Source organism: Schistocerca cancellata, chromosome 4 (genome assembly GCF_023864275.1).
Source record: "Schistocerca cancellata isolate TAMUIC-IGC-003103 chromosome 4, iqSchCanc2.1, whole genome shotgun sequence".
Lineage (NCBI taxonomy): Eukaryota > Metazoa > Arthropoda > Insecta > Orthoptera > Acrididae > Schistocerca > Schistocerca cancellata.
The window spans coordinates 121,289,798-121,361,886 of record NC_064629.1 but is presented as its reverse complement, the minus strand read 5'-3'; the positions used below and the strand labels follow the sequence as shown (position 1 = coordinate 121,361,886).

Sequence of the window (72,089 nt, the reverse complement as noted above, 5' to 3'; positions counted from 1 at the left end):
TTTCATCAGAATCGGAACTGATGAAACCAAAAAATTGTTTATTTGGACAATCTGACATAGAATGTATCACACGCTGTATTTGCAATTTAAATAGCTCAGTTCTGAGGCGTCTATAAGTACAAAGCTCGAATCAGGTAAATATACTGTCACCTGCTTTATCATGGTTCTCAGCATAAAAAAATGTGCTTTGACAATTTGCATTTTTCAACTCATTTTCGTCAGCAGTGACAATTTTAACTTGATATTTATGAGAGAAAAAAAACACTAATGACAATCAGATGGCACAAAGAAATTTTACTCTAAACTCACACCGTTTTACGATACTAAAGTAATTTTAATAATAAATACTCCTGAATTACTGCACGACACTTTGCACCTTACTGGCAACTTCTTCATATGAAACATCTTTAGTAAGAAAATTTCCTAGATCACTACTACTGAGAACTATGTACTATAAGACAGTTCACTGAATTTTCAAAATACGATATTTTATACACTGACAAAAAGAACTGTACATAAACACTGCTATTATTTAGATCTCGCTCTAATAATAGATTTATTAATTTAGCTGTTTCCAATTTTCTACTCTAGTGCAATGTATTAATAAATACTTAGAAGACTATGTTATTGGCTCAATCAATCCGCTGAATAGAATGTTAAATAAAAGTGCAAGGCTACTCCTAAACTGCTGTAGTTGATCCAAACTTTTTGTGAGAACTACATAAAGTTGCACTACTTAAACATCAAATTTAGCTTCAGGTCAACCAAGGGAACCATTGTCCATGACATATTTGCAGCCATTGACGATAAACACTGCATTCAGACCAACCTATCTGCGCAGTCCTCTTCAGTCAGAAGTGTGTATTATCAGTTACTTAAGGTAACAAGAACTAGAATACTTTTCTCAAGAAAAAACACTCATAGTTTGAGAAGATCTTACCTATGTTTTTAGCTAAGGGATACATTTTCCAGGAATTTTTTGTCAATTCCTTCACTGCCGTAAACTGTAGGTCCTAAGAATGGTAGAATTTTTATGCATCGGTATCTTGCACTTTCAAGCACTATAGCACAACAAACCAAGAAAAAAGGGTGAAAGGGTGTTTTTTGGATAGATCTTTATTGCGTTGTAGCACTGAATTTTTTGCCTTTATAGTAATTTCATGCCTCTGCCCAACATGGGCAGAGGAGGGCAGGCAGCGGCACAATCCGCCACTCTTCAGCCGAGTGGCACTATAAAAAATAAAAATTAGAACTTATACATAAAAAGGATGGAAAAAGATGGATATAAAAACACAGTAAATGGAGACACTGGAAGTTAAAATATACACTAACATGGGGATGTTCATTGGGGGACAATTAAAAAAAGTTGACAGAAAGTTAAAATAACACAGTTGGCGATTTGTGGGGGACTTAAAATACACTGGAGACACACACAAGTTAAAAGTAGGCCACAGTATGAAAACACACAGAGTGAGAAAGACTTAAAAAACCACTGGACATGAAGGAGCACACATGAAAAATAAAAACTGCTGGTAGGGACCTGCTGAAGGAATGGAGGCCTGAGAGGAGGGAGAAAGAGGGGAGGAAGGTGCAGTGAGGGGGGAGCATGAGAGGGTGGGAGGAAAGAAAAAAGGGGGCAGAGGCCGCACCAGGAGGCAGGAGATGGGTGGGGTGGGAGATGAAGAGGGAATGCAAGGCAGAAGAGAGCACAGAGACAAAGAATGGGGGTACGGCAAAGGGAGGGGGTGTAGTAGGTAGGAAAACCTCTCAGGGGAAGCGATGGGAAGGGGAAAGGGAGCTCTGATGAGTAGGAGGGGGAGGTGCGACTAGAGTTGGTATGAGGGGTAGAGATCAGTGTGAAGCTGCTCATCTGGGAGGGGTACGTGCAGTAACTTATGTTGGGAAAGGAGGTGGAGGGTGTGGAGATGGAGAGAGGGCAGATCACAATGGTAAAGGTGCGGCAATGGGCGGGGGGTGGAGAGGATAGGAGACACAAGGGGGTGGGGGGATCAAGTCTGTGACTGATGTAAGGGTGTGGATGTGTTCAAGGAAAAGAAGAAGTTGAGTGAAGGGGATGAAGTCATAGAGGACTTTCTAGAAGCTGGAAGTGGCAGAAATCCAAGTGATGCTGGCATAACAAAGGACAGGGCAGATCAAGGATTTGTAGGTGTAAAGGATGGTGGAAGGATGCAGTCCCCATGTCTGGCTGAACAGGGGTTTCAGGAGGCAGAGCCTGTTGTGGTGGTGCAACCTACTATGATTGCCTGGGTCTTGACAGGTTGATGTGAAGGAGCCTCTGGTCACACCAGGAGGTGAACTGGTTGAGATGGGTTTGAAGGGTATGTTGGGACTGTTGAAGGGTAGGATAAAGGGCCAGGAAGGCAGTGTCATCAGCAAATTGGAGGAAGTGAACAGATGGTGGAGGTTTGGGCATATCAGCAGTATACAGAAGATAGAGGAGAGGGGAAAGGACGGAGCCTTGGGGCACGCCAGCAGTGGGATAGAAAGTACAGGAGTTGGTTTTGCAGATAGTGAATAGGTGGGACGATGAGAGAGTAAGAAAGCAACAAGATGGACGAAATAGATGGGAAGAGCGTAGGTCTGGAGTTTAAAGAGGAGCCCGGGATGCCAGACTTGGTCGTAGGCATTCTGGAGGTCAAGGGAAACAAAGATAGCAGAGTGACGGGAGTTAAACTGGAGAGAAAGAAGGTTGATAAGGTTAAAGAGCTGGTCATCAGCTGAGAAGGAAGGCTGGAAGCCACTCTGATTAAGGGGAAGGAGGTAGTGGTGGTTAAGGTAGTGATGAATATGGTGGGAGAGGGTGGACTCAAAGACCTTACTGAACATGGAGGTGAGGCAGATGGAATGATAGGAACAGGTATCAGAGGGAGGTTTGCTGGGTTTAGGGAACAGCAGGGCACAGGAAGTCTTCCGCAAGTCAGGGTAAAAGCTGGTGGAGAGGAGGACATTGTACAGGGTAGCCAAGAAGGATAGGAGGGATTCCTTGAGGTGGCAGTATGTGACACCATCGTGACCAGGGCAGTGTTGCGTTTGGAGCAGACGATGAGTTTATGTCATGTGCGGAAATGGGAGTGTTTATATCTGAAGGGGGTAACTGATCCAAGTACGAAAAACTAGGGAAGAGTGGCAGGACAGAGGTATCAGTGCGTTCAGGGACGATGGAGAAGAGGGCGTAGTCAAAATGCAGATTGTCAGGAATGGATAAGAGCTTCAAGAGGTGAGAAGCAAAATTGTTAGCCTTACTAAGGTTGTTGGGGAAGGGGCAGCCCTCCTGGAGACGAGGGAAATGTGGGGTGTTGGAAAGCAGTCCAGTACTTGGAGGAGTTGATAGGAAGGGTCGAGTTGAGGCAGGTACATGTCTGCCACCAGTCCCGGCATTTCTTTGCTGTGAGGAGGTTTCAGATGTGGCGTAATTGCTGGTGATGGAGGAATCTATCCTGGTCATGGGCGCTGAGGAAGGAGTCGTAGAACCTGCGTGATTCACAGAGGACAAGGACGGCCTGTGGAGGAAGTGTAGGGCGGTGAGGGTAGATAAGTTGGGTAGGAATGTGGGACTCCAAAACATCAGTGATGGTCTGGAGGAAGGAAGAGCCGTAGTTGTCGTCCACGGGATGGTGAAAGGTAAGGGGGTGGCTTTCGACCTGTGAGGTAATGGATTCCCGGTAGGCATTCCACTCAGTGCAGCAGTACTCATGGACAGACTTAGGAGGAGCAGCAGGTCGGGGGGCAGGAGGGGTGCCATGGGCGAAGGAGATGGTGAGAAGGACAGGAAGGTGGTCACTACCAATGGGACCGATGACATCCGCAGCGATATGGCCAAGGAGGTTGGGGGAAGTGAGGATGACATCTGGGATGAAGTTACTTTCAGGATGGGTGTGCTGTGGAAGAGAAACATGGTCACCATGGAGGATGGCAAGGAACTGATGCCACCACCGAATGGCAGCTGGGTCACAGCTGTGAATGGTGAGATCGATGGCAATCACATGCATGGAGAAGGTACAGTAAACATGGGAAATGAAGTCATAGGGAGATGAGCTGTGGGATGGACATAGATAGTGGCAAAGGTGATGGTGAGGGAGAGAAAAAGATGCTGAGGAGAAGGTGTTCGATCGAATCATTGACCTGGGGTAGTGGGCAGACAGGGATATGCTTGAGGTGACCAATAGTGACAGTGCCTCACATGAGGGAAAGGGGGTTGACGGTGTGGTGAAGGAGATAGGGAGAGGCGCAAACAACATGGTGAGATTGGAGGAAGGTTTCATTAAGGATGAAGGAGTAGTCCTGGTGTTGGGACAGAGTATGCATGAAGAGGTATTTGTTGGCAGGGGGGGAGCAAATGTTTAGTTATAGGAGACAATACTGTTGACGCGACAGGAGGGGGAAGGAGGGAATAGAGCAGGGAGGAGGACAGTACTGAAACTGCATCTTTGAGTAATAACTAAATATAAATTCGAACTCCATCAAATACTGCATGATAGCACCGGGAACTATGAAATCGAGATTGCACTGTGAGATGCACTTTTGATATACAGTGTGATTATAATTAAAGTTAAACTTCGAAAACGCTGCAGAAATAACACCACTGGTCAGAATGACATCAAATTGCAACGAAAAGGAGGGGGAAAACATATGGCAGAATCAGAAAAATAGTGTGAAAATTGATCAGTAGATGTCGCCGTATGTGTCAGAATACATAAATGAAAATACCTGTCATGTGCACAAGCCATTGAAGTTGGTATAAACACGCCAGGTACACGGCTTTTCCTCCTTTCATGTCCGCGACATTCGCCATGACGGTCTCAATGCAGGATCGCGCTCTGCTTGTAAAGTTGTATTACAAGAATGATGGCTGTGCTCTCACCGCTCTGCAAAAGTTCTGGACAGTGAAGGGTTTGAAAAATAGCAGTGGTCCTGTGACTGCCATGGGTCTGGAGAAAATGATTCGGAAATTCGAAAAGACAGGTAATTTTGGTGTGCAACCTGGTAGAGGGAGGAAACGAACTGATTCGACATCAGTGGAAGCAGTGGAGACAACAACGCAGGAGGAGACAAGTGGTGGTGTGCAAATATGTGGCACACGAACAATTGCCTGAACATTGGACATACCCATGAGCATGGTGCGTAAAATCATATGAAACATCCTTCTTTGCTATCCATTCAATATTACCCGTGTGCACGAGTTGATTCCTGTTGACCTACCAGCAAGAGAGACCTTTGCTTTAGAATTTCTTGTTTGCATGGAAGTGGACAGTGATTGGCTGTGCAAGGTTTTCTGCACAGACAAAGCCCAGTTCCATCTGACAGGATATGTCAATACATAGAATTGTCGAATATGGGCAACAGAAGATCCACGCACAAATCAACCAGTACCACTGTATCCTGAAAAGGTCACAGTGTGGTGCGGGTTTATGGCATCATTTATCATAGGGCCATATTTTTTTTCGAACAGACAAGAGCTTCTGGTCCTGTTGCCTGTACTGTCACTGGTAGGTGCTATGAGTGTCTTTTGCACAACTACATCATTCCAGGTCTCCAACAGCGTGGATGTGTGGATGGGATCATTTTTATGCAAGATGGCACACCTGTGCACATTGAAAATCCAGTTAAGCAGCTGCTGAAACACCATTTCGGAAATTCTAGAATTATCAGCCGCCATTCCCCTACAGCCTGGGCGTCCTGATCACCTGATCTTAATCCATGTGACTTCTGATTGTGAGGCTATCTGATAGATGTTGTGTTCAGTGTTCCAAATGGTTTAAATGGCTCTGAGCACTATGGGACTTAACATCTGTGGTCATCAGTCCCCTAGAACTTACAACTACTTAAACCTAACTAACCTAAGGATATCACACACATCCATGCCCGAAGCAGGATTCGAACCTGCGACCGTAGCGGTCACGCGTTTCCAGACTGAAGCGCCTAGAGCCGAACGGCCACACCGGCCGGCTTTCAGTGTTCCGATTGCAAACTTAGTTGCATTGAAGGCACACATTGCCCAACACATTTTGAATGTGACCCCAGAAATACTTTGCTCAGTTATGGTGAAAGGGTACAGTACCGCCCGACATTGAAATTAGGTACAACATACTTCATTATTCTTGTCAGTACAACATATTTTTTCTAATAATAACTCAATTTCAATTAATACAGCGAAGCTGGATACCAGTGTGGGAAACAATGACAATTTATTTATTTAACTGATCACATGTGCACTCCCACAAAATAAATCCCTACACCCAGTTTGGTGAGATCTGTGAAATCAATGAATGTATGGTCGCCTGCTAACCGCAGATAGTGAATGTGAATATACGATCATCTTTGAGACGTTCTTTTGGTCACCTTTGGTGGAACGAAAGAGATGAAACTTACTAGAGCTTTGAGCGCCTGAAATGTGGCTGACCAATATGGTAGCAAGGTGCTCCCCCACTTCGACAAAGGTGCGAGAGGACCTGAAGAACAGCCATGTTTCAGCACTCTGCCGGTGGATCCAGTGTTGGTAAGACCTGTCTTAGGCGTGCTCCGTAAGGACAAAAGAGTGGAGACATGGTATGCATGTGAAATACTTAAGAGTAGTTTAGAATAGTAATTTCTCTATTTCAGGAACTTTTGTGGGGAGAATTAAATGTCAGGCAGGTAATATTAAGGGGATTGTAGTAATCTTCGGAAGTGACCAACGGTCACAATGAAACCACGTGTAGAAATAAGTTGAAATACTTCCGAGTGCTTAAGTTAAGCTGACTTACTAGCGTGTGTACTATAAGTTGGAAATATTTAAGAAATGGCGTGTGCAGGACTTGAAATTAGAGGCGAGTACTTCCACGTGGTGAGTACTGTGTGAGTCTCAATCTGTGTATGAGACAAAGGATAAAGAGAAGTACTCGTCCAGGTATCAGTTGAGGACTCGTGTGTGTGATGAATATGTTCTTAATATTACTTTGCGTGTTATGTTTCCGTGTGACGCTTGATTCAAACTATAATACTCTGAGAGAGAAGCAAGGTGAGTCAGCCGTCTATCCAGCAACGCCACTTGGCTTGCATTGCACAGGAAGACGTGCATATATCGTCCAGAGTTCGTAGTAGGAAAGAAAAGTTACGAAGTGGGGCAGTGTCGTGTGAAACTGGGATGAATACTAATTGAAGTGGGAAAGCTGAAAGTGATGTGATTATAATGTTGTGACTATTCCTTATGTTGTATTCCATGTTGCAGTGTGGTTTATGTCATGTAATTTAAGTATGTGGGGTTTGCATGGGAGAGTAGCAAGGTAGTTTCAGAGGTAGTGGGTTATGCATGTTCCTTTTGTACCGTTCGGTCTGGAGGAAAGTTTCGTGATGATGGTTGTGAGAGTCGAAGTGTGAGATATAGCAAAAGATCCACCATCCTATTCAGAAAGTGCACCTTAGCATTAAATTATTACGAGACCATAAGATAGAGAATCACCAATGTAAAGCCATGCCCACTGGGCGGAATTTCTAATGTGTTATTGTTGTAGGTTATGGAATTTGTGTGGTTAGGTTATAGAATTTATCGGAATAAATAAGATAGTGAAAAGAAAAAGATTGGTGGCCTTTTCCTTCGAATTGTGTGTTGTCGTGATATCCAGAATTTATAATGTGTGCGCCATTCATATTCAGTGCGATGGCCACGTGTTGATCAAAGCCGTTAAATAAGAAAGAAAATGTGGTATTGCCAGTGCGTAGTGAACACTCAGAGTTCTGTATATTACTGATAGTCAGATGTGCGTTTCCGTTGCGTAATATTCATACAGGAGGGTAATTTGTAACTTAATTGTGAGTACGAGAGTTCATGTTACTCGATAAATAAGAATGAATCCACTCGCTTGGCAGACCACTCATCTTGCAGGCCTGACTGCTTGATGCCACAGTATGAGCAAGACATGTGGGTGCCTCTCAATGGAATATGCTGTTTCTCGATTTCAACTTGTTGCAGAACACGATGGACAGCATACTGAATATGTTTTGCGCCAGTCACACTGAAATTAATAATCTGAATTGATTTTTGCTAATGCATTTTACGTGGTTTTGGGCCTCAGGACAGTTAACAACCGACGTGATTGATGCTTTTTATACTGTTTTTGGCCTCAAGGCAGTTCGAAACCGATGTGATTGATGCATTTATGCGGTTTTTGGACACAGTTCACTTAAAAACCGATGTGAGTGATGCTTTTTATGCGGTTTTCGGCCCCGGGACAATTAAAAACCGATTTTTCCCATCCAGTGCGACATATTGTAATTTCATGTTCCAATGCGTTCCATGACTGTGGTCATTTGCTCCTCAATTTTGTCCTACAGAACTTTCCGTCCAAATAAAAATAAAATAAAATGACCTTGACCTTGCCATGGTGGATGGGCTTACGCAACTAACAGTATCACAACTGTACACTCATGCACACTGAGTAGTACAGTTTGTTTAGTGTAAAACATACACCTGTTGTATGATTCATTTGTCATTTGTAGTTGAACACTATGAAATTATGATGCTTACAGCTCCATCTATTGCTACATTTTGTAACTATTTATTTTTCCTCTGCCATACATTTTCCCCCTTCTCCTTTAGTATTCCGTTGCAATTTGACGTCATTCTGACTAGTGGTGTTATTTCTACAGCGATTTGAAAGATTAACTTTAATTATAATCACCCTATAGTATCTGAGCAAAGGACACATGATCTCCTCAGCCAATCAGAACACAGAGCGAGAGCACATTAGACGTTATGTAATCATCCAATCATACTTTCAATACGCAAACACACAAGTGACGAAAAGACGTTAATAATGGAACACAAATAAAGTAGATATTCTAATGTAATGTACAGCGCCAAGCAAAGCGATACTGTAACCTACTCATAATGTTTATGAAATTGAAGGCCTCCGTTTGTCTGAAAGCCACAAAAATGTAATGCTAGTCGTGCTTCGAGCATAATTTGAAAGAATTATTGCATTACAGTTCCGCCAGGCGGGTAATGTTACTCCGCTTCAACAAAAGAGTGAAGTAATATTTCTTTATGGTGTTGGGCTCGATGGAAAATGTACTCAGCTAGGTAATATGCGAAATGTTCAGTCTTTCTGCCATATCGTGGAATGGCACCTATGACGTTCCCTCAACGTTCTGTCGACGTTCTTTGTGTGAACAGAAAGGTCTTTCGTATCTAAGATACTGCAAACCTTCACTACCAAGAGTGTTGTACGAACCGAAGTAGTCACTAACGATTGTCGTCGCTGGGAGGATCACCAAACATCCAAATTCTTACCATTTCATGGTTTTTGTTGCTTTTGCTTTTCCCAAATTTCACGTCAACTGACAACCAGACCATTACATTTCAAACTAATCTAGACCTCTGGGTACGCTACAGAACAGTTTGTCAACAAACCCAGACTTTTTGCTTTCATATTCGTTGGCTTTGCCAACTCACAACCCAACTGTTTCATTCCAAACTAACCTAGAGCTCTGCCTACGGCAAAGATCAATCCACCACCACAACCAGATATTTTCAGCCAATTCAAACTGTCATCTTAAGTCACAGCCTAGCAACACCATAGAAAATCGCGATATATTCGGAAGATACATCCAAAAACAGCTTAATGACACTCCCAGAAATCGCGACCTGTTTGTAGAACAACAATGAAGTATTTGTAACACCAAAGAACATAAAAGTCACTGTTTCACTCCCAGTAGTTTAACCCTACATCACTACACCGTCCAATAATTTACGATTGCAACTCGTGCAAATTCATGGTTCCTACCAATATTTTGAGCAGTTTATTTGTCAGTATAGAGTGTAAAACAGGACGTTTGTACTTATTTTATATTTGAAATACCACTGAAGACCTAATAATTGTAATTAACAGGTGCATAAACTATAAATTACCCCCTCTCCCCACTTCCATTAACGTTTTTGGATTAAGTTCTGTTGTTATGTCCAAGCCCTACAATACCCTCAGAAATCGCGATATGGAAACCGCAACATATTTATTTATTTATTTATTTATTTTATCCATCTTTCAGCATTAATACGCAATCAAAGTCGTCAGAAGAATTACAGCTATTTGTACATTATGTTTTAAATAACAAATATCACATGGTAATAATATAACAATGTTGTACCCTATTAGCTTATAACTCCCTCTACACCCATATCTAAACATAACAGTAAACCTTAATTTACCAATAAATTAGATCATCTTTACAACTATTCTGAAATTCTTTTATACTATAGATAATTTTCCTTCATCCACACTTCGGTTTTAGTTTTGAATATATCCAGTGAAACCAATTGAGCCTGTGTGGGTTTAAGTGTTGAATAATTTTATGCCTATCTATTCATAGCTAGATTGGGTTTTCTTAAGCCTGGTTGTGGGTATATCATTCATATTTGTTGTCAAGTATTGTGTTGAAGAACAGATTTCCTTATAGTGTAGTGGTTTAAGTTCTCTTTTATGTTTAAGAGGCAACAATATATGTAAAGAGATGGGACTATGAGAATTTTTCAGTCTTACAAGTAAGATCTACATGAGGTCTTGTTGTTAGTAATTCCATAAAAACGTCTAACTGCTTTTTTCTGCCAAGTAAAATTTTTGTGGCTCCTGGGGAGTTACCCAATAAAAGAATGCCATATTGTAGATGGCAGTGATAGAAGGCATAGTATGAATGAAGTAATAAATCTTGTGTAACACATGTGTGTCGTTTGGCTAGTAGCTAGATAACTCGTGATAATTTTCGACATACATAATCTGTATGTGTGTCCCACACTAATTTCGAGTCAATGTGTATTCCTAGTAGTTTAACAGATGATAACTTAGTGTTACTGTTTGATAGACGGAATATTATCTTGGCAGTCTTTTCATGGTTCATAGACATCTCACTAGCTTTAAACCAGATATTAGATATTTTAAGACATTTTTCACTTTCCTCCTTTAATTTGTTTATATCCTTTTCGGAATTAGGCAATGTTGTCTCATCAGCATAGAGGATAGATTTACTGGGTAAGTTACTCAGGAAGTAATTTACAAATAATATAAACAGTAGAGGGCGAAGCACTGAGCCCTGAGGAACACCTCGTTTTATACTTAGAGTCTGTGACTTTTGGCCATTATGCTTTCAATTTGTTTTCTATTGCTGAGGTGTGATTCAGTTAGTGAGGTTCCAAGTGTTCGATTCCATAGCAACACAGTTTATCTTATAACAATTTGTGTTTAATTGAGTCAAAAGCCTTACTGAAGTCAATTAGAATGGCTTCAGTAGATAATTCCGACTCGAATGAGCTGTTGATAAGTTTGACCTAAAGCCATACTGAGAATCATTTAATATATTGTTGTCTGATAGATGTATGCATATTTGCTGCAGTATGCAATACTCTATTATTTTTTAGAGAATAGCCACAAGTGAAATTGGTCTATAATTACTGATACAGGACTTGTCACCCTTTTTGTAAAATGGTATGACAACTGTCTTTTTGAGACATTCTGGAAAGTGTCCATTAGAAAGCATCCAGTTTATCAGTATGCAAAGAGAATATGATATGAGATCTACAATTTTTTAATTACAAAGTTTGACAGGCCATAAACATCTTCAGATCTGGAGTATCCTAATTTAGAGGTTGCTTTAATTATATCAATTACTTGTACTCCTCTCCATTTCCAAGCTGACGTTATGTTTGTAATGTTTTATTGAAACTTTCTGGCAGATGTAGGGTGAGAAATAGGTGTATGTGTTGAATTGAAACTCTGGTTGCCCTGAGTTGAGAGCCTAAGATTGACAGAATTGACCAAAAAGTGACTGAAGTCACCAGCAGTGATGTTAGCAGCATTTGTGTTGTCTTTATATCCATACTAGCTCTGCTTTTATTACTTTCCATGCAGTCTTACATTTATTGTGTGATTTTGTAATGATATCACCATTTGCCTTACACTTGGCTATTTTAATTTCAGATCTGTATTTTCTTTTTAGGTTTTTGTAAGTTTCTTTATCTACTGCTCCCTTTTTGACCTCATCATGACAAGTAATTACCAATAGTCTCAGTTTTTGTAATTGAGGTGAAAACCACTTCTGTATAGTTGAGTGGCTAGGTTTCCTGACTTTTTTTTATTTTTAACCAGTGGACAGCATGTATGGAAGATTTCAGAAATGATTTTGAGGACTGTGCTGAAGGTATCATCAACATTTCTGGAGGAATGTAAAACTGTATTCCAATCTATAGACTTAAGTTCTTCTGTATACTTGCTAATATTTCTATCTGTAGATAGTCTCACACACTGAGTTTTTTCCTGCTTTTCTTTTGGTTTTTCAGTAATTAGTTTCATCCATATATTCGTAATAAATTAGCCATATATTTCTTGCAAACAAGAGTTGCTTCATCAGGGGGGGGGGGGCATAATGCGTGCGCAGAACAGAGATTTTTCGCCGTACTGAGCCTGACGTCTGTGTCGAGAAACTCCGCTCAGTTCGCGCGCGCTTTCTTATGTGTTAAAGCAAGTAAGTTTTGTGTTGTTGCTGTTTGTTATCGTGTTGAATCGAGTTTATTCTTTCTGCGACACTTTAACAATGCCGAATTGTGCCGTGGCTGTGTGTGAAAACTATAATCAGAAGACTAATGGGAGTAGTATTTCCTATTATAAGTTTCCGAAAAATCCTGAAACATGTGCTCGGTGGGTTCAGCTCTGTAGAAGAATTGATAGTATTAACATTAAAAATGCTACTATCTGTAGCGTACATTTTAAAGAAGACGATTATTTACGGGATCTCCAAGCTGAATTAATTAAACTTCCGCCAAAGAAGATCTTAAAGCTGACTGCAGTTCCTTCACTGCACCTCATTAAAGCCACATCTGCAGCTGCTGCTGCTTCGTCTTCTGTCCAAGAAAAAAAAATGACAGAAGGAAAGATCGTGAAACACGTAAACGTGCACTCAACAGACTAGCTTCACTGTCACCGAAGAAGAAAAAGAGTGGATAAAAGCACAGAAACTGAAAAAGGCCGCATCGAGGATGAAATGAAGAGGTTCCATAAAGAATTATCGCTACAGACAGAAAAAAATAAGCGTTTGATAGCTGAAAACAACACGTTGAGAACGAGAAACAAATTACTGGCTCATGCATTAAGCAGACAGAGAAAGCTATCCCAAAGCCTTCAGTATCAACGAAGTACTAAAGTGACAACTAAAGTACACCAAGTTGTAAAAAAAAGTGTTTACGAACGCACAAATTGAATGTGTTCTGAAATCAAAGAAGAGCACTCATTGGACCCAGGAAGATATAAGCAAAGCCTTGCTTCTGCGCTCTCTGTCCAGAAAAACTTATATTTATTTAAGAAATATAATGGGAATACCATTACCTGGATTTTCTATGTTAAAACGATGGATATCCAATTCTTTTCGTTGTGTTCCCGTAATTTTGACTGATGTATTGTACTTAATGAATAAGCAAGCAACAAACTTAAGTCAAGCAGAGAAGCTGTGTGTGTTAAGCTTTGACGAAATGAATGTGGACAGTCGCATAGCCTACGACCAAGAAACTGACACCATATACGGACCACATAGCCAGGTACAGGTTGTTATGGCACGTGGTTTGTGTGGAACCTGGAAGCAGCCCGTATATTATAACTTTGATACTACGATGAATCGGAATTTACTGTCAGTATCGTCAGAGAGACGCAGAAAGTGGGATTTGTCGTAGATGGTATAGTGTCTCATTTTGGGGGTAAAAATGAGAAAGTGTGGAAGGAATTCCACATCGACTACACAAACACGTGCTTCACCAACCCAGATGATGAAACGAAACGTGTTTGGGTATTTGCTGATGTACCACATATGGTGAAACTTCTCAGAAACCACCTTTCAGATGATGGTTTCTCATTAAGTGACGGAAGAACGATAAGAAAGCGCGTAATCGAGCAGCTATCTTCGAAAGATAGTGGAGAACTGAAACTGTGCCCTAAGCTTACTGCTCATCATCTGACAGTTTGTGGAAGAGATCGACAGCGCGTTCATCTTGCTTGCCAACTCTTTTCCAACACTGTATCAGAAGCAATTTCTTTTGTAATGCCTGAAGAAAAAGACACGGCAGAATTCTTCGAATTGGTGAACGACACTTTTGATGTTATGAATTCGAGGGTACCTGTCGGCAAACGACCAATTTCAAGTGCTTTTGAATTGTGTAAGGAGACGCAAGAGGAAGTTCTTGGCAGATTCTACTCCGTCTGTGAAAAAATGAGAGTGGGAAATCATAAAACTTTACGTCCTTTCCAAAAGGGATTACTCACCTCGATTCGGTCACTGCTGGGTTGTTTTTCGGCTTTAAAACATGGCCACGGTTTGAAGTATGTATTGACCTCAAGTTTCAACCAAGACTGCCTTGAAAACTTATTTTCCCAGATAAGAGCAGTTGGCAGAGCCTATGATCATCCCTTACCAGTGGAATTTAAAAGCCGTTTGCGTATTTTAGTTATGAACAAAAGTGTTGCTGACATTCAGTTACGCAGTTCTTGTCCAGCTTCAGCGGAAACTGATACAAATTATTTGACTTCCAACCTGTTTACAGGACTTGTGCCGGGCATTGAGGAAGCATTGTCAATGATAGAAGGTGATCATCAAATGAGGGACATTACACTACATGACTTAATTGTTCCACCTTTGATAGAAGATTCAGAGTGTTCTCTAGAAGGTCTCCGTTACATCGCTGGATATATTGCCTCCAGGTGCGTCTCCATTGACAAATCACTTGGTCATCCTAGTGGTAAGACACTCGAAGTGTCGAAAGACCGTGCAAGTTCTGGGGGGATTGAGAAACTGTCTCGTGGTGGCTTAATCATCCCTTCAGATGAGTGGTTTGATGTTGTTAAGCAGTTAGAGGTGCTTTTTTTTTATTTTCATGGCAGCAGTCTGTGTAAAGACGGCAATGTGATCAGAAACCTGACGCGACTTTTATTTGGGAAGTTTCCAACTATTCCTCAAGAGGTCATCACAGTGTACGCTAAAACCAGAACCTTCATCCGGATAAGGCACTTCGACACAGCTGCAAAGGCACAGAGGGCCAAACAGCAGCAGCAGAAAGCAGCACACAGGTGGAGAGTTTCTGCAGTCCCCTCCAGATCTGATTAAGGTATTTAAATTCTTCTTAAAATTTTTGAATGTGAGTTCATTAAACCGGGCTTCTGTATCATTATGTGTAGTAATGTCTCAACTAACTAGACGTACGGTTGCTGCTTAATACCTGCATGAAAAAGATGGTACACACTATTGCCGACTGTGATGCACAAAATGTGTTTGGTAAACTGAAAGCTCTTGTTATTGTTGCGTTTCCAGTACTATTAAAAATTGTAAAATATATAAAAACGGACTGAAGCATACCAGATTGTTGTTATCTAACAAAAAATATTGAGTAATAGAATATAAATTGAAGGGGAGCCACAAATCTGTAGTTTTACTTTTGTCATTACCAGAGAGACAGTATAAGAGTTTCACAGTCGTAGCAGGTATTAACATTCAGTCCCTGTATTGGTAAGCTTCGATCGAATTCATAATTCATTATATTGCCCTTCACTTTTCGTAAATTAATGTTAGTTTAAGCGCAATAGTGCCGTATGCGAACGTCTCGCGCTGCTGACGCTTCTCGCGAGGCCAACGAGAAATCTCGTTGGCCTCGGCTTCTCGACAGTGACGTCACACGGAAGCGCCCGATCGCTGCCGAACACATTGGCCCAACCTTCTATGTAGCAACCTTGGCTTCATTGGTATCGATTTAACATGTCGTCTTGACGTCCTAGCGTAGCCACATCTCTGACAAAAACATAGCAAAACCAAAATTATACACGAAGACGAAGCTGTAACTCTATTGTTTCAAACTAGTGTGTAGATAGTAGATACTAATTTGTGTGGGCGCGCGACTAAGTACTAAGTGGTCATGTTTCCAGTGGCTGAAGACCTCGCTGTAATTGTCCTGGGTATAGACTGTGTAGAAGCACATCGTACAGCATAAGCTCGATTTCAATTCGATTTCTCAGTTTCCGACGCTATCGTGCCATAATTGGTGAATTTCGTGTTTCTACTTCCTTACTGTGCAAATATGTAGTATGAATGCTGCGGCACATTAAAGATCATAATATGTTCTAAAGGCGAAAGGAAGTTTTCACTGTCATTCACCAGAAAGCAGAAAAATCAGGACGAGTAATTGTTGGAGTTAGAAATTGAAATGTACTGTACATTTCAAATTCTGTGAGGTAAGTAAGTTGATCGGCTAAAATGATTGCAGCCAGAATATCGTATTTTTTTTATAAAATTTATACGCATATGATTTTTTTAAGCCTCACTTTGAAGACTCTCAGTTCGAAATGAAGAGAGATGAATGTTTTCCAGCAGACATGCTTTTGACACAAATAATGTTTTCATTAGAATTTATGGTGTTGTTCATCTTTTGTTACAATCACATGCGTGTTAGTCTGTGATGGTACCAAATTAATATTTTAGGCTATAGACATAATCTCAAAGGTACAATCGTCCCAACAACTGTGACTTTTGTATTCAAGCTGCAAGGTGTACTCAAAGTTTGTTGTAAATAATGCATTGCAGATCAAAAGGAACACTGATGTATATAATTACAATACCAGAAGGAAGTATTGCATTAATTACTATACATTAACGTTCTCTTTAGCACAAAAAAGGGGTACACAATTCTGCCACCAAAATTTTTGACCACTTACTTCATGATATAAAATTTCTGCCAGGCAGCAAAGCTAAATTTGAAAACAGAGAAAGTTTCTCCTTGGCAACCCCATCTACACTGTAGAACAATCTCTGTAACTGTAATGTGTAAAAAATTGATGGATAGGAATTACCAACTCACATTTGTTTACCTTTTTTATTTTTGTAATTAAAAAACATAAAATAAAAACAAAAGACCTGAAAAGGTTTGGAATGTAACCATATGTGCAAATTATTTTGTATTGTGAATATAAAATGACTTTTACCCCATCTTTATGATCTAGCATGCAAAATGAGCCATGGAACTAACCAACTATAAACTGCAGATTCAGTTTCAAAGCTGTGTGCAAATTAGTGGCTACTTTGTCATGTAACTATCACGTGAAAGGGTACACAGCTGTGCTGTGTGCAGCTTAAGATTAAAATTATATTTATCATTGGGAAAGCTTCTTAAAATTTATCTCTTGTTTTAAAATTTTGTGTTGTTAAGTAATGGTGTTCTTCGGCTTTATTTCCATCCACAAAAGTGCGTAATGTTGAAACTTGTGAAACGCAAAAGGAGACATGCCGTCCAACTGAAGGTACTACTGCAAATTTGCAATTTCAAAAGAAGTAGCTGAAATAGAAGGTAAGGGTTTATAAGACGGTCATTGTTGACATAAAGAAAATTCACTAGGCCTATTTCGCATTAACCACAAGTATCATTAGGCTGTAAATGTGATGAGACATTAAGTGTAAGAATCTGTGTCCCTGAAGAGACTTCTGCAAGGCTTTTATGTATCAGCTTTATACAACATTCTTACAGCACAGTTTTGCAGAATGAACTATTTTTAGACCTCGATGCTATTTACTGCCTCAGGTTATGCCCTCAGGCTCAGGTGCTGATATCGTTGGTGGTAATAGTGTTTGTAATTTGGGTCACTCACTTTAGACATTGTTTGTATGCTACATGCCACAATAGTAAGTAGTCTGTCTTGAAACAAGACTGCATTTCAAGAAATCGTACAATTGAATCTGGTACCTGTTAGATTTGTTGTACACATTACTAATGTGTTCTGTCTTAACAACTATAACACTATGGCAATACAGTGCTTCTCTTAAAACAATTTTATGCCTATAGGCTTAATTAAAAATAAAGCTGCTCGTAGGGGTTCTGCTATTGTTGGGAACAGCCTCTACGTAATGCAAACATGTATGATAGAGATTGTTAGCCTAGTTATGGACGAGTAGGAAGTGAATACCGAGAGCTGCTGTGTTTTTTGCAGATTATGGCTGATGGATTCACATTTGTATTTAGAATTAGTGCTGTGTATGGTTGGAGATTTAATATTATTTTTCTTTTTTTGTCAGTCATGGATATGATACAGAAATCTACTACGAGGTCATTGCTTGTTGTCTCCAATCAAGTTCCTACTTTGGACTGATGGCAAACTGGGTTTTTGTGTGTGTGTGTGTGTGTGTGTGTGTGTGTGTGTGTGTGTGTGTGTGTGTGTGTGTGTGTGTGTGTGTGTGTGTTTTTTACTTGTCTTGTGGTCAGCATTTGAGCTATATATGCATTGCAAAATTTACAATATCAATAACTTTTGCATTTATTTATTTATTTATTTATTTGGTTGTGTTGAATGACAGGAATTTTATGTGCTTAATTTTTTGATTAATAATTGTTGTGGAATGTTGATATTATTCTTATTGTTACATATTAAGTTTGTCCACCACTCAAAATACTGTTCTTCCTGTATGTGTCCCATTAGTTTAATTCTATTGCTGCAGTTAAATATTTCACATGTTATTCATGTTTGTTTGCAGGTGGAATGAGTGACGACATGGTTACGATATTGTATATAGTTGAAACAGGGTTGTCTCCCATCTTGATGGTATCATGGGTCAAAGCAGGTAGGTGGAATTGGAACTTTCACTTTTACCAGTATACTCTTTATAATAATATAAACAGTATGTTCCTTTATATAGTCTGATTGTATTTTAGTCATATTTTGTGCATCGTTTGATTAGTTAAAAGTAATGCTATGTTCTGTCAAGCAATCACTGCCTGCGCATAGCTCATGCCACATGCTGTGCTGCTGCAGCAACCGGCCCAGCGTGGTCCGTGCTAACTCAACCACATCTCACCGTCGCCACGCCATCCACTGGGTGTCCGTGCTGACACCGCTGACTCCATTGTGGTGGTTGACATGCACCATGTTGCTGACCTTGCCAACATTGCTGCAACTCTCCACCCAGTGCTGGAAAGGCAAATGTAAGTGTCGTGCACACTTGCATCGTACTGTAATTCTTTGGTAAGCTGCTGTCGCTGGACATCATCCCAATTAGGTTTTTTTTTGTAGTTCTGTGCCGAGACCTTATTTTCTTTTGTAACACATTTGATGTCTAGAATGTTTGGCCTTATATTTTGTAATCATGCCTGACACGCGCTCATGGTGAATTGACTACAGGAATGACAAGAAGCCACTGGTGATGGTAATGCTGAGCTAGGGACTGATGGCCTTTGTAGTCTGGTCCCTTCAACCCCCACAAACTGACCAACCAGTGCCGAGGTAGATTGTTGAATCCTGCCTAGTTGTCAAAGCCGGGGTGTCTAGGAAACTAACTTCTTGGGTCACTAGACAACATTTCAATCACATAGTATTAAAGAGTTTTATTATGAAATGAGTTGATGACAGTACTTAACTTTGAGAATGACATAAGTGTGTCACAAGCAAAGGGCAACAGACAAAATAAACAATGTCCTTCAGTATATACAGTTCTAATACAAGCAAAGTAATAATGTTTGTAAGTCACTGGTTTTGAAGTGCCTATTCTTGATGCTGCTGTAGAACTGGTTCGTGATCAGTTGACACGGCGCTTATGTCCTCTTTGCATAGAGGGCACTGACATTGCATTGTTGTCCTGGAGAGGGGTCAGTCAGCGTGCGATTGGCTGACTTCTTCACAGCGCCCTCTGCTCTCTCGTTTAGAACTGGCGTGCCAACGCTTGACTTAACACCGCAACGTAGATAATGCCACCTTTGTACAAGGACAGGTTAATGAATTGTTACTACAGAAAATAAAGCTACAGGAACAGATTGCTAACCTGGCACATCAATGTGAACGCAAAACTATACAGGCAGCAAGCCAAACTACTGCAGGCACTTCTAGAGCCACTGCAATGGAAACTGTGGCATGTGTACCAAATGTTACTAGTACCCTTCCTTTTCGGGAAAACCCAGCGAAAGTGTCACCACCTTTATGAAAAATGTCCACAACGTGGGGCTCACTTGCTCCTGGCATGATAGTTTTTTACTAAATGTTACAAGATTAAAACTCTTGGGCGATGCCTCTACTTTTGTAGTCGGTTGATGCCTTGCAAGATGTGCAGTCTCTGATGTCCTAGTGAAGCTGTTAGTAGAGCAGTACTCAAATAAGAGGCGTCAGTTATTACTGAGACCCGGTTGTCCTCTCTTGGCCAGAAAACTCGTCAAGATTTTGAGGCTTTTGCTGATAGAACGCAAACTTTGTCTTGCGTTGGGCAAAGATACTACTCAGAATGAGGTTCTAATTGAAGAAGCTGAAGCAAGAGCTATTGATGTATTTATTCAAGGAATAAATCTGCAGTTTGGGACTGAGGTTAAGGTGGCATCCGCCACCTCATTACATGAAGCCATGAGACTGGCTCCACTGCAGAGGAAGGGGGTAATTTTTTTTCAGCCCCTGTGCACAATAGTACGCAGTGCTACATTTTTGTAAATGATACAAACTGTCAGCAGTGGGAAAAACGGATCCACATGGTTGAGCACTGTCATGCTCCTTGTTGTACAGAATGTCGTACAATAGGGCATGCGATTGATGACTGCCTGCAGAGTTTTCCACAGTGGACGGCACTGCAGAGTAATAGGCAGAACGAGAGGTCACTGGGGAGAAATTCAGACACACTGTGGTGAAACAAGCATGGGGCAGCCCCTGCTACCCACCCTCGCCCCTACAAGAACAACTAACCCAGTGAGAAATGAAGAAATCAATGAGGTAGCAAACATAGTCTTAGAAGGCAAGCTTAGAGGAATGACTAGCAAACTGTTAATGGGTGAGGGGGCTCCAGTTAGTGTTTTATTTGTTTCACAAAATAAACATGTGCTTAAGCCACCGCATAGTAACAGAAGTAATTTAGGTGAGGAGATAATAGATTCTGCCAATACCTGTGTGGGAGATATACATATTGATGGAAGAAAGTATGAATTCAGTATATGGAAGTGGTGAGCAAACACAGACGAGGTTGTGATGTAATTTTAGGGAAAGACTTCCGGAACCATTTTCAGGCAGTGATAGGTTATAAGACACACACTTTGCAATTCATTGAGGCAGTTCACTGTTGTGACAGTAAGTGCACACCTCAGTCACAAGAAACCTGCTGTGTGCCGCCTCCTCTGCAGGTTCCAATAGAACCACATAAATGGTCATTAAAAACTAGTACCTCTGTCAGTATCAGCGAAGGTACAGGAAGAGTTCTCTGAATTGCTATCAAAACTTGGATACCCTGAGATCGGACTTTCTGGTTGATTCTGTTCAGCCAGAATGGTGTTCTAAACCGGCTGCAATTTTGTGTCAAAAGAAGCATAAGTAAAGCAGAAGCAGTAGTAAAGAGGATTTGAGTTTGTGTGTGTTGATAATATTGGTCAGAGAGATGTAGCAATCCCACATGGGACTATATTAGTTAGTGAAGAGGAAGTAACTTAAGAAGTTGTTCAATGTGAGAAACACTTTAAGCAGAGTAGAAGCAGTTGCCAGTGAGAAAGGTTTGTGCAATTATGCCTTTATTGAGGAATCAGTTAAGAGAGAAGTTCCTACCTCTACCTGAGTCAGAAGAGAATGTTTTGTACCCGGTTCTGGAGGAATATGCATAGCTATTCAAGCAATGGCAGTATTTGTCACCAACTGACTTTGTACAGCACAAAATCTCCACAGAAGATGCTAGACAGATCACTCAAAAACCTTTTATCTATGATGTGTTGTTGAGTAAACTATTCAGCTACAGCTGGCTGCAAGGATAATTCAACCCTCTCTGATTGTAGTGGTCACAAAGAGGTCAGTCAGTGGAGAAAAAAAAATCATTTGTGTGGTAATATGAGAGCAGTAAATATGGTCATGACCCCGACACTTAAGGTTTACTCTTTATTGATGAAACTGCCAGTATTTTACTCCCCATGACATTCACTCAGGTTACCACCAAATTGCGACTGCACCACAAGATTGACCAAAGACAGCTTTTGTGGTTCCTTCCAGACACTGTGAGTTTCTCTGTGTGCCTTTTGATGTGCCACTTTTCAAAGATTTGTCAACTTGTTACTGAGAGGTCTGTGTGTCTTGTGTATTTAAATGATATAATATTTTTTTTCAAGAACAATTTAGGAGCATGTGGAGAGGTTAAAGAGTATGTTGTCCATGCTGCAAAGTGCCCATTTAAGCCAGAAGACATAAAACTGTTCTTTTGCAAAGTCACAGGTGCAGTACCTGGGATATATTATTAGTACAAGAGTTCAGGCAGATCTAGTACTAACAAAGCAGTTCAGATTTTTTCAGTGGCCACTAATGTTAAGGAGTTAGTCACTTCTTGGTGTAGCTAACTACAATCATTGTTTTGTGAAAGATTATCCTATAGTGGCTAAACCTGTGACAAAGTTGTTGAAGAAAGATGCTGTGTTTGAGTGGACAGAAGATTGTGAGGTAGCCATGAGAAAAATTTAGGGTGTTTTGACAAATTTGTGTTCGCTAGTCTCCTTTATTCTTTATACTCCATCTCTCTTATCTCGGGGTAGGCCACTGTGTCTGTTTTTCCATGGAACCTATTTCCATCAATTGTACATCCCTGACCTACGAGGCCATTTACTCCACAAAAAGGATGACCTGAGTGGAGAGATAGCTAGAGGCGGTGTAGGTATTTTTGTCAGAACCGACTACCACTTCTTGCCTATCTCACTTAATGATGACTTTACAAGCAGTTGCTGCATCAGTGCACTTGCATAGTTGCTAAATGCAGGACAGAGCACTCACTTCTGTACAGCAACTGGATCGTTCTCTGCCATTGATCTCTCACTTTGCTCTCCAGCTCTTGCTAACACTTTTCAATGAGAAGTGGTCAATGACTTGCACAGAAGTGATCAATTCCTGATCTGGATTCACCTGCCAGATGGGGTGGAACCCAAAAGGAAACCACAACAAAGGGTGCTCGGTAGAGCCAACTGGACACTTCATAGTCGCTTGGCCCAGTTAGAATATTGTGTGAATGTCGAGGCTTGGGTGGATAATATTACCAAAATGATCCACCATGCTGCTGCAGCATCCATTCCACAGTCCACGGGACAACAGAAGGGGCAACCTCTCCCTTGGTGGAGTGCCGACTGCAATCGAGACCAGCTCTGCATAGGTTAAAGTGTTGGCCAACTGCAGAGAATCTTGCAGCCTTTCGGGTGGCGAGGGCAAAGTGACACTGAATTATTCGAGAGAGCAAGAAGAGGTCATGGCAACAGTTTCTCAACACCATTAATCATTCCACTAAAAGTTCTGTTGTATGGGAGACCATCAGTAATAGTTCTGGGAGAGAAGGGAGGTGCCACATGGCTGCTGTAATGGGTAACAGCACACTCCAAACCAATCTGCCATTGCCCAGACTATGGAGGCATATTTTGCCACAGTTACTGCAACAGCCAGTTGGGAGCCAGGTTTCCAGCACCATAGAGTGATTGCTGGGAGGTGTAGTTTGGACTTCTGGTCCACCTCTGAAGAAGATTAAAACTGCCACATTTTCCATGTGGGAGCTGGGTTCTGCATTGTCTGTGGCTCGTGACACATCCCCTGGTCACAACAGGATCCATTATAGTATGCTATGGCACCTCATAAAGTGAAAGAGAGATATACACCTCGCACTTTTTAATGCCATTTGGAAGTCAGATCACTTTACCAACTCTGGCATGAGGCAATTTTAATTTCTCTTTTTAAAACCTGAGAAAGACATTACATGCCCAAGTAGTTACCGTAGTCTTGCCCTCACTATCTGCGTGGGGAAGACCTTGGTGCAGGTCGTCAACTTCCTCCTTGTCTAGATCTTAGAATCCATGATACTCCTTAGTTGCTTTCAGTCTGGATTCATGAGGTATTGCTCTACCTTTGATAACCGTGCCCTCCTGGAGGCTTTCCTATGCCGGCATCACCTTCAAGGAATATTTTCTGGTATCGAGAAGGCCTACGATACTACTTGAGGCATCTTATCCTGACCCCCTGTGGGTCCAGGGATTAGAAGATGCCCAAGGTATTCCTGCCTGTTGTAAGAGGCAACTAAAAGGAGTCTCCCACATTTCGGCCTTTATGTGATGGTCCCCAATTTTTCAAAATTTTCCCGAAGAGCGAGCCAATTGGGGAAGGGCGCCTTACATGGTGCATTGTGCCTTGAGATCTTTAGCCCACTTTCTCATCGTTGCATTGTAGTCCAGCTCGTTCTCCATCTCTTGGACAAGGACACCTTCCTGGGTGCGTTTTCCACCATGCGCTATTGTAGTCTCTCTTTCTGCACTGACGATGACCATGGACTTCTTTGCACCTCATATCCAGCACAGTAGCCAGTCCGTTGTGTTGGGGCCACCATGTACTCTGTTGGTTGTAGCCACCTGACAACACAGGGATTGTTGTGCTGATGCCTGCGCCGTTAACTCCCCACGTATTCCAAGGAGTAGATGCCCATCACCCTGGGGCATTGGGACTCTTAGCAAAGGTTATCCTGCCAGGTGGCTTTTGTTGTGGCTGGGTAGTGCCCGTGGGGAGGCCCCCTGGTCGGAGTGGGTGGCACGAGGGCAGATGACGCGTTCCATGTCATCACTTGCTGGTGATCAGACACCAGCAGTCTCCAAGCATCCCAAGTCCCAGTACAATGCAAGAAAGTATGACTGTAAATCATTCCCCTCCCTGGCCACCCCATGGGAGGAATGCCAGGCTAAGGGTGGCAGCGAACCTTATTCACCCCAATACCTCATATGTATGAGAACTGATGGGGACTCCTTTTCTTCGATGAAGCCACAATTTTTGGAGAGCATTTAGAGGACAAGTTTGGAGAGGTAGAGGGCTTGTCCAAAATGTGCTCTGGGTCAGTCTTGATAAAAACAGCATCCTCTGCCCAGTCATGGGCTTTACTCAGTTGTAACAAGTTGGGATGTTTCTGTTACCATCACACCACATAAGAACTTACATATGGCCCAGGATATTATATCCCACAGGGACCTTCTTTTACAGTCTGATAGTGAGCTGCGTGCTAATTTAGAGCGGTGAGGTGTTCATTTCGTGCGGCATGTCCATCGTGTTCCGAGGGATAATCAGGTTGCCACTGGTGCCTACATCTTGGCCTTTGAGGGTGACACGTTACCCGTGAAGGTCAAGGTGATGGTCTACTGCTGTGATGTCAAGCCATATATCCTTTCCCCGATGCAGTGCTTTAAGTGCTGGAAGGTCGGTCATATGTCTTCCCACTGTACTTCCAGTATCATATGTCAAAATAGTGGACGTCCATCACATCTCAATACTCCATGTGCCCCACCTCCCATCTGTGACAGCTGCAGAGAGCATCATTCACCTTGCTCCCCAGACTGCAGGATTGTACAGAAAGAGAGGAAAATCATGAAATACAAGACCTTGGACCTACTGACCTACATTGAGGCTAAGAGATAATATGAGTGCCTTCAGAGCCAGAAGGCTACACCTGCTCCCTTGATGATGGTGGTGGGGGGGGGGAGGGCAATTCCCCCTGTTGCACCACCTACCTCGGGAGCATGCCCCCCCCCCCCCCCTCCCCCAACATCAGGGACACCAGTCCCCACTTCCCAGCTGGAGAAGTCTTCTTCACCTCCTCTCGCCAGGAATGGATCCCTTCGGTCACTCCCTTCACAGGTTTCTGCTAGTGGGAAAGATGACGCCCACCATTGACTGAAGTGCTCAAAAGCAGCTGGCCATAGGGCTTCATGACCCTCCTCAGGCCCAGACTGAATCAGTGAAGCCCTCCCAGCCAGAGAAACCCAAGGAGCAGCAAGAAAAGTCCAAAAAGGAGACCCCTAAGACCAAGGAAACTACAGTGGCACCCACACCTCCTTTTCCTACAAGCTCTGTGTCTGGGGATGAGGTGGAGATTCTGGTGTCTGAGGAGGATCTAGATCTTGAGCGGCAGCAGGTGACCCTGAGGCGTAAACTGCCTCATTGAATGTTCCATGCCTTCCCAGTCTCACGATGTCATCCTCCAGTGGAATTGCAGTGGTTTTTTCCACTGCCTGGCTGAGCTACGGCAACTGTTGAGCTTTGCACCTGGTTTCTGCATTGCCCTCCAGGGAACCTGGTTCCCGGCAATGCGGACCCCTGCCCTCTGTGGCTATGAGGGATATTACAGGAACCCTAGCAACTATAATAGTGTCAGGTGGAGTTTGCGTTTACGTCCTAAACTCAGTATGTAGTGCAACTGTGCCCTTTCGAACCCCTCTTGAAGCTGTGGCTGTCAGAATAAGGATGACGCAGGCAGTGACTGTCTGCAATGTATATCTTCCTCCACATGGTGCAGTACCCCTGAATGTTCTGCCTTGGCAAATGGCTGGTTCCCCTTATTCCGCCAAGCTACACTACGTCAGCGATTGCTGTGCAAACAAGTTCTCCTCTTATGTGTACACCATCATTACCCTACAATGCAAACCAAACATGGGGGTTACACTCGTCTGGTGTGAGACATTCCCTTGGGGGGGGGGGGGGTCATCCACTGGGGGCCGAACTGCACAATAACTCCGGGTTCGGTATGGGGCGGTGGAGGGGTGAAGTGGACTGTGGTAGTCATCGTGGGGTTGCGGACCATTGCGGCTGTGGCGGGGACGGAGCCTCTCCGTCGTTTCTAGGTCCCCAATTAACATAACATAACCTTTGAATGTATTGGCTGCACTGATTGATCAACACCCTAAACCTTTCCTACTTTTGGGAGAGTTTAACACCCATAACCCCTTGTGGGGTGGCGCTGTGATTACTGGCTGAGGCAGATATGCCAAAACTTCAATGTCTCAGTTCGACATCTGCCTCTTAAATACTGAGGCCACCACACATTTCAGTGCGGCTCATGGCAGTTGCCATTGATTTATCCATTTGCAGCCCAGGACTTCTCCCATCTCTCCACTGGAGAGCACATGACAACCTGTGTGGTAGTGACTCCTTCCCCATCTTCTTGTCACTGCCCTTGCATCAGGCCCATGGACGCTTGCCCAGATGTGCTTTAAACAAGGCAGACTGGGAAATTTTCACCTTTGCGGTCACCGTTGACTCTCCCCCCACATGGTAACATCGATGTGATGGTTGAGCAGTTGATCAAAACAATCATTAATGTGGAAAAAATGCTATCCCTCATTCTTTAGGGTGCCCCTGCCAAAAGGCAGTCCCTTGGAGGTCACTGGAAGTCGCCAAGGCAATTAAGGAGTGTCGGTGAGCTCTACAGTGGCATAAGTGGCACCCTTCGCTGGAGCACCTCGTTGCCTTTAAGCGGCACCGTGCCCGCGTTCGTCAGCTTATCATAAGACGGAAGCAGGAGTGTTGGGAGAGATTGTCTCGAATGTTGGATGCCATATGTCACCTTCCCAAGTCTGGATGAAGATCAGATGTCTTTGGGTACAGACCCCAGCAGGTGTTCCTGGCATTAGCATCAATGGCGTGTTGTCTACTGACGCAAATGCGATTGCTGAGCACTTTGTGGAGCACTATGCTTGAGCTTCTGCATCGGAGAACTACCCTGTAGCCTTTCGATCTTCAAACGGTGGATGGAAAAGAAAGTCCTCTCATTTGCTACATGCCACAGTGAACCCTATAATGCCCCATTTACAGAGTGGGAGCTCCTCAGTGCCCTTGCACATTGCCCCAACACAGATCCTGGGCCAGCTCGGATCCACAGCCATATGGTTAAACATCACCCATCTGACTACAAGCGACATCTCATCATCATCATCATCATCTTCAACTGGATCTGGTACAATGGCATCTTTCCATTGCAGTGGCAGGAGAGCACCATCGTTCCGAGCACCATCGTTCCTGTGCTTAAACCCAGTAAAAAACCGCTTGATATGGATAGCTATTGGCCCGTCAGCCTCACCAATGTTTGTTGTAAGTTGCTGTGTCGGCAGTTGGATCGGGTCGGGTCGGGTCGGGTCGGGTCGGGTCAGGTCAGGTCCTAGAGTCACGTGGCCTAGTGGCTCCATGTCAGGGCGGCTTCCGCTAGGGTTGCTCTACTGCTGATAGTCTTGTGTTCCTCGAGTCTGCCATCCAAACAGACTTTTCCAGATGCCAACACCTGGTTGCAGTCTTTTTTTTATTTACACAAAGCGTATGACACGACCTGGTGACGACATATCCTTGCCACATTATACGAGTGGAGTCTCAGAGGCCCACTCCAGATTTTTACCAAAAATTTCCTGTCTCTTTGTACTTTCTCTGTCCAAGTTGGTGCCTCCCATAGTTCGCCCCCATATCCAGGAGACTGGGGTCCAGCAGGGCTCCATATTTAGTGTCTCTCTATTTTTAGTGGCCATTAATGGTCTAGCAGCAGCCGTAGGACTGTCCGTCTAACCGTCTCTGTATGCAGACGACTTCTGCATATTTCATACTGCTCCACTGGTACTGGTGTTGCTGAGTTGCACCTACAGGGCGCCATCCACAAATCACAGTCATGGGCTCTAGCTCACAGTTTCCAGTTTTGGCTGCACAGTCGTGTGTTATGCACTTCTGTCGGCATCATGCCGTTCATCCGGAATCAGAACTTTACTTTAATGATGAATCACTCTCTGTAGTGGAGACATATTGATTCTTGGAACTGGTTTTTGATGCCCAGTTGACTTGGCTTCCTCACCTCCGTCAGCTTAAGCAGAAGTGCTGGCAGCACCTCATTGGCTCCGCTGCCTGAGCAACACTAATCGCTCTACACTGCTGCAGCTCTACAGAGCCCTTGTACAATCCCACCTTGACTATGCGAGTCAGGTTTATGGTTCGGCGGCACCCTTATCATTGCGTTTACTCGACCCAGTGCACCACTGTGGCGTTCGCCTAGCGACAGGAGCTTTTAGGACAAGTCCAGTGACAAACGTCGTGGTGGAGGCCTGAGTCCACTCATTGCAGGTTAGGCACGCATAATTGCTGTACAGTTATGTTGCACACATTCATAGTTCTGCGCATCCAATTTACCATCTCTTCCCGCCCACAGCTGTTCATCTCCCGCATCAGCGACCCAGGTAAGGGCTTACAATTGCAGTTCATGTGCAATACCTTCTCTCTGAATTGGAGTTTTGCCTTTACCACCTATGCTTGAGGTTCATTCATGAACACCTCCATGGTGTACAACTAGGCCGCGGCTTCACTTCGACCTTTCACATGGCCCTAAGAACTCTGTTAAACCTGGGACACTCCGCTGTTACTTCCTCTCAATTCTCGACATGTACCGGGGCCATGAAGTGGTTTACACTGATGGCTGGCTCGATGGCTGATAGTCACATTGGCTTTGCTTATGTTCATGGAGGACATATAGAATAGCACTCCTTGCCAGATGGCTACAGTGTTTTCACTGCAGAGCTAGCAGCCATATCTCGTGCTCTTGAGCACATCTGCTAATCTCCAGGTGAGTCATTTCTCCTGTGTACTGACTCCTTGAGCAGCCTACAGGCCATCTACCAGTGCTACCCTCGGCATCCTTTGTTAGCGACCATCCAGGAATGCCCTGGAATGGTCCAGTCATACAGTGGTGTTTGTCTGGGCCCCAGGTCACGTCGGAATCCCAGGAAATGAACTTGCCGACAGGCTGGCCAAACAGGCTATGCAGAAACCGCTTATGGAGATCGGCTTCTCTGAAGCTGACCATTCAGTATTACACCGCAAGGTTTTGTGGCTTTGGTAGACAGAATGGCATAACGTCAGTACACACAAGAAGCTGTGTGCCTTAAACTATGAATGTGTGGAAGACCTCTGTGCGTACCTCTCGCAGGGACTTTGTGGTTCTCTGTCAGCTCCGCATTGGCCATACGTGGCTGACACATGGTTACCTCCTCTGTCGCAAGGACCCACCTCGGTGGAGCTGTGGCTCGCAAATGATGGTCGTCCATCTCTTTCTGGACTGCCCACTTTTAGCCGCTCTGCGGCAGACTTCTAACCTTCCCAGCACCCTACCTTCGGTGTTGGGCGACAATGCCTCAACAGCAGCTTTAGTTTTACGTTTTATTCTTGAGGGTGAGTTTTATCATTTGCTCTAAGTTTTAGCACATGTCCTTTGTCCCTGTGTGTCCTCCACCCTAGTGCTTTCAGGATAGGGGTTTTAATGTGTTGCAGAGTGGCTCAATTTTCCTTTTTATCCTCATGGTCAGCCAGCCATGGTAACCCGCTTTCTTATTTTAACCTCTCCTACCAGTTTCTTGTGTCTTTGTGGCTTTCTTGTCCCCTTTTGTCCATTTAAGTGTTGCCATTCAGTTGTTGTTGTGGTTTTTCCTTTCATTGTTTTTTGTGTTGTCTCATTGTCTTTTCTCAGCCTTTTGGCATTGTTTTCTTTGGAACAAGGAATCGATGACCTCGTGGTTTGGTCCATTCCCCCTCTTTTAAACTAATCAACCAACCATCTTATCCTGGAGCAGCTTATCAAATGGGGTTTTCTTGGTTGTTTTTCCATTTTTATTAAGTCCTTCCTCTCACCAAAATATTTTAAATAATGAGTTTGATCGCGTTGAGCAGGAGAATGGTGTCCCTCAAGGCAGTGTTTTAAGTGTGACTGTCTTTACCATAGCTATTAACAGCATAGTGAAAAGTCCTGTCCTGTGTTCTTTGTTTGTGGATGAGTTCTCTCCGTTTTGCTCTTCAAGGCTGGCAACGATAACGCATCAGTTGCAACTAACTCTGCGACATTTGGATGAATGGGCACAAAAGAGTGGTTTTGAGTTTTCCTCTGAGAAGTCTGTGTGTGTTCTTTTTAACCATTCTCATTCCATTTTAAACTTTCCTGAGTTGAGGATGAGGGACACTGTCCTTATTTTTAAAGACACAGTGAGGTTTCTGGGCCCAATATTTGGCTCTAAGCTTATGTGGTTACCACACCATAAGGACCTGATAAGTATTTTAAAATGCCTGAGCCACAGTACAGGGGGGGGGGGGGGGGGGGGGGGTCAGCAGACAGGACTTGTCTGCTCTGGTTTTACATGGCATTTGCGCGATCTCAGCTCAATTATGGGTACATGGTGTATGGGTCTGTGAGACCCTTTTATTTAAAGATGTTGGACATGGTGCACCATGAAGGGATTCGGTTGGCCACTGGGGCATCCAGAACAAGCCCCATACCAAACCTTTGTGCAGAGGCTGGTTAACCGCCATTTCAAGTCAGGTGACGGCTACTTAATGTGTGCCAGGCGTATAAAACACTGTCCACACGATACACACCCACCTACCATACCGTTGCTCAGCCTCCACTGGAAAGCCTTTTTCGTAACCGGCAACAGGCATTGAGGCCCTATGGGATTCATGCACAGTTTTACCTTCTAGAGATGGTGTGGCCGGTCTTCATGTTTTACATTGTGGTGGGAGCAGATTTCCACCTTGACTTCTATGGAGGTCCAGACTTATTTTAGGCTTGAAGAATTTTAAGAAAGATCATATGTCCGACTTTACATTTCAATCTCTGTTTTTTAACATTTTAGATATACATCATGGTTTCACAATAGTGTACACGGATGGCTCCAAGCAAGGGAATTCCCATGGGTGCTCTGTCATGTTCCCCGACCATGTCAACAGGATTCGCCTTCCTGATAAATATACCATTTTCTCAGCAGAGCTCTGCATGATCCTGAAGGCAGTAGAGTAGATGTGTCATATGCGGGACAAATGGTTTCTCATTTGCTCCATTCCCTTAGTGCTTTACAATCATTACAGAACCTGTACCCAGCTGAGGAGTAGGTCCAGCTGATACATGACCAACTGTGCTTGCTCCAATGGCAGGGTAAGCAGGTGTCATTCTGCTGGGTGACAGGTCATGTAGGGATACGAGGAAATGAACAGACCAATCGGGCTGTCAAGGAGGTCTGCAGAGGACAGGATGTGACACAGTGTCCTATTCCCTTGCAGGCTGTCATTTCTGCACTACACAGGAAGTCGTGCAGTTGTGGGATGAGAAATGGCTGGCAGTGATGGCCAATAAGCTGCAGTTGGTAAAGTCAGGAACCCAGCTGTGGCATTCCTCTTACTAGTTGCTCAGGTGGGATGAAGTGACCCTCGCACATCTTAGAATTGAGCACTGCCCTCACACACACAGCTTTTTACTACAGTAAGTGGATCCCCCGTTTTGTGATGCTTGTGGCACGCATCTCTATCTGCCATATTTTGACATAGTGCATTTTATATTGTGATGCAAGGGCAGAAGCAAATATTGGTGTGGATCTGTCTTCTATTTTGGTTGATGATGAGAAGAGTGTGACTAAAGTTTTAATGTTTTGTGATGTCTCTGGACACTGGCCTAAACTTTTAGGCTGGAGGTTTGTGTTTTGCAGAGTGACTAGCTTATCTTCTTTTTTTTAATCTTGTTGTCAGCCAGCTATGTTCATCTGCCATATTGTTTTAGTTCCTTATACCACTTTCTTCTTGTGTCGTTAATGTTTTACTACTGATGCAATTCTTCATTCCGTGGTTGTGTAGGGGTACGCACATAGTTTGCCAGCTTTTGTTACCTGTGTTTTACATGCTGTTCTATCTCCCTGTTTCTTGTATTGCAGTGACACTCATCTCAATCTGCTTTTGCGCAGGCACTAAAGACCTTGCTGTCGTATGCCCATACAAACATGTCCATGTGCATACTTACACACACAACTGAGCTAGTGAGCATCAGGGTAGCCGCAAGATGAAACTATTGAGAATTATCAGGGAATTTCATGCAGCCGGGAAATATCATGAAGTTTCATAAAGTATCGAATATTTTTGCAACCACCCAATTTGCTTCTTTTTTTTTTTTTTTTTTTTTTTGTAAGTACCACAGAGAAGGGTTACCAGACCATTAATCCAACACAACGGAAAATAGGGCCTGCCAGGTAAGGTGGAAGAACACCAGTTGGGATTTACAAAACTGCTTAGTCGAGAGATGAGACACAATACAGAAACTACTTGTAGAGGAAATATGTTGTGCATCAATTCGGTAGTTTCAATAACACAATCAGAAAATATGAGAAGTAATTCAGAGAGCCAGTAAAAGCTGTATATAGCTAATAAATGGTAGGCTTTCTCCTCTACAGCCCCTTTTGTTGCCAGTCATGCAATGGATATCGACAAAGTGGTACAGGATAGGATGCTGCAGCAAAAATGATCCTCTTCTCCTCCAGCTCATCCCCACAACTGTCGGTTCCATGGTGGTCTGACGATATAGCCACATCTATCAGGGAATTACACAGGGGGCTTCGAGGCACAAGTGCCATCCTTCCATGGATAATTTAATAGCATTCATGAGATTCCAGACAAAAGTGCAGTTTTTAATAAAGGAAAGGAAGGAGGAGTGTTGGGAGCTTATGTATCATTTATGCAATCCCACACACCATCATCCAAAGTATGGACTAAGCTCCACTGCATTTGTGGCTATCCATCACCCCTGGCAGCTCCTTGTCAATGGTAACATCTGCAATGATCCCATGGTACTTGCCGAATGTTCTGTGGCTCACTTTGTAGAAGTGTCCGCTTGTAGTAATTTAGATTTTCATTTCCTGACCAGGAAACACCTTACTGAGTGCCGCCCCCTATCCTTCCAGGCACACAGCTCTCAATTGTGTAACGTCCTTATTAATGAATGGGAGCTGCGCAGCTCTTTCACAGTGTGTCAATATACAGCCCCTGGACCTGACAAAATCCACAATCAAATGCTTAAACACCTTTGTGCCAACAGCGTGCAACGTATCCTCGAAATTTTTAATTGTATTTGGTGAGAAGGAGAATTTCCATCTCAGTGGTGGGAAGGTATTATTATTCATGTCCTGAAACAAGGAATGGACCCACATATTTTAACTAACTACTGGACAGTCTCTTCGAGGAATGGGCTGTGTAAGCTATTCAAATGAATGGTCAACTGCCATCTTAGTTGGTGGGTTTCAAGCCTTTCAGTCCATCACAGATCACCTGTTTCATCTGGAATCTGCAAAGTGCAATGCTTCGGCGCATCGCCTATGTCCGATTGCTGTGTTGTTTGACCTACAGAACGCATATAATGCCACCTGTCAACATCACGTCCTGTCTACACAGTGTGAGTGGGGTTTCTGGGGCAGTTTACCCATTTTTATCCACAATTTCCTATCTCTCAGAATTCTTTAGGTCCGGATAGGTTCAACTCTCAGCAACCTATATGTACAAGAAACTGAAGTACCTATCGCCATCAGTGGCATCGTAAATGCAGTGGTCCCCACTATCTCTCCACCACTGTATGTGAATGATCTTTTCCCGTACTATGCCTTTTCATCACTGTGCGCTGCTGAGTGCCAACTTCAGGGGGCTGTTTGGAGAGTACGTGATGGGGCTTTGAGTGATGGGGCTTTGAGTCACAGCTATCAATTTTCACCTGTGAAATTATGAGTTATGCATTTTTTGCTGACTCCAGGCTGTCCACCTGCACCCAGAACTTTATCTTAGTGACCAGTTACTCAAAGTTATTGAAACTTTCTGATTCTTAGATATTTTGTTTCACAACAAGCTAGCTTAGCTGCCACATGGTCGCCGGCTCAAGGTAAGGGAACTTGGGTGAAGAAGCTAAATGCTCTCTGTTTTCATAGTAACTCCCCTTGGGATGCAGACCACACAGTTCTTCTGAGATTTTACAAAGTATTGATCTTTATCTCACTTGGACTATGGATGTGTTGCCTAGGGGTTGGCAGCACCGTCTGTGCTTAGCTTGCTGGACATCGTTCACCACACTGGTGTGTGGTTGGCAACAGTGAGTGGCTTTCTGTATGAGCCCTGTTAATAGCCTCTTGGCGGAAGTGGGTCTCCCACTGCTGCGGGTTGCATGAAAGCAAATTCTGGCGAATTACACAGTCACAATCCGTCACATGCCTACTCACCCATGTCACTCACCTCTGTTCCACAAACAACAATTCAGACTGTTTGCACACTGCCCAAAACTGCGTGGACTAGCTGGGATCCAAGTCGATGCTCTTCTAAAGGACCTTAAACAGCCTCCTTTAGTCTGAGTTCCTAGGGCTCCCACTCAGCACCTACCCCCCACCCCACCTCCATGGTCTGTACTCTGTCCTGTAATATGGATGGACCTCTTTTGTGGCCCCAAGAAGGATGCTGATCCTACCCTCCTCCTACATCTGTTTTGTTCGTTTCTCCATGGTTGTTCTAATTCAGTATGCCTCTACGCAGACAGATCTAAAGTCAACAATGGGGTTTGTTAAGCTTTGCACGTGCAAGAAGCTATGAGAAGTGCTGCAGAGTTGGTTGCCATATCTCAGGCTCTATGATATGTCAGATTCCTTGCCACAGTGAACTTTCTGATCTGTAGCAACTCCATATCCAAATGCTATCCCAAAAAATCTTTTGTTTGCCAACATCCAGGACCTACTGGTTGACCTCTGCAACTCTGGAAAGACAGTGACCTTCATCTGGACACCGAGCCACATAGGCGTTCCAGGAAATGAATTTTCTGATCATCTCATTAAAGATACCACTACAGGAGATCAATTTGACATGAGAATATCATGCCAAGACTTAAGATAACAACCTCGATGCATATTTTGAGGCTCTGGTAATTGGAATGGCAGGCTACTATGACCCAAAACAAGTTACGAGAGCGATTAAGGGGTCCACTGTGGTATAGCATCCATCTTTCCAGACCTCTCTGAAAGATGCCATTGTCTTGGGTGCCCACATGAGGCTCACCTGCAAGTACCTTCTGCACCTGTAGTCTACTGACGGTAACACATGGTCTCATTGAGTGTGCCATGCTGGCTGATCTGTGGCACGCTCTCAGCTTGCCTACCTCACTACCTTAAATGCTTGCAGATAACAAGACAAACACTACCAGAGTGTTGAATTTCCTGAGGGAAGAAAGTGAATTTTACACTAAACTATAAACTCCCCCACTTTCAGTGTTGGGACGGTTGTGGGGGGGGGGGGGGGGGGGAGCCCTTGCAATGGAACCCCCATGTGACAGCAAGTTACCTTCTTGCACCCTCACCTTGTTGGGCCTTTAGATGCACTTGTTCATGATGCTGCATAGCTTATCTCAATTTTCTTTTACCTATCATGTTACAACTACTGTCATGCCCTTTTTTTAAACACCATGACTTGCGTATAAAGTTAGAGCAGCAAAGTCCCCACAATTTTCACTTTTTACCTTTTAACGTGTTTCTCTCATGAAATGGAGGGACTGATGACCCAGTAGTTTAGCCCCTTTAAACACACAATCATCAATCGGCATACAACCAGGCAGTCAGTGCTGTTGTAGTTGTGCTTTTTACACCAGCCATGTGCAAGGTTGTTCATTAGTTTTCTATTCCTCTAAGGGCATGCTCTTAGCACAATGAGAATGGCAATCAGAGATCCCAAGCTGGTCCTGGTATTCCCTTCAGATTCGCTTTCGTACTATGACCCATCTGCCTTCTATCATCTTGCTGTCTCCCCCCCCCCCCCCTCCCCACACACACACACACACACCCTACCTCAGGTGTACACTGGGCATTATGCTGCTTCAGCACCAACATATATCATACACACTCACTCTGAGACTTAAGTTAGAGGATTCCACTAAGAGTACTGTTTTCTCCTGTTTTTTGTTCCATGCTTCTTGTCCAGTCAGCAATGGTATAGGTTTAAATATGCTTTCTTTCTTGGCTCCAGCCATGTCCCGTACAAACTGTTGTAGAGATATATTATACACTACTAAATTTTGTAGTCTTGGAGTCTTCTGAACTCAAGTTGGGCCCAATGATGTGGTTTACTTAGGGCACTCCAAGCCTGAACAGTTGATCACAATTAAGTTACCAGCAAATTTTATGCTTGCTTTCCATTCTCCGGCTCACACGAATATCCGTGTACCCCTTGTGTCTTTTTGACAATTGCACTATAGTCTGCATAATTTGTACTACCAATCGTTTTGAAAGGCATATATACTTTTACCTACCTGCCAAATAGTCCCACTATATGACATGCAAATTATAAAATTAAACTCGCCCTTGTAACGAGGTTAACTCGTGCACCACTGTCCCTCTTCTCATTGATTCCTCTTCCATCTGATTGGGTCTCTCTTAAAAGTTGGCTCATGTGCCTCAACTCCTGGTGATTGTACAGTTGTGTACTTCGTCTTAAGGTCCCTACATTCTTTCATAGGAAGTTTCGAAATGGACAAAGCAAAACCCGCACCAAAATAGAAAACAGGATAATAATAATAATAATAATAATAATAATAATAATAAATCCCGTGGAGGCCCGGGAAAAGAATAGGCCTCCGGTATGTTCTGCCAGTCGTAAAAGGCGACGAAAAGAACAAACCACTAATAGGGCTAACCCCCCTTTTAGTGTGATTACTTGGTTCAGGACAGAACTAAAGAAGCCTCGGACAAGCGCCGTCATGGTCGGGGACGACGCTTGAACCCTATGCCCGCCCACAATGGTAACGACACTGCTAGCCAACTGGAAAATGATTTAAATCCGAATAGAGGTGTTTTGCAGGATATGCTTCCTGCAACCACCCTAGAAGGAAAACAAAGACAGAGGATGAGATGGTCAGATGAAGTTAGTCGACACCTCATGTTCTGTTATTACCAAGCAACAAACCTAGGAACCAACACAACTGGATACAGATCACAAGTATACACAACATTTATTACCAGATACCCGGAATTAAAATTTTTAACAGAACAACGACTAGCTGATCAGATCCGTGTAATAATCAAAAATAACAGGATACCCCAGTCAGAATTAGAAAACATCAAACAACAAGTACAACAAATACTGGAACAAAATAATGTACAATCAGAAGAAGAAGAAAACACAGTAATGGACTCAAACATCCCAGAGCAAACAAACAAAGACCAACACGCATCAATTAAACAATCAGAGGAAAACAAAATCTTAACACAGCCACCAGAACAAGCACAAATAGAACACGAAGACACACACGTGTTGGATATAGAAGAGAAATTTCAGCTGACATATATAGAATACAAAGACACAAATACAGACATTAGACCATTCTTGCATAGACCGCCAAATAACCCACAAGTCGAAACAACAATAAAAACTATCAACACAATCATACACAACAAAATAAATGAAAACACAACTATGGAAGAGTTACAACTACTGGTTTATATAGGAGCACTCGCTACACTAAATATACACACTAGGCAGAGATCAGAACAAACCAACACACATAAGAAACCCACAAAACCAGCATGGCAACACAGGCTACAGATCAGAATAGAAAAACTGAGAAAAGACATCGGACAGCTAACACAATTTATAAGAAATGAAATATCAGGCAAAAAACGAAAAAGGTTAGGTAAAATCTCACAACAAGAAGCAATAGAGCAATTAGATGAAAAAAAGCAGAAATTGCAAGCATTGGCCAAACGACTTAGAAGATACAAAAAAAGTGAAAATAGAAGGAAACAAAACCAAACATTCAACACAAACTAAAAGAGATTTTACCAAACAATGGATAACACACACATTAAAATAGACAATCCACCAAACATAACAGACATGGAACACTTCTGGAGCAGCATATGGTCAAACCCGGTACAACATAACAGGCATGCACGGTGGATACAAGCAGAAACAGACACATACAAGATGATACCACAAATGCCTGAAGTGATAATTTTGCAACATGAAGTCACCCGAGCAATTAATTCTACACACAATTGGAAAGCCCCTGGAAATGATAAAATAGCAAATTACTGGCTAAAGAAGTTCACCTCAACACATTCACATCTAACTAAGTTATTTAACAGTTACATTGCAGACCCATACACATTCCCTGATACACTTGCACATGGAATAACCTATCTGAAACCTAAAGATCAAGCAGACACGGCAAACCCAGCTAAATATCGCCCCATAACATGCCTACCAACAATATACAAAATATTAACTTCAGTCATCACACAGAAATTAATGACACATACAACACAGAACAAAATTATAAATGAAGAACAAAAAGGCTGCTGCAAAGGAGCACGAGGATGTAAAGAGCAACTGATAATTGATACAGAGGTGACATATCAAGCTAAAACTAAACAAAGGTCCCTACACTACGCATACATTGATTATCAAAAAGCCTTTGATAGTGTACCCCACTCATGGTTACTACAGATATTGGAAATATACAAAGTAGATCCTAAATTGATACAGTTTCTAAACACAGTAATGAAAAACTGGAAAACCACACTTAATATCCAAACAAATTCAGATAACATCACATCACAGCCAATACAGATTAAGCGTGGAATATACCAAGGAGACTCATTAAGTCCTTTCTGGTTCTGTCTTGCTCTGAACCCACTATCCAACATGCTAAATAATACAAATTATGGATACAATATTACTGGAACATACCCACACAAAATCACACATTTGCTATACATGGATGATCTAAAACTACTGGCAGCAACAAATCAACAACTCAACCAATTACTAAAGATAACAGAAGTATTCAGCAATGATATAAATATGGCTTTTGGAACAGACAAATGTAAGAAAAATAGCATAGTCAAGGGCAAACACACTAAACAAAAAGATTACATATTGGATAACCATAGCGACTGCATAGAAGCGATGGAAAAAACAGATGCCTATAAATACCTAGGATACAGACAAAAAATAGGAATAGATAATACAAATATTAAAGAAGAACTAAAAGAAAAATATAGACAAAGACTAACAAAAATACTGAAAACAGAATTGACAGCAAGAAACAAGACAAAAGCTATAAATACTTATGCTATACCAGTATTGACCTACTCATTTGGAGTAGTGAAATGGAGTGACACAGACCTAGAAGCACTCAATACACTTACACGATCACAATGCCACAAATATAGAATACATCACATACATTCAGCAACAGAAAGATTCACATTAAGCAGAAAGGAAGGTGGAAGGGGATTTATCGACATAAAAAACCTACATTATGGACAGGTAGACAATTTAAGAAAATTCTTTCTAGAACGAGCAGAAACTAGCAAAATACACAAAGCAATCACTCATATAAATACATCAGCTACACCATTGCAATTTCATAACCACTTCTACAACCCTTTAGATCACATAACATCAACAGATACAAAGAAAGTAAATTGGAAAAAGAAAACACTACACGGCAAGCACCCGTATCATCTAACACAGCCACACATCGATCAAGACGCATCCAACACATGGCTAAGAAAAGGCAATATATACAGTGAGACAGAAGGATTCATGATCGCAATACAGGATCAAACAATAAACACCAGATATTACAGCAAGCATATTATTAAAGATCCCAATACCACAACAGATAAATGCAGATTTTGCAAACAACAAATAGAAACAGTAGATCACATCACAAGCGGATGTACAATACTAGCAAATACAGAATACCCCAGAAGACATGACAATGTAGCAAAAATAATACATCAACAACTTGCCATAAAACATAAACTAATAAAACAACAAGTTCCCACATACAAGTATGCACCACAAAATGTACTGGAGAATGATGAATACAAATTATACTGGAACAGAACGATTATAACAGATAAAACAACACCACATAACAAACCTGACATCATACTCACCAATAAAAAGAAGAAATTAACACAACTAATTGAAATATCCATACCCAACACAACAAATATACAGAAGAAAACAGGAGAAAAAATTGAAAAATACATCCAACTGGCTGAGGAAGTCAAGGACATGTGGCATCAGGATAAAGTCGACATCATCCCAATTATACTATCAACTACAGGAGTCATACCTCACAATATTCACCAGTACATCAATGCAATACAGCTACATCCAAACATATATATACAACTACAAAAATCTGTAATTATTGATACATGTTCAATTACCCGAAAGTTCCTAAATGCCATATAACATATACCATACAGTTACAAGGAAGTCACGCTTGACCGAGGTCCGCGTCACGTTCCATTTTTAACCAGACTTAAGTCTGAGAAAAAAAAAGTCAAAAATAATAATAATAAGCACTGTTGCATAGCTCTGCTATTAACACCCAAACCTAGCATTTAGGCATTTCTGGAACTTAAAACTTATTTACCAAATAAACCCACCGATCCCCAACAGTTATCATAGATGATTTCTGAGGGGTAAAAAACGGGACTCCTTATCCACAAATTGCCAGTGCCCATGACCATTCCAAACCCACTGAAATACTTGGACTTGTGAGCTTTTGCAATTGACCAGTAATAAAGCATTAACTCTCCTTCTTTGTTGATGACATGTTTCAAACCAGTTGCTCTACTGTTTTCAAAAGTCTTGAGCAATGCTATCCCACAATTGTTGCTCTACTTGCACACAATGTAATTTACACCAAGCTTCACCAACTAAACCTGCTTCCACAAGCAGCAAGGTCCTAAACTTTACATCCCCTTACACTTACATTCACACTTACGTGTGCATTTACACTGCTGGTCCTTTTTTATTGCAAAGGTTGTGAATTTATTTTGGAGGATTGTCAGCTAGGATTCATATGATACGCATGTTTGTTTATATGTTATTGGCTCCACTACTTTCTACCATTGTCCATCGGTGTGACAGTACCTCCTGTTTGACCAAAGCTGCACTACCATTTCAAACTCTATTACAAGCTTGCCGGTTTGTTTTAGGATTCAGGGTTATAAGCACCCACCAGTGTCCAGTCGATTTCGGCGACCAATCACCCCAGTCATAAGACAAACAACTTCAGATGTTATGTTATGCATTCAACTGCATAAGTGCTGATTTGTATGGTGCATAAGCGTGTGTGACTCGTGCCTCCTCTACTGCTCTCTTTAGCTGACTCGACTTTCCACCACCATACTACAAATAAAGTTCAACTCAGGAACATTGTTGCTAATTGAATCTTTCACATGGCACAACAGCATACTGTTACTGCTGCCGTTGCTACAAGTCATGAAACAGCACACAGGTTACTACCATACTTTGTCTGCTGCCGGCTTACAGTATTCTGTCAATTCCTGACTTCAAAAGTGTGAAGAGATTTGTTCGCCCCTTTCCAACACGGTGTGTTCCTACTGTTTAGTTAGATGGGACTTGGGCTGCCTAGCACTGCCACTGGGACACTTCATATTGGTGCTAATCATGTTTTCTGAGGTATTCAGAGTTGTTGTGCCTTCTTCAACCATCACTAGTATTTGAAATGAGGTGCTGTATTATGTTTGTTCTCCCAATTTGTATTGCAGATGCTCTGCTCCTTCAAGACCACCTGTCATTGTCAGGAATAATGTTCAAACAGTTGCACAACTTGTTCTACAGTTCTCACCGGATTGCCATATTAACTAACTTAAGCTTTTCTACACTGAAAGAAGTAGTAGTGTTGCAGTGGATTACCAGTCAGTTAATAGCATGTGAGCCTCTTATAAAGAGTTCAGGCTGAAGCGGAACACTTCGTACTCTGCGATATTAACCAGGTACTTGTCACTACCCAAGAGTAACTGCCAAGTATTTCAGATGCTCTACCCCTCTGTCGCATCAAGCGAGCCTGGTTCAATGCAGGCAGAGCTAAAGACATTGTTCACTACCCCCGAACAAGCTGATGCTGATCATTGGAGTAAAGCTCTCCAGTGGGCTACTCTTTTATTGCTCAAAATCATGAGACCCATGTCCACCAGCATGTGTGCCTGCTGATAAGCCTTCTGGCCACTACCAGACAAATCCTGAGTGTAGCTACTGAGCTGGTGCAACAATGTGAGGAACTTGGTAACTCGATCCAACATGAAATAGTCACCATATATGTGGTGTTAAGGAACCTAACTACCACCATGGGAGTAACAAAAGTGTTACATATCCTGCTGTACAATATACATGTGATCCAGTTACATCTTAAATACATTGCATTCTGTCATTCAGATGGGATTACAACAGAGGCTCAGCCCTAACCTTCTGCCTGCCAAAACCTTTTTACAAACATTAACAAACATTTCCTTTCATTTGTAGGGCTCTACCCCACATGGGAATCAGCTCTGCTGTACTACAAAACAGCTGCTAGGGTACAACTGTCACGTTCCATAGATTCGCTAAATGTGCAAGTCTCACTGCCTGCTACTTCCGCAAAATGTTAATTCAAATGTTACTGTCTTCATCCTTTCCCAGTTGCATGGGCAGCTGCCCAAGAACACATCCTCTGACAAACCAAGTACATTGTAATTGTTAGTAAAGACTGCGAGATGCACTCACCTGTGCCGCTTAATACATTTATATCTTGCTTTCACACTAATTAAGAGATGTGCTGACCCTGTCCCTTAACACTGGGTAAATAACTATGAAATTGCACTGCTTGTAAAGAAAACTGAAGTACCTCCTTGCCCTTGTGCCGTCGTTGTGATACACAAACTATGGTCCGTCGCTGTTGGTAAAAATTTACTGTATTTTGGGCTACAACCCACTAAAGTGGTCTTACTTTGCTATAATCATGCATTTGTGTCTCAGACTTATTGGGTTACTTTCGCTGTTTATAGACTCCTGTTTAACATTTCCACCTGTGCCATGATCACATTCATCACCAAACTGTCTGTCCATCTGATATATGCACATGATGCTAGAATTAAGTCTTCTCTGCTTTATGTGCCTGAAGCCCCCTAGTGCTACCTCACCTTGACAGCCTGCCTGTGTTGCCAAATAATACCAAGACTTGTGTGTTGGATTCTATCAGTGACTAATTAGCTCAGGAGCAAGAACAAATTACTCTTGACTATGCGTCAGCCCATATTAATGACTGGAACACTAGGGATTACATACACCGAGTAGTCATTCCTAGTGGTACATCTGTTGCTCCAATGTTGATCATTGTGTGTTTTGTTATATGGGCCCTATATATCCAAGATTGCTGTGAATGTTGTGGAATGCAGCCTCAAGCAATACCTATACAGCAGCCATCTGGTGAATATCAGGAGTGGAGTATTTAGGAACACGGATCTTTTCAGACATGCCCCCTTCCCCCCCCTCCCTAGTTTCAGCTTTAGAAATTAAGTATTTACGACAGGTGGTTACTTTTCTCTGAAATGAAATACTTGCATTTTTATGCACTTTATACTGATTAATTGTTGTAACTAAATGCAGTGGAATGTATTAATACAGGGATGCTTTTCTGTTCTTGATGAACCTCCACTGGGATAGTATCCTATCCTAGGAGTAGAATTCAGTTACTAACTACAAATGTTGTATACCATTCTGATGTAAAAAACTAAGAGCGCTTAAGGTATGTAGGTTTATAAACATCTGTCACTGATTCCATAACTTCTCATGTGGATACTGTTACTACAAACGCTCTTTGCTACAATTATCTATAGCCCCCTCCCCCCATACTGATACCTCCTCTTGAGACCCCACTGATTTGCCACATTATTGAGTGTTACAGTCCCCTGCCACCTGCAAAGCCACATCGCCATGCCTGACAGCTTTACTATAGCAGCATCAGTGCTGTTGGTTGCCGCCACAGCCCCATCGTCCCACTCGGGCATTGACAGTGCGACGGTAAGCCATTGTCCGTCTGCTGTCTCAGTGCTGCCTCATCCACCTTCACCACCTTAGCACTATCTCCTCTTTAATGATGTCTCATCAGCACAACACAAAGAGCCACCTTCTTCTCTGTTTTACAAAACACATGTAAGGTATAACTGTATACACATGGCTCATTTCACAACATAATTTGTGTACACCAATCTCTAACGATAAATCAGCATTACCCTACCCCTTTAGTCATTTAAAAAGAATTTTGTTCGAGCATTCTCTAGTAGAGTAAGTCTTCTAGTAAATGTCGGCAATCTGTACAAAGGAGCCCATAACCTTTTGCAACTAACTAACGTTAGTACATTCATTTTGACCCATAAAACAGCTATTGCGGTAAGGTCAGTGGTGTGTGTGGTGAGCAGTCAGACTGAGCAGAATATGTAAAGGATTGAGGAAATTTTTTCAAAATTTTTGTTCCATTCTGTTTTACAATGCTGGTATAATGGCCCATGATGAAACAGTGGCTGGAGCTGGGCTGGTGCATACAGAGTGTTACTCGATGTGCCCCTGCTTGTGCTAGGTTCATGTGGGTAGCATTTCCACAGTGGATACTGCTGGTGTGGGACACTATCCCAGAGGCATTGCTGACCTAAAGGTGCCCTCTACCAGCCAGTAGGAAAGCTGGAAATCATTACAAGGGGTGTTGTGGAGCAGGCCAGTGAGAGTTCTCCAAAGACATCGTTGCTCTCTCGCCTACATGCTCTCCTCCCAGCTATGTGTTTCTTAGCTCCTCTCCTAGGGCAGCATGCCCTCAGTCTGGCTGCGGCAGCCTCCCGACACGTCACCTGTATCCTGTAACATTGGACTTGGAGACAATAAACTCCAGATGTGGCAGCTAAATTTTCTAGGTATGACTTTCATCTCAAGAAATTTAACACACTAGGGTGCACACATCCAGCCTTCATCCTAACTCTGCAGAAGTTGTCCAGAAGCAGTTTCAATTCAGATTTAAAATTTGTTGTGTTACCAGTCAGATACTTTGTTAGTTGGCAAATAATAGAAAATGTTGAGGACTGTTGGTGAACACTTTCCTCACTTTCACTGGTGACTGAGGAACAGGTATGAGGGAGAGAGTTGTTGATTGTATGCAACATTCCACATACTTAAGCAAGCAGTAGGTGCACATGTGTGTGCAACACACACACACACACACACACACACACACACACACACACACACACACACACACACACAGTGCAGATGGTTCACCACATACTTCCAGGTTGTTGTTTTGTTGTTGTCATTAGTGGCAGTGGGAAGGATGTTAGTAAGGGTGGCCATTAAGGTAACAGTTGGATCTCCCATACTCGTGCATCCTTTTGTGCCTGGGAAAGCTGTGTGGTGCCTAAAAATCCGTGAGCATTTTGAGCACATTGGTGCCAAGAAACAATTGCATTTGCCTGACTCCTAGCCCTTGCCACTTGACACACCAAAACATCAATTGTAATGTTATTTTAGTTAAAGTATTATGTGGTTGTGAAAAATTGGTTTAAGCTGAACAATGGTTTGCACTGTCGCAATATAAGACACAATTTTTTTTTGTGTAAACTTTGCATTCTTGTCTAGGGTTTACAGCAGAGCAGTATGTATGTAAGATATGTTATAATGTCTTACTTTACGTAAGTCTGTTGTCCACAATACCCACTACTCATCCTGACCCAAAGATAGTAATTACAGAAAGATTTAATAATATTACAGTGTGTGTGTGTGTGTGTGTGTGTGTGTGTGTGTGTGTTTTTTTTTTTTTTTTTTTTTTATTTCTCTCTATGTGGAAACACTGCAATAGTTTTGAGAAAAGTTTAATGGCCCACCGACTAACGATTATATGTCCAAGGCTAACATTTTTTGACTGAGTTGCTTACATTTATTCAAAGATGAAGATATGCAAAGTTTGAAACTAAAATATTTTGTGATTGAATCTGCATGGCATGTATATCCTAGTCATTTAGTTGAAATTTGTGTACCTTGTATACCACCTCCAACCCCTCCCCCTTTAAAAACTTACAGCTATAAGCTGGGTTAATGATCTCCCTAAATTTTATAGGTTTGTGAAATCAAACTAGCTGATGTGCAGTGCAAAAGTGATAAACAGTTACTTCATAACACTTATTTACAGGCACCATTTTAGATTTGCTAGAAGAAGACTTACACTTGTACTGATGTAGAGTATTTAACTTTTCATAGAATAGGCAGCTGTGGGTGTCCATAATAATGGAGGAAAGCTTCCTAACAGAGCACTAAACAGAAAATGTGGTTAACCATACAACAGTGTATATGAGGAGTGCACATAAAAAATAATGTTCAGTGCCACATGAATTGTTTTTATTTCATGGAGTTAACAAATCATGGGAGAATTCAGTCTGTTTTAAAAAGATTTCTCTGTCATATAGAAGATATGCATTTGGGGGTAACTGTCAGTACAAAAGTTATTTGTCAGGCAAAGTCAACTTATTAAAACATGAGATAAAATCTACCTCAGTGTTAGTGGCGAACTTGCGTATTTCATGCAGCAATGTTCCCAGTCCTCACTGTGAGGTTTGATGGGAAGCAGGGCTGCCACAGGTGACTTAGATGCTACTTTTTGTGACTATTTTTTTTTATCGAAAGTGACTATTGCAACTATTTTTAATAGAAAGTGCCAAAAGTACAACTATTTTGGAGAACCAAGTGACTAATTATTATCTTTATTCAGGGATAATATTGGTGTATAGTTAGTTTCTCCTTAGATATAATTTCACAGAGGTTCAAACTACTTAGTGGTATGGCATCATCTTGTAATATCTGTGGCTGTAATAACTTATATGCAGTGATATCTGGTATCAGAGATCACTGTTAGTATGCCACACTTCGTGTTCTACATGAAGTGGCTGCACGGCCAGTATGTTTACCAAGTACCAATCACTGCAAGTAAGGTGCCCCTCTTCCTACCATATTTTGCAAGTGCTGAGGTTAGGTGGGAAGTAGTACAACAGAAATTTTCTTATGTGGTTGGATGTATGATATTGTAATCAAATAAAGGTTGGCCTTCATTAAAGATGTAAAAGTGGAAATACCTAATTCATATGTTGACATAATGTGTTTAGGCATCCACTGTCAGTTTTTTTTCTTTTAGAGGCAGAAAAAAGGGGGAAGGAATTTATAATATCCTCCTTGAGTTGGTTAGGACAACAGCTGGCCTTGGGCATCTATTTTCTTCATGGTGCAAAGAGATTGATGAAAGAGACATGTTTTTTGTTATTTGTAACAAAAAAATTAATTGTGAAACAAACAGTTTCCCAGCTTTCACACAGCATGTTCCTACAAATGCGCACAAGGAAAACACAAAAGTCAAGTTGACAGCAAACAGTGTGTGTAAAATACAGCTCAGAAAATTACAGCCACAAGAGAAAATTTAAAAAAACCAATAATGGGAAAGCAAACACTCCTGTAACATCATTAGAGCTGTTTAATTTAAAAGAGGAAATCACAAAATCTGAACTCACTTTGCACAATGATACTAATTCCGCATAACACGGCTGCCACTGTCAATGATGACTTAAAAATTGTTTTTACTGCAGTGTCCCTTGACACCATTTCACAGGATTTTCAGTCACATCAAACAAAGCTGACATATATCATAACAGAGGTACTGGCACCATATTGTCATGAGAAATATTTAGATGACAGAAAATCTTATTTTTCAATATTACACTGGTGTCCAAAATTAAAGCAACAAACTGCTATTTCCCCATCCTGTCTCTAATTCATGATACAATAATACAAACTGTCAACCAGATGTCCATACAATTGTGTTCTAGGTGGAAGATGGCATTCTGGTCAATAGACAACCATGCCAATGGTGACATCAGGGCACCTATGAAACGAGGTAATGTTTGCCGGGTAGCCCCATATCCACAATCTCTGTGTATACAAGTCACAGACAGTGCAGTATGGCTCAGAGAAGATGCCTAAAATACTCACTGAGGTGAGGGCTATAGAAGGAAAGGAAGTAGGACAGTAACAAAATGGTGTGGCCTGATGGCTTAATGTGAATCGTTTTGTCGTTTTTCAGATGTATCCTGAAGACCAGGGCAGGGCCGACCACGTGTGACGTCAGAAGAGCGGACTGTTGTTTGGCTTTAAGGGCACAACAGTATCATCTTAGTACTGCACAGCGACTGGCATGTGAGTTCGCACCATCCACTGGACGTGTTGTAGCAAGGAAAACATTGTGCGGAAGTCTTCGGCAGAGTAGCCTTTGTCAGAGACCTACTGTACGTCTACCTCTTACGCATCTTCACAGAAGGGAACGTCTAGAGTGGCATCAACAACATGCCATGTGGACGGTAGAACAAGGGAGCAATGTTGTTCACACAGATAAGTCCCACTTTAGTCTGGTGAGTGCTTCACAATGGAGTCACATCTGAAGGGAACATGGAACACTATTTCGGGACCCAAACATTGTGGAAAGAGACCGATATCGAGGATCCATAATGGTGTGGGCAGGGATTGTTGACCACTCGAACACCTCTTCATGAAACTGTGCAGGGGAATTGGAAAGGTTTAACTTGACACCTGTCAGGTATCATGATGAGATCTTGGGACCTTACCTGTGGTTGTTGTGAGGTGCTGTGGGCCTAGACTTCGTATTGTTGGGCTGTAATGCTTGACCTCATAGAGCACAGATGGTTTATATTTTTTGGGAATGGAAGGTATTGCACACATGGTGTGGCCTGCTTGCTCTCCCAATTTGAATTCCATAGAACATGTCTGGGATACACTAAGGAGACTGCGTCTGCTGATACCTTGCCTTAATAAACAAATCGAAGAGTGGTAGATGCAATTATGAAGAAAGACTTGGGATTTTATGTCTAATAAATATTAATTGTATGTGTGTAAATTGGTTGTAATAGTACACAATAAATTTTTAAGTACTAAGATTGTTACTATTTTTGCAACTATTTTTATGCTACTAGAACTACTTTTTTTACTGTAATCACTCTGTGGCAGCCCTGGGAAGTACAGAGGATGTCACCTGCTGGTTTTACACAGATAATGAGAGAGCAGCATACAAGTGATGTTTCGAAGCAATATTGTCACAGTCTCACTTCAGTGTATCACCTACAAAATCGTAACACATTCAGACAAAAGCCATGGTATTGGGTTACAATGTAATTACAACATTGTAACGTGTGAAATATGGGGAAGTAACAAATATGTGACAAAGATTATTAATATACTTTTTGTGAGTAAGGTTGTCATATTCCAACCAAATCCAGGGGTTGGGCTACGCTACAGATCAGTCTGTCACCACTCACAGCCAAACTCGCATTTCAACTTAATGACTACCTTATAATTCATATCATACTCTAGGAAAAAAATCAAATATTTGACAGCAACAAAGGCAAAAATAATTTGTATTCTGATGCTAGACCTTAATTTTCTCTCCTCTCATTGATTACGTGGAAGTATCATCCCATTGCTATGTGAAACTGACAAATTGCCACACACTTGAGTAGTAGAGAAGCTGGGACTGTTGTTGACCCTGTTCCGGACTTCAGCCAAATTATGAATGGGGGTTACATACCCACACACAATACTGATATGCAAATTTTACTATGAAATTTGGAAGTATACTACCTAGTAATGGTGAGAGTTCGTTGAGGTAAAGACAGTAAGTGAATTTACCCAGTTCCAAGTACAGGGAACCACTCACTACATTTAAGTAACTCCACGGTTCAAAATTATCTTCGGGAGAGAAACAGTTTCATTTACCAATGTGTACATGTGCGTGTGGGTGGGTGTGCGTGCGCTTTTGAAGTTGCATGCCCTAAAGCTAGGTTTCCACATGTAACAGAAGTGATGCCACTCCAGTGGTGTCACAGAAGTTGCATGTGAAAACACCAAAAGTATTCTGGTGACACTAAAATGATGCCACTTTCAGCCGTGCCACAACATTTAAAGTTGCTTTTACTTTGTGACAGCACTTTACTTCCCCCACTATTGATTACCGTCATTCGACTGCCATCTTGTGGCTTCATTTCAAAGCACTATCATGTTTTGACTTTCTTGTTAGTAATTTTGTTGTGGGTGTTTTTCACAGTACCAAAAAAAATGTCTGCTATGTTGTTATTAGCAACAGTTATACAGTTTAATGAACTTTCCAAGGAATTACTTGAAATTGTTGATGGTAAATGTCAAATGTCTCTAGCTGTGATTTACGTATCGCAGAGCTAAAACAAGAGTCATTCACAATGCATACATCAATGAACACAAGAAAGAATTAAAATCTTATTAAGATGGTGTGTATGCAGGTCTGTTGGGCATCCAGAGAGATTGATTTTTGGAAATTATTCCTTGTGGGTGTATTGAGAAAATAAATTCCTGTATATTCTTCGAAACACACATGCGGTAATGACATAATAAAAAAATGGAATGTACCAGAATGCTGCTATAATTGTTAAATGCTATACATGTTACATGCGCAATAGGCCTATTTCAGCATTATCGCCATCTTCAAGCTATCTGCAATCCAAATGTGTTTTGTTCAAAGTTGTAACATCATAACTAATAACAACTTTGCTTTACAGTGTGCTAGTACTTACTTCTGTATTGCATTGTGGCATTGTCACAGTCTTGTTTTATTTCTGCATAGGGCGCTTCCAACTGCAGCCAACTTTCTAAATATTTCATGTAATACAAATATATACACTCTACAAACACATAACAAAGATTATAATACCAAGCCATTGATAATTGCGATATGTAGACAAATGAATAAACAAATTGTAACCATACAGTGTCACTGGACTAGCTGTTAATGGTATGATTGTGTGGGATTGTTGGTTGGGAGGCCCCGTGCGGGGAAGTTCGGCAGCCGGGTTCAAGTCTTTATTCAGGCGACATCACATTGGTGGTGGTGGTGGTGGTGGTGGTGGTGGTGGTGGTAACACAACACCCAGTCCACGGGTGGAGAAAATCTTCAACCCGGCCAGGGATCGAACCCAGGCCCACTGCATGGTAGGCAAACCCATTACCACTCAGCTAAGCAGGTGGACTGGGCTAGCTGTGAATAATAGCTGTCAAAACCACAACAATATTGACAAGTTATAAGATTTAGCTTACATTTGCAAACGAAAGCAATTAATAGAGATAATTAAGTTAAATATTTAAAAATTTGGCAGCAGTTGGAAAAGCCCTGTGTAGAAATAATATTACAAGACTGACTAGCACTTAGTAAAACAATTGTTATTAGTTATATACTTTTAACAAAGCATATTTGGTTGCAGATAGCCTGAAGATGGCGATAATGCCGAAATAGGCCTATTGTTAATGTAAAACATCTAGCAATTAACAATTATAGCAGCTGGTAGATTTCCATTTTTTATTATGTCATTGCAAGACATCTGCCATGCTGCGGAGTCGAGACAAAATAAACAAGTGAGGTAGTTGTGAATGTTCAATAAAAATAATGCTATTACTGTGTTTAAGCCAATACAAAAAAAGACACTAAAATTATGAGAATTATGATTTAATTATGTATCGTGAGTACCTACAACTATGACAGTGTTTGTTTTTATTCAAAGTGGTATGTGGCCTGAACCATGACAGCAAAGTGTGTATTACAACAGGAACATAAATATTAAACTTTCTACATTTAAGGTTGCCGATAGTTACTGGTTTTTCCATTGGAGTTATGAGTACATAATGGTTAATTTATGTGGTGGAACTACAGAATGGTTCCATTATATGATTCATGGATAAGATTTGTGAGAGAGTAAGCCAAGGGTTATTGAGTAATTAATAAAATGTGATTTGTAGTTTCACAGCAGCTCAGTTCATTTTAAAAGTGGTGAAAATTAATGCAAAACTGGCAGTATATCGAGATTCTAGCACTGACAACTTTGATGTTCTTAAATTATTGCCTAGAGGATTTGAGAAAGGAAGTAACAAGGTTTCTGGTGGCAGTAGAATTTCAGCTTGAGTGTAGCTTTTAATAAAGGAAATAAACTATGTTGCAGTGTCTGTTAATGCACTTGCACAAAGCATAACTCCAAAATTCTGTATAGAATAATTAATATTTCATCTTATTTAACAGTTGTGCTGTGCAATAGTGAAAACACTTTTCAGTGAATCTTTATGGCATCATAAATAGCATAAAGCACGTTACAGGAAAATTTTGGAATCGTACTTCTGAGAACACTGTATAAATATTGGAAAGCCACAGCTCATCACCAGGTGTCAGATATTAATGTCTCACCTTTAGTTTCACTTGAGTCAGAACTGCATTCTAACGTAACCAATTTTTTAATAGAGTTTGAGTCAGCTCTGCAATCACTCAAAATTGGCTTTTGTTGTTCTGAAGTGATTCACAAATGGCTCTCTTTATGAGTGCCACTTCATTTACAGGGTTATTACAAATGATTGAAGCGATTTCACAGCTCTACAATAACTTTATTATTTGAGATATTTTCACAATGCTTTGCACACACATACAAAAACTCAAAAAGTTTTTTTAGGCATTCACAAATGTTCGATATGGGCCCCTATAGTGATTCGGCAGACATCAAGCCGATAATAAAGTTCCTCCCACACTCGGCGCAGCATGTCCCCATCAATGAGTTCGAAAGCATCGTTGATGCGAGCTCGCAGTTCTGGTACGTTTCTTGGTAGAGGAGGTTTAAACACTGAATCTTCCACATAACCCCACAGAAAGAAATCGCATGGGGTTAAATCGGGAGAGCATGGAGGCCATGACATGAACTGCTGATCATGATCTCCACCACGACCGATCCATCGGTTTTCCAATCTCCTGTTTAAGAAATGCCGAACATCATGATGGAAGTGCGGTGGAGTACCATCCTGTTGAAAGATGAAGTCGGCGCTGTCGGTCTCCACTTGTGGTATGAGCCAATTTTCCAGCATGTCCAGATACACGTGTCTTGTAACGTTTTTTTCGCAGAAGAAAAAGGGGCCGTAAACTTTAAACCGTGAGATTGCACAAAATACGTTAACTTTTGGTGAATTGCGAATTTGCTGCACGAATGCGTGAGGATTCTCTACCACCCAGATTTGCACATTGTGTCTGTTCACTTCACCATTAAGAAAAAATGTTGCTTCCTCACTGAAAACAAGTTTCGCACTGAACACATCCTCTTCCATGAGCTGTTGCAACCGCGCCGAAAATTCAAAGCGTTTGACTTTGTCATCGGGTGTCAGTGCTTGTAGCAATTGTAAACGGTAAGGCTTCTGCTTTAGCCTTTTCTGTAAGATTTTCCAAACCGTCAGCTGTGGTATGTTTAGCTCCCTACTTGCTTTATTCGTCGACTTCCGCGGGCTACGCGTGAAACTTGCCTGCACGCGTTCAACCGTTTCTTCGCTCACTGCAGGCCGACCCGTTGATTTCCCCTTACAGAGGCATCCAGAAGCTTTAAACTGCGCATACCATCGCCGAATGGAGTTAGCAGTTGTTGGATCTTTGTTGAACTTTGTCCTGAAGTGTCGTTGCACTGTTATGACTGACTGATGTGAGTGCATTTCATGCACGACATACGCTTTTTCTGCTCCTGTCGCCATTTTGTCTTACTGCGCTCTCGAGCGCTCTGGCGGCAGAAACCTGAAGTGCGGCTTCAGCCGAACCAAACTTTATGAGTTTTTCTACGTATCTGTAGTGTGTCGTGACCATATGTCAATGAATGGAGCTACAGTGAATTTATGAAATCGCTTCAATCATTTGTAATAGCCTTGTATAAATATGTTTGATGGCATTTCACTACTTCTGTGGAGAATGCATTTCCAAAGTCAACATTCTCTTCATATTGAACTCTTAGCTCAGCTGTAATGCTATAATCTAACTGACATCATCAGTGTCCATACGAATAAACACAGCTCATGCCATATTGAAAAACAGTGCAACAAGAAACTTGAAAGGAGCATGTGGAAACAGCAGCACTCAATGCCACTGCTTTATCAGCCAGCATGCTGCTTGCTGTGGCAGTACATCTGTTGCTTGTGAAAACTGCTTAAGAATAGTATTTCTGTGGGTTAGTATGCACCTTCACAGAACAGTGGTTTCATAAAAGGGAGTAATAACACTTTGCAAGCAGGTTCTGTCCAGCATGATTATTTTGTATGCTACACTTCAGACTGAAAGGGTTATTAGAAAGGACCTCATGTCAGGACGAGTTCAGGAACCGTACAGAAAATATTTTCACAATTAATTTTCATTGTTTGTATATCATCAAAATCAAATATGTGTAATAAGGTACATGAACACACTATCTTGTGCACTGTTTCTGTACTTTAAGCAACAGATTTTCCAGGTTTGTTTTAGACTGAAGTCCGAGCCACTGACAAACACTGTACAGCTACTTAAATTTCTTTTTGAAGAAAATTTGACAAGCAGTGGATTAAAAATTGGCACACAATTGTCAAGTATGTTCTGATGTAATATTGAATCATCATCTTCCTGACCTTATTAAGTACTTTCACAGGGTTGGTATGTTAATCTGGATCTGCCAATGTTAGTGTAAAGGATGGTCAGATTCACTTCCTGTTGCCACTCTTAACAACAACCACCACCACCACCACCACCACCACCACCACCACCACCAGATATTGTACCTCAATATGCACCCACTTCAGTATGTTGTTTGTGTTTTCTCTTTATCTAACAGTCCTTCCACAAACAAGTCACATAATTTACTACTTGATGTTTTCTGCATGGTCGTAACTGCACCACTAAATGGCCTATACCTGGCAGTATTGAATAACCATTTTGTGTCCTGACCCCCTGCTCAGGGGAAAATAATCATTAATGGCTTGCTCTTACCACATGCACTGACCAACGTAAAAACATAATACTACTAATAGCTATAATCATTAGTCTGTAAATGAAGTAAATACTGATTTAATATTGTTAAGTACACCAGTACTCCTTCAGCAAGGTCCGGACAGACACGTGGGGGTAGGGGTTTGTTAGTTTTTGGGAGCTCCAGTGTTGGGCGGGTCATGGAGCCCCCTCAGGGACATAGCAGCTAGGGCAGGGAAGTCCAATGTTCACTTGGTGTGCTTGCTGGGGGGGCCTTGTCCGGGATGTGGAAGAGGCTCTTTTGGTGGCTATCGATTGTGTGGGGTGCAGCCAGCTGCAGATTATTGCACATGCTGGCAGCAACGATGCCAGTTGTTGAGGTTCTGAGGAAATCCTTGGGTCCTTCCTGTGTCTGGCTAAATTGGCGAAGGCAGCCTCCATCTCACGAGGAGTGGAAGCCAAGCTGCCGATTTGCAGCATCGTACCCAGGGTGGACCGGGGTCATCTCGTTTGGAGTCAGGTGTAGAATCTAAACCAGAGGCTAAGTCAACTGTGGCGAAAATGGTTGTAGATTCCTCGACCTTACGCAATGGGGTGATAGATAGATCAGGGGTGCACTACACACAGGAAGCGGCTACATGGGTAGCACAGTACTTGTGGTGTGCACGTGGTTTTTTTTTTAGATTAGGTTCCTCCCCACATGAAACAAAATGTTGGCCTGAAAAATAACCAGTTCATGACACTGATGTGGGTGTGCCAACTGTAAAAATTGTTAGGTCATTCCAAAGGATTTAAATATGCTAAATCTCATGTTACTAAATTGTCAAAGTGTTTGTAACAAGATCCCTGAGTTACTCTCTGAAATAAACAGTAGTAATGCCAATAGTGTATTAGGTACCAAAAGCTGGTTGAAACAAGGCATAAATAGCAGTGAAATATTGACCTCTGATCGGACAATGTTTAGGAAAGATAGGACTGATGCTATGGGAGGTGGTGTGTTCATTGCAGTTAAAAGCTGTTTAAATGCAGTTGGATCGATAATGGGTTGGACTATGAAATAGTCTGGATAAAGCTGTCAATCAGGCAAGGAGTGACCATTGTATTAGGATGTTTTTATAGACCACCAGCATCCACAACAAACGTCGCAGAATGTTTCAGGGGAAAGTCTTGAGTACATAGGAAATAAATATCCAAATTATCCATTAGTTATAGGTGGAGACTTTAATCTGGCATCCACTGACTGGGAAAATTACACAAGTGGTAACACCCATAAAGTATCTGCGTGTTACTATTTGAAATGATCTCAAATGGAATGATCAGATTAAACAAGTAATGGGTAAGGTGAACTCGAGACTGCGGTTTATTGGTAAAATCCTCAAGCGATGCAGTCCTTCAACAAAGGAAATTGCTTACAATACTTTAGTTCATCCAGTCTTAGCAAATTGTTCATCTGTAGCGACCTTTACCAGTTGGATTTGATTAAAGAGCTTGAGAAGGTCCAAAGAAGAGTGGCAAGATTTGTGACTGGTACATTTAGCCATTGGGGGAGTGTTACAAATCTCACAGGCAGTTTGAAGTGGGACACACTTGCAGGTAGACGACGCACTAAACTGAAGGGGCTGCTCACTAAATTCCAAAATTCGATCTTCACCGAGGATGTAGAGCACATATTATTACCACCAACTTTCAAATCGCGCAGTGATCACTATTCAAAGATAACGAAAATTAGAGCTCGTACTTAGGCGTTCGGTCGTTTTTCCCTCGCGTGATCCGCGAGTGGAACAGGAGGGGCAGGGGATATGACTTTGGTGCAGATAGTGCCCTCCGCCACACACCACTAGTGGAGTATATTTGTAGATGTAGATCCTCAGTCACCACTAAAAATAACTGCACTTATACGTCCAACACCCTGTTGCTAGACTTTGTCATATGATCCCCTATTTTCCTTCTATAAATTAAAAATCTAAGCATAATGTTGATGGTCACAAACCAATCATATTTGCAAATGGGACCATAGTAGTACTAAATTTACAGCAATAAGGATCTTGCATTTTGTTTTGTTGGTACAAATGTCTCCTTAAAACTAACGAAGTCATTAAGCAACAATGACTACTATGAAGTTTTATTGGTTAGACATTATGTCATGTCACAGCACACCATACCTACCTTTCAGAAAAACTAATTATAAATTAGAGAAAAATTGAATAACATGTTGTGACGTTCACCTGCTTCATTTCTTCGTTGTTTGTCCTCGGTCTCAACATTGGCTGAAAAATGGGGTTTGTAATTTAGATACTGACTATTGTAAATAATGTAGGCAACAGGTGCATAGTTGCTTTTCACAGTTGTTTACTTTCACTGTTCACAACCCCCCATATACACATTTAATATGGCCAGTACACAATTGTTTAACTTTCGATAAGCCTCATTAATAGTTTGCAGGCGAACCTCCACATACAGCTACAATAGTTTACTATTGAACATCTGCAAGCAGTAAAAACCTTATCACACAAGTCTTGAAGAATAACAAGGTATGTGTGGAATAGACACTGTCATTGTTTTAACACATGGCGTAATTGTGTTGCACTTTTTTCACGGATGCATTGTTGTTCTAACCAATACAGGTTCCTTGTTTGAAACTCGCCCGTGGACTGACTGTCCGGGACCCAAAATTGGGCCCTTATATATCCCCACAATAATAGTTACTGAAACTGCACATTGTTCAAAGTTTTTATTTACAGAACTTACAATTAAAACTTAATTCATTAAATTAACTGAATACATTGAAAAATTGGTTCTTTTTAACCGTTTCTTCTACTACGGGGGTTAAGACGAATTATTTGTTTTAATCACGAAATTAACACACACACACACACACACACACACACACACACACACACATATATATATATATATGCAAACTACTTTTGACAAAACTGTTAATTACATTGGAATTAATTAAGGGCTGGCTTTGCTAACATGTTTTCGAAAAGAGCCAAATAAATACTTAAAGAATGCTAGTGTTTCGTCTTCCAAGCGTTTATAATTATTATACTATTTTATTTGTTTATAAGTCAACAGTAGAATTTGTCACAAAACAATTACTGATTTCACCCTATAACAAAAGATAGTTAAGGTATAATCTAAATAAATTAGAAAATCAATTACATACATAAAACTAGCACAAAATTGGATCTGGTGTTATATTCTTTAAAACTGATGGCCAGCATTTTCCCTTTTATGAAAATGCAGATGTTAATGGTAATTAGTTCAAAAGTGAAGAAAATGAATTTTAAGGAGGCAGATGGCAAAACAGGAGGTGAAGTAAAATTATCCCAGCTTGCTTCGTCACAATGTGTTTCATCGTGCTAACAAAATCTGATGCAGCGGTATCATCATCATCATCATCATCATCATCATCATGACGACGTTATCATGTTTGCTGGTGAAGTACCAGGAAAAACCGTTCCAAATGTGTCGTCTATTACTCACGCAGTTTTTGTACATAAATTTGTGAGAGTGTTTATAAAATGACAGTGTTTAGTTTCTGAGATATTTGTTTAAAATAAAAGGAGAGTAAATTAGCCATTTTGTGACATCTGAATCTTGCATCAGTATCTTGGGTGAACAGTATACGTTTCACATTTGTGAAGAAGAATGAAAGTCTGCCCTAATACACCCGTTCCACAACAAGAAAAGAGACCAAACAGGCCCTAATAACAGAGGAATGTCACTACTACCTGTTACATATGAAGTTCTGTTGAAAGCCTTGTTAAATTGGTTGGAGTCTCAGATGGACTTGGTGATAGAAGAGTTCAGAAGGGGATGATCATGCAGTTAGCAGTTCTGGTGCCTAAGAACAATACATCTACATCCATACTCCGCAAGCCACCTGACGGTGTGTGGCGGAGGGTACCTTCAGTACCTCTATCGGTTCTCCCTTCTATTCCAGTCTCGTATTGTTCGTGGAAAGAAGGATTGTCGGTATGCCTCTGTGTGGGCTCTAATCTCTCTGATTTTATCCTCATGGTCTCTTCGCGAGATATATGTAGGAGGGAGCAATATACTGCTTGACTCTTCGGTGAAGGTATGTTCTCGAAACTTTGACAAAAGCCCGTACCGAGCTACTGAGCGTCTCTCCTGCAGAGTCTTCCACTGGAGTTTATCTATCATCTCCGTAACGCTTTCGCGATTACTAAATGATCCTGTAACGAAGCGCGCTGCTCTCCGTTGGATCTTCTCTCTGTCTTGTATCAACCCTATCTGGTACGGATCCCACACTGCTGAGCAGTATTCAAGCAGTGGGCGAACAAGCGTACTGTAACCTACTTCCTTTGTTTTCGGATGTCCAGGAAAGCCACAATAACATTCATAGGCTTCAAGAAAGTGTACGAATCTAGAGGTAAAGAAACAGTCTTCAACACACTGGAAGAAGTGAAGGTACATAAGAAGACTAGAAAGCTAATCCAGGATATATTTACAAATTTAACATCCAAAGTGAGTGCATGTGAGAGATGTTGGAATTATTCCATATGAAGACAAGAGTGAGACCAGGAACTGGCCTATCACCCATTTTATTGAATGCAGCTTTAGAGGAAATAATCAGGGCATGGAACAAAAGAATCAATAGAAGATTGGGGGGGGGGGGGGGGCAGGATGGAATTTTCAATTTAAAATTCTGGCTTTTGCAAATGATATAGCCGTCATAACAAATAACGGAAAGGAAGCCAAAGAAGCTCTGAGACAGTACACAAAACCTTAGCCAAGACATGACTACAAATCTCGTATGAAAAATCACAGTATGCAGGCACAAAATCCACAGATACCCCACTTGAAACAGAATATAGAAAGATAACACCCATAAAAATTTTCCAATACATGGGAGATATACAGAAAACGGTACTGAACTTGACATCCAACGAAGAAAGAATCACAAAACTACAGGAAGTATACAGGTTTTCATGGAACCATTATAATGATAGTATTATATCCATTAATGTCAAATTAAGACATTGTAATACAGGAGTCTTAACAGAGGCCTTCGACACCGCGGGCATAACTGTAGCCAAGGGAAGAATGAATAGCTAGGCTTTAGAAAAACAACAGAGGGAAATACTGATACACATCAATGAGCCACTTTAGAAAGAGGAGATATAGTTAAAGAGATTGACAAAAGAACTTCACGAACAGACAGAAATGATTACAAACAGCAGTAAAAGAAGGCAAAGTTACAGACACATGCATAGAATAAACAAAGACAGGCTGATCAAGAAGATATTTAACGTAGTAACTACTAATAAAATTGAAAAGAAGCGGATAAAGGAAACCATTGGAGACCTCAAGAAATGGAACATCTCCACTGAAGTTATGATGCAGGAAAAATTACAAAGTAATGATAAATTTGAGCAAACATCCAAAAAAGAAAAGAAAGAAGTGGACATGGGAGAGGAAGAAGAAACCCAGTGCTAACTTAATAAGTTTCTGGGAAGACAGAAGCTGAAAAAATGAAAGGCCATAAACTTTATTGTGTTTTAGCTTTTCATTAAGGAGGAACACCCATAAAAAAAATTTCACATTAATGTGGGAGCTGTCTCATGTAAAAATCAACAATTTCAGCAGCAACTCAATAACTGCAAAGTGATCTCTTTTTTTATTACCAAAACATTTAAAGGAAAACCAGAACAGACTAAATAATGTGGGTCCAATGGCCAAAGACTTTTTTTTCCATGGCAAGGTACAAATGACTGCTTAAATGTTTAGCTACGAATTAAATATGGTCTAATGAGAATAAACCTGGCAACAGTCAACTGTTCCTAATACATAGCATACTCCATTTAGTCTTGCCTTTGATTTTAACTACTTCATTTCAAATTGATATTTCAAGTAACAGTAGGATAAAGAAAGGGTGACACTAAAATTCCAAATACTGATACAGATTTTTATTCTATTTCCTACTTTTTCCTGGAAAATTGTACATTTTCATTTTAACAAAACTCAGAGTTTAACTTTAAAATTCAAAGCATTTTGTTCCACTGTGCACTTAGGGCCAATTACATTTTACAGCAGCAACCAGCTTATTATATCCTTTTAGATATGTGGTACATCTACAGCAAAATGTAAGTTCTCTTTAGGCAAACAAGGGTGATTAATGCTACAATTCACTTAAGTAAGTAGAATGAATTCCAAGAATACTCCACCTGGCAACATTGCTAGCATCCATATCACTTAACATACATAACTTAAGGACCTTGATTAAATAAACATTCTGTTGCATTCAGTTTGTTAGGATGTGTAGGATTCCTTGTTAAAAAATATGTCACAATCTGTTTTCAGTGTATTGTCAAACATCACATCACAAAAACTGCAGCATGGCTAGCAAGCTCCAGCACTACTAAATTCTTCATTTACAACACCTATGTATCTTTTCAAAACCTTTATCTGATCTGTATGCAGAAATACGTTCAATGTCCTCTCGACAGGACCTTTCTTAACTGCCACCTTTGTTATCTGTGTAGAGGGAACATTATTTTATATACCATCCAGTCAACATAAAATATAAGCTATTTGGAGCAACACAAATTTGAGTATGAATTTTCTTAACATCAACGGTGACATTTTTGTAACTCTTACCTTCTATTTCAGCTTCTTCTTGTCTTCGAAATGCAAATTTACAGTAGTATCTTCAGTTCTGTTGCGTGTCCCCTATTGCATTTTGCAAGTTTCATCAGTAAATACTTCAGTGGCTGTAGTTGAAGAACTTTGTTACTTAACAACTCAAAATATTTAAATGAAAGTTAAATTTGAAGCAGCTTTCCAGTACCATTTATAATTGTAGGATTAAACTGCATACAGCACAGTTGTGTACGCTGTTAGGTCATAGTTGCATGACAAAGTAACAACTAATATGCACACAGCTTTTAAACTAAATCTGTAGTGTATACCAGTCCTAAATACAACACTGCACTTGCACTTTAATACATACCTCACAGTTGTTGGAATGATTGTATCTTTGTGATTTTACCCAGAGCCTAATATAACATGTTAATTTGATGTCATCACTAACAAACAAAACTCTATACTATGTATATTGTTACGACAGTTCACACACCACCATAAACTCTAATAGACATATTCATTTAAAATTGAGAGCCCTTAAAGTGAAGCTTAAATAAATTGCATGCATTTCTATTCTGCAGCATGCTACACACAACTATAATTTTACTGACAATTACCAATTTTATGTCAATTCAAATGTCTGTAATTTTTATATGGTTTAAAGGTAATCTTATTGTGGAGTTATTTTATATGACTAGCGTTTTCCTCATAATTTTGTTCATCTGTTACTACACATAATTGTTTCGGACTTTTTGATGAAGACACCCATAGTCAGTGTTGAAACCAGGTCAAAGTAAAATTTTGTTGCAGCCAGTTAGGTGTATTATACAAATTATATTCTTGTATGGTTGCTGACACACAGACATTTTTAAAATTGGGGGAAATATGAAAATCTAACTGCAGTCGTTTTACCTGATGAACTTGCCACACAGAACTTGAAATGTATAGTACATTTCCATTTCTCTCTCTCTCTCTCTCTCTCTCTCTCTCTCTCTCTCTCTCTCTCTCTCTCTCTCTCTCTCCAGCTATTCTGCAACCATTTCATATTCCAGTTTTCATCTCTTTGAAATCACACTGGCTAAATGCCTTTGCTGAGTTACTTCTACAGTTCGGTGCAGCATGCCGGAATCTTGACGAAAACAGTAACAGCCGTAGACTTCGCTACCTGCCACAAATTTTGTGTTCAAAGTAATACTCATAATACCTTCAACTGCATGTTGTAATGACTGTGAACTACATCATTTCCCATGTCTTGCTGCAGGAATGGTCTTGTATGTAATAGTCTGTGGCCCTAACTGGAAGTGGTATAATTCTGCCATTAATGTATACTGTTGAGAACCTCACTAATTTAAATCTGACAGCTCCTTGTTAAGTAAAACTGATTTATCGTTCCTGGATGATAATTACTATTGCTTTCTTAATAACTGTGTCAATATAACAGATGTCTTCTGAGCCATGTTACAAATTCCAGACTAATATGAAGATTTTTATTTATTTTCTATAGGAACATCGATAAAACTAGTTTTTGCAAAATGTGCTTTTCACCCATTTCAAAGGCATTCTTTGTTGAAGCGGAATCAGGAGGTTACAGAATATGGATCATAACAAAATAGTAAAACTTTTTTCTCATTCTATAGCATAAGGTCGTAATTTACATTACTGTAAGAATAATTATAGCAATAAAATTCTTTCAAGAAATGTATGAGGGTGAGTCAAATGAAAACCTTAAATTTGTAATAACAAATCAAAATTTCACGCCGTTATCCTGTAAGTTGGTAAGCGTGCTACAAACAGCGTGCAGAATGGCCTGTAGGTGGCAGCATAGTGCAGATGCACACATACTGTCGCAGTATCAGTATAAAGATGGCTGCTCCACTTGCGACTTGCACCAGGGAAGAGCAGCATTCTGTTATTTGGTTTTGGGCAGTGTGAAGGTGTGAAACCTATTGAAATTCATTGACGAATGAAGGTTCAGCACGGTGATGCATGTTTGTCACAGCAGCAAGTCTACAAATGGAGTAGGAAGTTCACAAATGGTGTGACTTCAGTGGAAGATGCTCCTCGTCCAGGTCAAGCACAATGAGTTGTGACTCCACAGAACATTGCAGCAGTTGAAGCCATAGTGAAGGAAAACCACTGAGTGACACTGAATGACATTGCAGCATGTTTACAGATTAGTCATGGGTCAGCACACCACATTGTACATGATGTGCTCCAGTTTCACAAAGTGTCTGCAAGATGGGAGCCAAGGCAGCGGACTCCCGAAATGAGAGAACGACGTGTTGATGCTTGTGAAGAACTTCTTCGGCACTTTGAACGAGAAGGGGATGGCTTCCTTGCAAGAATCGTTGCTGGGGAAGAAACCTGGGTTCACTTCCATCAACCAGAAATGAAGAGAGCGAGCAAGGAATGGCGCCATTCCTCATCACCAAAACCAAAGAAGATCCGAACAGAACCATCAGCACGGAAGGTTATGCTGACTCTCTTTTGGGCCGGAAAAGGTGTCATTTTGGAGCGTTACATGCCTAAAGGGACCACTGTCACCAGTGGGTAATACACAGATCTCCTAAAAAAATCATCTGCAGCCTGAAATCAAATAAAAGTGACGTGGATTGCTGTCAGCAGGTGTCCGTTTGCAACATGACAATGCAAGGCACCAGACTGCCCATACAACAGTTGCAACAATCACAGACCTGCATTTTGAGTGTCTTCCTCATCCTCCATACTCACCAGACGTTGTCGCAAGTGATTTCCATATGTTTGTACCTCTTAAAGACGCATTGGGAGGAAAGAAGTTCCGTTCTGATGAAGAGTTACGCCACGCGGTGCATGAGTGGTTGCGCGGACCACCTAAAGAATTTTTTTCTAAAGGAATTTATGCACTTTGTAAGTACTGGAGGACTTGCATTGAGTGTATGGGAGATTATGTTGAAAAGTGATACAGCTTTGTACCACTTCTGCACAATAAATAATATTAAAAAAAATATTTAATGTTTTCATTGGACTCACCCTTGTATCTTGAGTGTTGATTTTGTTATACCTGCTTATACTGTACACCAGTATTTTTTATTTTTTTTTAGTCTGTTATTGAACATGTTTGTAATCATATGCAAATGAAATAAAAAACATGAAAAATCCTGATTGTATTCATATTGTGTTAAAGATGTATGTGGTGTGGCTATGAGCTGGTATGTGGTGGAGTGTGGAATGGCGACACCACTCTACTATTGGTTTGAAAACCAATAGTTCCTAACTACTTTCAGACCTTGTGGGTACCATTTCTATATGTGTGTTCTGTGTTGCAGTATTTCTAATTAATAGTTAGTGATGTGCTTGCAGTGTGTTAGTAAATGAATGCTCCACTTCTGTTTAAAATCTTTCTTCCACAAACCTTACAAGCAAATACCTGTACTGCGAGTTCAGAGTAAAAGTTCCTAGCTGCTGTGTTAATAACCAATAAGAACAGGCAGGATTTTTGAGTTAAGAATATAATTTGACAAAATTCTAATGCACAAAATTATAAAACCATGTGCTATGAAAGAAAATATACAAAATAAATAAGTTCCAGTGTACCAAAGTTGCTAATTGCACATTACTATAATAGTCACTTGGTTCACTTGATGACTTTATGTGCCTAAGAATATAAAGGAAGATACGAATGAGACTATACATTAAGATTGTCAATGATGAGTCAGCTTGTAATGTTTATTCAAGATAGGGTATCAAAAAAAATCTGGTCCCTGCCATACTCATTCTTCTTTACAATATACTTAACTATACCAGTCCAGAGCTCATAAAGAATTTGTTGAAGTGATGACAATTTAATAATGGTTTGGCTTATTTTCTCTTTGTTTTTCTATGTGTGTTTTTCTTTTTTTCTCTTTATCTTATCTTCGTGGTTATACTGTGGTTGTAATTGTGATAGTTAATAAATTGATATTACTTATCTAAATACCTGGTGCTTTCTAGCATTAACAACAGGTTATGGGCCCAGGTGCCAGGTTTTACAGTACAACAAATAAAGGTGGAACAACTAATTAATTAAATTCTTACATAATCCAAACATAGCCCAAGAGATTCAGCATACCATTATTTAATGGCATGAACTTCAGCAACTGGAAATTTAGGATTGAAACACTTTTATGTAATCTGGACAAATCGGACATTAATAAACATTTTGAGAAAACAAAGTAGCTCACTCCTAATTACAAACCTGCTACACCTACATTCAAGTGAGCACAAATTGCTGTCATGTTGCAGTAGCTATAGTAAAATTCAGCAACACAGAAATGGAAGGCTTGTACAGGTGTCAGATCTTATTATTAAAAAGTAGTGGATGTTATACTACAACCATATTGTATAGTAATAAATTGGAGTTTTATGAGTTATTCTTTCCCAGTGTGCTTAGAGATAACACTAGCTGTCACTCTACATAAACAAGAAGACATGTCATGTGTCATAACTACTGTCCTGTTTCTCTTGCACCAGTACCTTCGAAAAAGACTCGGGTCTTCATGAAGCTTTTGATTTGGAATTTTTTCAGTTGTTAAAGAGAGGCATAAAGTTGACAGAAATACAGTCATTTAAGCGATTAAGTTACAAAAAAATTGCAAAAAATAGTAATGTATGTCACTTTCCAGTTTCTGAAAAAATTAAAAGGGTATAGAAAAACACATCACATTTCTCCTACCTGGTGGGAACCTTATTTTGGTCTTGAATAATTCCATAGATGTCTGCTAATGAAATAAAAATATTAATTTGTTTTCTATGAATGGACACACACCCAAATCAGACATCAAAAAACTTTATGCTGTGATGAAAAAAATTGTCATTCCAAGTAACTTCACCCAGGCCTTGACACCCATTGCCTCAGATTTTCATGGAACTGTTTTTACTTATTACTTTTGCTGTGGTAATAACCAGTGTAAAATTTGTACCACATATTTCATACAATTTCTTACGGGAAACAATGGACAAATTTTAACGTGCACCATAAATGCCATGGCTGAAGCTTCCCATTTGGATTGCATTACTTCAGGAAAAAACTGCAACTTGCCTTTTTTTCACCTCATCACAGTCATATTTTTTCCAGATAACAGAAAAAGGATGTATCTTTATGTGTAAGAAGTATTTAATAACTCTGCTGTACTTATGGAAATATAGAAAATCAAGTAAAATTGTTGTTGTCCAAACAATGAAGTCTTGAATATGCAAAATACTTTCATACGTCTGCCTGTGTCTGTATATGTGGGGATGGATATGTATGTGTGTGCGAGTGTATACCTGTCCCTTTTTTCCCTCTAAGGTAAGTCTTTGCGCTCCCGGGATTGGAATGATTCCATACCCCTCCCTTAAAACCCACATCCTTTCGTCTTTCCCTCTCCTTCCCTCTTTCCTGATGAAGCAACCTTGGGTTGCGAAAGCTTGAAATTTGTGTGTGTGTGTTTGTGTGTTTATTGTCTCTATCAAGATACCAACGCTTTCATTTGCTAAGTTACAGCATCTTTGTTTTTAAATATATTTTTCCCACATGGAAATGGGAGACACACCCGAATAACGTAAATGAAAATTAAATACACTTGCATATGCTGTAATATGTGACTCACAAAATGCAAGCTGTGCATCAGTGGCCACAGCAATATCCATTCACTACTGATGTATGGAATTATCTTTTGGAGGAACCATATGTAGCAGAAAAAACATTTAGACCACAAAAACAGATTGTCAGAATAATAATATAGGCCAATATTTAAAAGTCTCAGTATACTGCCCCTTTCTTGTGTATATATCTACAAAATATTAATCTTCATGAAGGTAAGCATATTAAAAGGTGAAAATATCTTCAAGCATAATTGTGATTTCTGCTCTCATGATACTAGGCAGAAGCATTATCTGCACCTCAGTACAGTAAGTACAAATATTTCTAGGGGAGGAGTGTATCATGTTGGCATTATGTTGTGTAACCACATGCCATCCTCTCTGAAACAGATACAAAACTGATCTGAGTTTAAAGTGAAACTAAAAGAGTACTTGCTTGTATTCTATTTCTGAGTTTTTGGAGCACCAAGAAAACGTAGTGTAATTGATCACATAGTTATTCTTCACCATACTTGTCTTTCAAGCATCTTATTGTTTTTATAATTATGTTACCAGTATTCAGCATGTATTGAATGTTGTTTTCTAAATCACAGTTTGTATAAACTTATACGTACTATATGAAACCTGACTTATCCGATATCGTTTCTACAAACTATGTACTTAATCGTGATTTGCAGGGTGAATAAATAAATAGAAATACACTTGATACTGGTAAACCTTGCTGAATGTTTTCTGGTATTATTGGCAAATAAATAAATAGAAGGGAAACAAGGCTGGAATCATGGTTAATGCCTTACTACTTATTTCTGTGACTGAAGGTTTTCACCAATATTTTTTTTATGGTGATTAGCATTTTTTGGATTCTTTCTAAAAGATATCTGAAATAAGTATTGCATCTTCCACTAATTCCATACTGTAATAGTTTTTCCAAATGTAATTCATGGCTGACAATATCAAAGGCCTTTGTGAAATATAGAAAGACACCTGCTATAAATTTGTTTTATTGAGTGCAGTAAAGAGAATGTTTAAAGAGCAATATAAGGCTCTACTTGTTGATTTTCCATATTGGGAATCAAACTGATACAACCTTAATAAGAAATTACTCTCCAAGAAGTTAACATTGTCATATACTGCTAGAGCACTTCTGATAGTTTGGAGCTGTGCCTGTAGGTGGTAAAATAACTCCTCCTACTTGTTTAAAACAAAGGAACAATGTGGCTGCTTTGAAGCTTTTGGGTAGGTTATTTGACAATAGAAAGTAGTCCATCTGACAAGATAATGAGATACATGGTAGCAGATCTGTGCTCTACAAAATGATCTCACAAAATTCCACTTGAAAAGTCATTTTGTTTGCAGTGACAAATAAATCAATGATTTTCATTGATAAGTGGCTTTACATGAAAGACTTGGTGTGCAGTAGTTGTTTGGGTGAACTCAATCTACACCTGGTAAAAACAAAATTGCAAATATCTTCCAAAACACCACAAAAAATGTGCTTGACTGCTCTGAGGAGGGCCACCCAGTATAACTAAAGCTTAAGAAATGTAATGTGTACTGTAATATGTTCATAACATTTTTTTTTTATAATTCATTCATTTGGTTTTAATTGTGTGAATTCATTGTACACTGTTATTACACAGCCACTTACCTTTTGTTAGTTCTATAAAAATTATTGTGTGGTAACCTAAAAGGGAAAAATTAGCAACTTTATCATCTATGAGCCAAAGATGTGCTACACAGAGCAAATTTGTAGTGTCTAGGTAGCTATCTAAAAATATTTCTGGGTCCAAACTCTGGTTTATTGTGCTTTGAAGATTCTAAAAGATAAAAAAAAATTCTGATGAAGTACACTGGGTTGGGCAGTGTTTTTCTTCCATTGAATTTTGAAGCTTTTTACAGTTGGATGTGGGCTGCTTGCTCAGTGGAACATTTAACTTCAGAAAGTTCCATTACGGTACGAAAGGCAGTTTAACATTAATCTATTTGTACTGAACATAATATGATGCCATTGTATTTCTTGTGTAGCCCATGTGAAGCATAAAGTCTCTGATCAGTGCCATTGATATCAAGAATACTGATGTTTTTCAAGATGTTTAGGCCTACAAATATTTTTTAAATGTTACCAGCAGTAATCTGTCCAGTTTATCAAAATTTCAAATACATTTTTGTGAATATGGAGTAATAGTTTCTCTCCCTCGTGTTCAAGTGAACTTGCGCTACTGTTCTTTCTAAAGGAGCTAAAGTTGTCCACCACAAATTTCATGTGTTTGTAGGTTTCTGTGAAGTAATTGTAAGAATCCCTATTTTGCTAAATAAAGCCCTGCAAGAGTATCAATATATTAACTTGAAAAAGCCTTTTTCTGGGCTAAAGCAATTCTTGTTGTCTGAAGGGTAATTCCATGTCACATCATCCAATAATTCTATTATTTGTCCTCCTGTGCCTTAAATTTTCACAAAATGTTGTACATTTGCTTATAAGAGTAGCTGCAATTTTTTTTTGCTCTCAGGTTAAAACTTCTATACTGAATTTTCATTGTAATTTGGCCCTGTGGGAATATCCATACAAACTGATATTTGTTTGGGAAATACTCTTTGAGCAGTGAAGCTACAAAAACATATGAATGTATGTTTTTTTTCTCTAGTTATGGAAAAATTTCAAGGGTATAGAAAAATACTCTTATCGCATTCCTCCAACTGAGAATCTAACTTTGGTGTTACATAATTCCTGAGATTTTAGGCTTTTTAGTAAAATATTAATAGCTTTTGTGTGAATGAACATACAAATAAGTTGGAAATCGTATAAACATTTTGGCCACACACAAAAAAGAACAATTTCATTTGAGTTCATCCAGGCCTGGCACCCAGTGTTTTGGATTCTTGTGGAACTTCTTCACTTGCTTCATTTACCAAGTTGATAACCAGTGTAAATCTCTCCCCCATATTTAATATTTTTTTCTAAGGACAAGTTAATTTTTTTCTAAAAGCACACATAAACCCTGTGCTTGAAGCACCCCCACTTTATTTACATTCTTTCAGGAAAAATAAAAACTTAAGCTGTCCTCTTAGATTTTTTTGCTAACCACCAGCTCACAATAAGAAAGTGATATATGTGCCAGCAAAAAGTGTCTTGAAACCTGCACAGACATGAAAACTGTACCCCACTGGCATGCAACTAATGGACCATTTGGCCAGAGCTGCTCTTTGTCTATTTCATTTCATTTTTTATTGGTCCTATTAATCATTTGTTGTCCAAGATATACAATATGATACAGATTTTTAAATTACATAAGAATATTTACACTGGTGATCCACATGAGTTCCAAAAGAAATCCGTTGGAATTTGATTACTCGATAAATAGTACAATTTTCAAGGCTGTCAATTCAACTAAGTACCTGGGTGTTAAAATTACGAACAACTTCAGTTGGAAAGACCACATAGATAATATTGTGGGGAAGGCGAGCCAAAGGTTGCGTTTCATTGGCAGGACACTTAGAAGATGCAACAAGTCCACTAAAGAGACAGCTTACACTACACTCGTTCGTCCTCTGTTAGAATATTGCTGCGCGGTGTGGGATCCTTACCAGGTGGGATTGACGGAGGACATCGAAAGGGTGCAAAAAAGGGCAGCTCGTTTTGTATTATCACGTAGTAGGGGAGAGAGTGTGGCAGATATGATACGCGAATTGGGATGGAAGTCATTACAGCAAAGACGTTTTTCGTCACAGCGAGATCTATTTACGAAATTTCAGTCACCAACTTTCTCTTCCGAATGCGAAAATATTTTGTTGAGCCCAACCTACATAGGTAGGAATGATCATCAAAATAAAATAAGAGAAATCAGAGCTCGAACAGAAAGGTTTAGGTGTTCATTTTTCCCTCGCGCTGTTCGGGAGTGGAATGGTAGAGAGATAGTATGATTGTGGTTCAACGAACCCTCTGCCAAGCAATTAAATGTGAATTGCAGAGTAGTCATGTAGATGTAGATGTAGATTTAGGCTTAATATGATCACAGCTGAAAATTCAGCTTTCATTCGTAGTATTTAACACATGTAATTCAATCACTTTTACGTAACATTCATTTATTCTGTTTTTAATATTTGGCAACAAATTTTTATGTTTCAAGATATTCATCTATACTGTAACAACAATTTTGCAATAAATATTTATGGACAGCGGTTTTAAATTTTGAAGTGTCTTTTAGTGTTTTAATGTTACTAGGTAGCTTATTGTACAGTCTGTTAACTATTTGCAGTGGTCCATTCTGTTCTAGTGTTGTGTATGCATGTTAAACATTTATATCCTGCTTTTTCCTTGTGTTATACAGACGGATACTCTGGTTAGTTGATACAAGATTGTTGCTATTTTCTAAGACTATCGTAACAAATATTATTACTTGTAAGATAGATAGACATGGTAGTGGGAGAATATGAAGTTTCTTAAGTAAGGGTTTCCATGAGCTGCTTGAGGCAGCATTTTCTATGGCTCTTACAATTCTCTTTTGGCATATAAAGTAACATTTGCTGGCAGTTCCATTTCCCCAAGAGATTATGCCATATCTCAGTAGAGATTCTGCCTGTGC

General features: G+C 40.7%; 1 long non-coding RNA gene across 3 annotated transcripts; it reads left to right on the top strand.

The window, feature by feature from the left end:
* Window positions 1–15,742: 15,742 nt before the first annotated feature.
* LOC126184937 (uncharacterized) lies at window positions 15,743–49,426 on the top strand. Of its 3 annotated transcripts, none has more exons than XR_007536909.1 (5): window positions 15,743–16,250; window positions 18,538–18,624; window positions 18,816–18,985; window positions 48,305–48,471; window positions 48,559–49,426. It is a non-coding gene; the product is annotated as an uncharacterized LOC126184937 (long non-coding RNA). The 3 variants fall into 3 exon arrangements; XR_007536910.1 differs by having other exon boundaries at window positions 18,816–19,025; XR_007536908.1 differs by lacking the exon at window positions 48,305–48,471.
* Window positions 49,427–72,089: the final 22,663 nt, after the last annotated feature.